Consider the following 71,340-nt stretch of genomic DNA (forward strand, 5'->3'; position numbering starts at 1 on the left):
ACCCCCCTCCCTCCCCCCTTCTCCCCCCCCTCCCCCCCTCCCCCCCTCCTCCCCCCCTCCCCCCCTCCCACCCCCACTCCCCCCCTCCCTCCCCCCATCTCCCCCCCTCCCACCCCCCCTCCCCCCCCCCTCCCCCCCTCCTCCCCCCCCTCCCCCCAACACCCCTCCCTCCCCCTTCACCCCCTCCCTCCCCCCAACTCCCCCCTCCCACCCCCTTCTCCCCCCTCCCCCTCTCCCCCCTCACCCCCCCCTCCCCCCCTCCACCCCCCTCCCCCCTCCCCCCCCCTCCCCCTCCCCCACCCTCCCCCCTCCCCCCTCCCCCCCCTCCCCCCCCTCCCTCCCCCCACCCCCTCCCTCCCCCTTCTCCCCCCTCCCTCCCCCTTCCACCCCCTCCCTCCCCCTCTCACCCCCTCCCTCCCCCCTTCTCACCCCCCTCCCTCCCCCTTCACCCCCTCCCTCCCCCTTCTCCCCCTCCCTCCCCATCCCCCCTCCCCCCCCCTCCCCCTCTCCCCCCTCCCCCCCTCCTCCCCCCCCCCCTCCCCCCCTCCCCCCCTCCCCCCCCTCCCCCCCCTCCCTCCCCCCTCTCCCCCCCTCCCCCCCCCTCTCCCCCCCTCCCCCCCCTTCTCCCCCCCTCCCTCCCCCTTCTCCCCCCCTCCCTCCCCCCTTCACCCCCCTCCCTCCCCCTCTCCCCCCCTCCCACCCCCTCCCCCCCCCCTCCCCCCCTCCCTCCCCCTCTCCCCCTCCCCCCCCTCCCCCCCCCCCTTCTCCCCCCCTCCCTCCCCCTTCTCCCCCCCTCCCTCCCCCCTTCTCCCCCCCCCTCCCCCCTCCCCCCCCTTCACCCCCCTCCCTCCCCCAACTCCCCCCTCCCTCCCCCTTCTCCCCCCTCCCTCCCCCTTCTCCCCCCTCCCTCCCCCCTTCTCCCCCCCCCCACCCCTTCTCCCCCCCTCCTCCCCCCTCCCTCCCCCCTTCTCCCCCCTCCCTCCCCCATCACCCCCCCCTCCCCCTTCTCCCCCCCTCCCTCCCCCCTTCTCCCCCCTCCCTCCCCCTTCTCCCCCCTCCCTCCCCCCTTCTCCCCCCCCTCCCTCCCCCCCTCCCTCCCCCCCTCTCCCCCTCCCTCCCCCACCCCCCTCCCCCCCTTCTCCCCCCACCCTCCCCCCTTCTCCCCCCTCCCACCCCCCCTTCTCCCCCCTCCCTCCCCCCCTCCCCCCCCTTCCCCCCCTCCCTCCCCCATCTCCCCCCTCCCTCCCCCTTCTCCCCCCTCTCCCCCCTCCCTCCCCCCTTCTCCCCCCTCTCCCCCCCTCCCTCCCCCCTTCTCCCCCCCCCTCCCCCCTCCCCCCACACCCCCCCCCCTCCTCCCCCCTCCCACCCCCCTTCCCCCCCTTCTCCCCCCTCCCCCCTCCCTCCCCCCTTCTCCCCCCCTCCCCCCCCCTCCACCCCCCTCCCTCCCCCCCTTCTCCCCCCTCCCTCCCCCCTCCCTCCCCCCTCTCCCCCCTCCCTCCCCCTTCTCCCCCCTCCCACCCCCCTTCTCCCCCCTCCCTCCCCCTTCTCCCCCCCTCCCTCCCCCCTCCTCCCCCCTCCCTCCCCCTTCTCCCACCCTCCCTCCCCCCTTCTCCCCCCACCCTCCCCCCCCTCTCCCCCCTCCCTCCCCCCTCCCTCCCCCTTCACCCCCCTCCCCCCCTCCCCCCCTCCCTCCCCCCTCTCCCCCCCTCCCCTCCCCCCTTCCCTCCCCCCTCCCTCCCCCCCTCCCTCCCCCCTCCCTCCCCCCCTCCCCCCCCTCCCTCCCCCCCTCCCCCCTCCCCCTCCCTCCCCCTCCCCCCCCTCCCCCCCCCTCCCTCCCCCTCCCTCCCCCCTCTCCCCCCTCCCCTCCCCCTCCCCACCTCCCCCCCCACCCCCCTCTCCCCCACCCTCTCCCCCTCTCCCCCCTCCCTCCCCCTCCCCCCCCCCTCACCCCCCTCCCTCCCCCCCTCCCCCCTCCCTCCCCCCTCCCTCCCCCCTCCCCCCCCTCCCCCCCTCCTCCCCCCCCCTCCCCCCCTCTCCCCCCTCCCCCTCCCCCCCTCCCCCTCCCCCCCTCCCCCTCCCCCCTCCCCCCCCCCCCCTCCCCCCCTCCCCCCCCTCCCCCCTTCTCCCCCCCCTCCTCCCCCCTTCCTCCCCCCCTTCTCCCCCCTCCCTCCCCCCTTCTCCCCCCTCCCTCCCCCCTTCTCCCCCCCTCCCTCCCCCTCTCCCCCCTCCCTCCCCCCTCCCTCCCCCTCTCCCCCCTCCCCCCCTTCTCCCCCCCCTCCCCCTTCTCCCCCCCTCCCCCTCCCCCCTCCCCCCCTCCCCCCTTCTCCCCCCCCTCCCACCCTCCCCCTCCCCCCCACCCTCCCCCCTCCCTCCCCCATCTCCCCCCATCCCCCCCCTACTCCCCCCTCCCTCCCCCTCTCCCCCCTCCCTCCCCTCTCCCCCCTCCCTCCCCCACCTCCCCCCTCCCTCCCCCTCCCCCCCCCTCCCCCTCTCCCCTCCTCCCTCCCCCCTTCTCCCCCCTCCCCCCCTCCCCCTTCCCCCCCCTCCCCCCCTCCCTCTCCCCCTCCTCCCCCCCTCCCTCTCCCCCTCCACCCCCCTCCCTCCCCCCTCCCTCCCCCCCTCCCTCCCCCCCTCCTCCCCCTCCCTCTCCCCCTCCTCCCCCCTCCCTCCCCCTTCTCCCCCCTCCCTCTCCCCCCTTCTCCCCCTCCCTCTCCCCCCTTCTCCCCCCTCCCTCTCCCCCCTTCTCCCCCCCTCCCCTCTCTCCCCCTTCTCCCCCCTCCCTCCCCCCCCTTCTCCCCCTCCCTTCCCCCCTTCTCCCCCCTCCCTTCCCCCCTTCTCCCCCCTCCCCTCCCCCCCCTTCTCCCCCCTCCCTCCCCCCATCCCCCCCTCCCTCCCCCCATCCCCCATCCCCCCCCTCTCCCCCTCCCCCCCTCTCCCTCCCCCCCTTCTCCCCCTCCCCCTCTCCTCCCCCCCTCTCCTCCCCCCTCCCCCCTCCCCCCCCTCCCCCCCTTCTCTCCCCCCTTCTCTCCCCCCCCCCCCCTTCTGTCCCCCCCTCCCCCTTCTCTCCCCCCCTTCTCTCCCCCCTCCCCCCCTTCTCTCCCCCTCCCCCCTTCTCTCCCCCCTCCCCCCCTCCCCCTTCTCTCCCCCCCTCCCCCCTTCTCTCCCCCCTTCTCCCCCCCTTCTCCCCCCACCCCTTTCTCTCCCTTCTCTCTCCCCCTCTTTCTCTCTCCCCCTCCATCTCTCTCCCCCTCTTTCTCTCTCCCCCCTTCCCCTCCCCCTTTCCACCACCCCCTTTCCCCCCCATTCCCCCACCCCCTTTCCCCCCATTCCCCCACCCCCTTTCCCCCACCCCCTTTCCCCCCATTCCCCCACCCCCTTTCCCCCCATTCCCCCACCCCCTTTCCCCCCATTCCCCCACCCCCTTTCCCCCCATTCCCCCCCTTTTCCCCCATTCCCCCTTCCACCTCCCCCCTTTCCCCCCTCCCCCTCCCTCCCTTTCCCCCCTCCCCCTCCCTCCCTTTCCCCCCTCCCCCTCCCTCCCTTTCCCCCCTCCCCCTCCCTCCCTTTCCCCCCTCCCCCTCCCTCCCTTTCCCCCCTCCCCTCCCTCCCTTTCCCCCCTCCCCCTCCCTCCCTTTCCCCCCTCCCCCTCCCTCCCTTTCCCCCCTCCCCCTCCCTCCCTTTCCCCCCTCCCTCCCTTTCCCCCCTCCCTCCCTTTCCCCCCTCCCTCCCTTTCCCCCCCTCCCCCCTCCCTTTCCCCCTCCCCTTCTCCCCCCTTCTCCCCCCTCCCCCCCTCCCCCCCTTCTCCCCCCCTCCCCCCCTTCTCCCCCCCTCCCCCCCTCCCCCTTCTCCCCCTCTCCCCCCCTTCTCCCCCCCTCCCCCCCTTCTCCCCCCCTCCCCCCTTCTCCCCCCTCTCCCCCCCTCCCCCCTTCTCCCCCTCCCCCCCCTCCCCCTCCCCCCCTCCTCCCCCCTCCCCCCCTCCTCCCCCCTCCCCCCTCCTCCCCCTCCCCCCCTTCTCCCCCCCTCCCCCCTTCTCCCTCCCCCCCTTCTCCCGCCCTTCTCCGCCCCTCCCCCCTTCTCCCCCTCCCCCCTTCTCCCCCTCCCCCCCTTCTCCCCCCCTCCCCCCTTCTCCCCTTCTCCCCCCTCCTCCCCTCTTCTCCCCCCCTCCTCCCCCTCCCCTCCCCCCCTCCTCCCCCTCCCCTTTTCTCCCTCCCCCTTCCCCCCTCTTTCTCCCCCCCTTCCCCCCCCTTTCTCCCCCCTTCTCCCCCCTTTCCCCCTTCTTCTCCCCCCTTTCCCCCTTCTTCTCCCCCTTTCCCCCTTCTTCTCCCCCCTTTCCCCCTTCTTCTCCCCCCCTTTCCCCCTTCTCCGCCCCCCTTTCCCCCCCTTCCCCCCTCTCCCCCCCTTTCCCCCCTTCCGCCCCCTTTTCCCCCCTTCCGCCCCCCTTTTCCCCCCTTCCGCCCCCCTTTTCCCCCTTCCGCCCCCCTTTTCCCCCCTTCCGCCCCCCTTTCCCCCCCTTTTCCCCCCTTCCGCCCCCTTTCCCCCCCTTCCGCCCCTTTCCCCCCCTTCCGCCCCCCTTTTCCGCCCCCCTTTCCCCCCCTATTCCGCCCCCCTATTCCGCCCTTTCCCCCCCTATTCCGCCCCCATTTCCCCCCCTTCCGCCCCCCTTTCCCCCCCCTTCCGCCCCCCTTTTCCCCCCTTCCGCCCCCCTTTTCCCCCCTTCCGCCCCCCCTTTCCCCCCCTTCCGCCCCCCTTTTCCCCCCTATTCCGCCCCCCTTTCCCCCCCTATTCCGCCCCCTTTTCCCCCCCTTCCGCCCCCCTTTTGCCCCCCTTTTCCCCCCCTTCCGCCCCCTTTTCCCCCCTTCCGCCCCCCCTTCCGCCCCCCTTTTCCCCCACCCCTTTCCTCCCACCCCTTTCCCCCACCCCTTTCCCCCTCCCTTTCCCCCACCCCTTTCCCCCTCCCCTTTCCCCCTCCCCTTTCCCCCACCCCTTTCCCCCTCCCTTTCCCCCACCCCTTTCCCCCACCCCTTTCCCCCTCCCTTTCCCCCACCCCTTTCCCCCTCCCTTTCCCCCACCCCTTTCCCCCTCCCTTTCCCCCACCCCTTTCCCCCTCCCTTTCCCCCACCCCTTTCCCCCTCCCTTTCCCCCTCCCTTTCCCCCACCCCTTTCCCCCTCCCTTTCCCCCACCCCTTTCCCCCTCCCTTTCCCCCTCCCTTTCCCCCTCCCTTTCCCCCACCCTTTCCCCCTCCCTTTCCCCCTCCCTTTCCCCCACCCCTTTCCCCCACCCCTTTCCCCCACCCCTTTCCCCCTCCCTTTCCCCCTCCCTTTCCCCCTCCCTTTCCCCCTCCCTTTCCCCCTCCCTTTCCCCCTCCCTTTCCCCCTCCCTTTCCCCCACCCCTTTCCCCCTCCCCTTTCCCCCTCCCCTTTCCCCCTCCCCTTTCCCCCTCCCCTTTCCCCCACCCCTTTCCCCCACCCCTTTACCCCACCCCTTTACCCCCTTTCCTCCACCCCTTTACCCCACCCCTTTACCCCCTTTCCCCCACCCCTTTACCCCCTTTCCCCCCTTTCCCCCACCCCTTTACCCCCTTTCCCCCACCCCTTTACCCCATTTCCCCCACCCCTTTACCCCCTTTCCCCCACCCCTTTACCCCCTTTCCCCCACCCCTTTCCCCCCTCCCTTTACCCCCTTTCCCCCACCCCTTTACATCCTTTCCCCCACCCCTTTACCCCCTTTCCCCCACCCCTTTCCCCCACCCCTTTCCCCCACCCCTTTACCCCCTTTCCCCCACCCCTTTACCCCCTTTCCCCCACCCCTTTACCCCCTTTCCCCCACCCCTTTCCCCCCTTTCCCCCCACCCCTTTCCCCCCTTTCCCCCACCCCTTTCCCCCCTTTCCCCCACCCCTTTCCCCCCCTTTCCCCCACCCCTTTCCCCCCTTTCCCCCACCCCTTTCCCCCCTTTCCCCCACCCCTTTCCCCCCTTTCCCCCACCCCTTTCCCCCCTTTCCCCCACCCCTTTCCCCCCTTTCCCCCACCCCTTTCCCCCACCCCTTTCCCCCACCCCTTTCCCCCACCCCTTTCCCCCCTTTCCCCCACCCGTTTCCCCCCTTTCCCCCACCCCTTTCCCCCCTTTCCCCCACCCCTTTCCCCCACCCCTTTCCCCCCTCCTTTCCCCCCTTTCCCCCACCCCTTTCCCCCCCTCCCTTTCCCCCCTTTCCCCCACCCCTTTCCCCCCTCCCTTTCCCCCCTTTCCCCCACCCCTTTCCCCCCTTTCCCCCACCCCTTTCCCCCCTTTCCCCCACCCCTTTCCCCCCTTTCCCCCACCCCTTTCCCCCACCCCTTTCCCCCTCCCTTTAACCCCTTTCCCCCTCCCTTTAACCCCTTTCCCCCACCCCTTTAACCCCTTTCCCCCACCCCTTTAACCCCTTTCCCCCACCCCTTTAACCCCTTTCCCCCACCCCTTTAACCCCTTTCCCCCACCCCTTTCCCCCACCCCTTTAACCCCTTTCCCCCACCCCTTTCCCCCACCCCTTTCCCCCACCCCTTTAACCCCTTTCCCCCACCCCTTTAACCCCTTTCCCCCACCCCTTTAACCCCTTTCCCCCACCCCTTTAACCCCTTTCCCCCACCCCTTTAACCCCTTTACCCCACCCCTTTACCCCACTCCTTTACCCCCTTTTCCCCACCCCTTTACCCCCTTTTCCCCACCCCTTTACCCCCTTTTCCCCACCCCTTTACCCCCTTTTCCCCACCCCTTTACCCCCTTTTCCCCACCCCTTTTCCCCCTTTTCCCCACCCCTTTTCCCCCTTTTCCCCACCCCTTTTCCCCCTTTTCCCCACCCCTTTTCCCCCTTTTCCCCACCCCTTTTCCCCACCCCTTTACCCCCTTTTCCCCACCCCTTTTCCCCACCCCTTTACCCCCTTTTCCCCACCCCTTTACCCCCTTTACCCCCTTTTCCCCACCCCTTTTCCCCACCCCTTTACCCCACCCCTTTACCCCCTTTTCCCCACCCCTTTACCCCCCATCTCCTTTCCCCCCCTACACCTCAGCTGCTAGCCCCGCCCCTCTCCTTCTCCGCCCCGCCGATTGGCCAGTGCCGCCCCGCGCGGCCCGGCCGCGGCGGGTGATTGGCGGGGCGGGCTGCCACTCAGGCGGCGGCCGGCTGATAAAGCTGGGCGGCGCGGCCCGCTAGGCCCTTTTTATCCCGCCTCCGAGGGACGTAGTGAGTGTGAGCGAGCAGGGGAGCGAAAGAGCAAGGCACCCAGCCTGCAAGCCACCGGCCGCCGGACCATGGACACCATCAAGAGCGGCTGGTTCACGGAGACCTCCAGCCTGTGGCCGGGCCAAGCTATGTCCCTAGAGGTGGACGAAGTCCTTTACAATCAGAAATCCCCCTTCCAAGATGTGGTTGTCTTCAAAAGGTCAGAAATTTCCAGCAGCTTCTGGCAAATTCTTCAGAAATAACACAAAGTTTGTGAATAAAATTGAACGTATTGGTGAAGCCCGTTATGACTGGGGGTGGGTGTGTAGTTCTCCCCCCCCCCCCCCCATCCAGGCCTGTCCTGACATCCAGGTCAAATATAGCCTTGTTTTCCTTCCCCAGGCTGATTAAAGTGGTAAGATTCATTTTCAAAGCAGTTTTTTTTTTAAAAAAATCCACTTTTTCATCTTTACTTTTGAAATGTTTTGGTCAATCTTGGTCTCTCATTCCTCTAACCACTTCCCACATTACTCAATGGGTTTTCTTGATGTAGCCCAGCTTTGGATATCAGCTCCTGTCTTCTCTGGATGGGTGGTGTAGGGGAGCCTGTCCAGTTGGTAGTGGGGGGAGATTGTATAGTCAGGGGTTTGATTGTATTCTGAGATTGAGAACATATCCCCAAGGCTGCGTTGTCTGTCTGGTGGCAGGGTTATGGACATCCTCTTGGGCTGGAGAGGAAGGTCCACCTCTGTATGAATTGCCAGTAGAAGTGGGGAAAGGGTGGTGGCGTGCGGTGCTCTTGGGAGTGTTGATATAGACTTGATGGGCTGAATGGCTGCCTCCTGCCCTGTAGGGATTCGATGAAGTGGAGCCAAGAGGTTCTGCTGAGAGGGTCTGAGCAGCTAGCGGCTGTATTTTAGAACGCTGAATCGCAATGTTAATCTCTTGCTTGCTGCCAGATTTTTATGCAAATTGCCACAGGTTCAATGAGGTCTGAGTTGAATGTGTGGCTCATTGATTAGTGTGAGGGAAATGGGTTTTAATTCATGGGGTGCTGGTGCCACTATTGGGGAAAGAGGAAAGTGTTCATTTGAGATGGACTTCACCTGAATTGTGCTGAGATCAGTGTCCTGCTGAATTGGATAACTTAAATGGCTTTAAAATAAATGGGGTGGGGGAAAGGTTCACGTGGTTTAAAGTTTAGGAATTTAAAGCGAATGAACAAGATAAAATACAAATATGGTAATTGTGGTGTGTGTCTGCAATAATTGGCTTAAGTCATTTATTTATTGCTTGCTGGGATGTGTATGTCATGGACAATATTTATTATCCACCCCTAATTCATTTGAGACAATCTCAGTAGGTTTGACAGCATCTGTGCAGAGGGAAGGGAGCTACATTTTGAAAAGTTAGAGAAGAAACACTGGTCTTGCCCGTGATGCCCACATACCATGAAGGAAAAGAAAAATAGATTGGCCAAATCAGATTGACAAAGGTAGTCTTCAGCACATTCGAGATTGTGCTGTGAACCAAGTGGGGAATATGCTATTATAAATCTGACAATGTGTAATGAGATGGGATTAACTGGTAAGTCCATAGTACAAGATCTTGTAGGGAAGAGTGATTTATATATGAAATATTCAATTAGTTTGAGGGTGAGAAATTTGGGTCTGAAACTAAGTGTCTTAAACTTTAGCCGTGAAGACAAGTTGGCTAAAGTGGACTGGGAAAATGGGCAAGGCAGTAGAGGAGTGGTGGCAGACATTTAAGGAAATATTGCACAACTCTCAACCAAGTGTCATGGGTCAGGGTTTAGAGAACCCCAAAATGTATCATGGAGTTCACCTGACCCACAACGTTTAATAGATTGTGGTATGGGGAGCACACAGCCCACTGTACAGGTGTGGTACGGCAGAAATGGAAAAGTATTTTTTAAAGCAAAACGATGTTTATTCTATGAACTCAAGTTAACCTTTTTAAAACATACAGTGAACATCTTAGCAACCATTAATTCAAATACAACCCCCCAAAGACTACAACACTAAGTAAACCTTTCAGCTTTCCTTTTAACATCCATAAAACTTAAAAACCCTTCAAAACAGAAAGACATCAGGCTTAACTTCACTCCTGAGAATATTTATAATTCTGAATTCACCAAATGATCCAGAGATAGTCTTTTGATGGCAGAGAGAACAGCAGTACACCTGCTTGGTCTGGCTTCAGCTCCAACACTGAAAATGAAACTAAAACACCCTGCAACCTGCTCAAAAACGAAAGTAAAAAGCTGACAGACAACCCAGCTCCACCCACTCTCTGACATCACTGCAGTGGTAAACACCCATTTCTTAAAGGTACTCTCACATGACAGAAGGAATTCTTTCAGACTCTTAAGAATGAACTATTCATTGCCGTAATGCGGTGTCCAATTGAAAGAAAAGGCATACAGTATTACAACGTTTCGTGATGGGACAGAAGATTGGGAAAGTTGAAGTCAACATCTGTATCTTGGAAGGATGGGACTGGGGAATTAATGGGAAACAAGGAATTTATGTTTTGCATCCGTCAACTTGTTGTAGAAGGTTCAAAGGCAAAAGGAATGAATGTAAAACATTTAAGTTAATGTTACATTCAACATTAATTAAGCATTGGGGAAGTGTGTAAGACTAGTGACATTGATCGCGGTTCTATTTAAATTAAACAGTCCTAATTAAAATAAAGCGGCGTGAGCTGCCGTTTAGTTTTTCACTCACAATCACAGGAAACCAAAACAGACAGGCTGAAGCATGTTAAATAACTCTTAATTGTGAAGCTGTTGCTTTTTCAAAGGGGAGGTGCACCGTAGTAGAATGAGAATCTTGAAGTGCACTCAGATGGTTCCTTAGTAGTGGTTACCACTGCTTCCCTCTTCCTGTGAGAATTCAGTAGAAACATTCCAGGAAGTCAATCAGTCTCTGGAGTTGCATCAAAATGAATTTAAACCAAAATGAGGATCTGTTGCACCAAATGTAGGTTAATGGGTCCGTCATTTGAGAAGAGGATGGGAGGTCAGTAATTAGGTGATTTGAATCCTTCAATAGGGGTTCTGTGTAATCGATCAATATTGGGTTTTCAAAGGCGATCTTGCACCTTGCTGTTTTGTGGACGGACCACAGCATTGCAGTGAAGATGTGCTTGAAGATTGTGGGACTGCATAACTACTTGGATTTGACAGGCAGTGTTTGGAGATCATTGCTCTGTTAAATAATAGCTGTCTGATAACAAACTCATCTGCCTCTAGTAACACACACTGTCCCTTTTTCTGGTCACTCGCTCAGGGTCGACCAGTTTGTGTAAGAAATTGACATCCCATTTCATCCAGAAATGAAACCAAATATTCTACCAACACTAAGACTACATTTCACTTCTGCCCTGACCTTGTCCACTACAGTCTGAAACCCTTATCCATGCTTTGATCTCTGCTAGACAAGATTTCACCAGTATCCTCATTACTGACCTCCCATCCTCTTCTCAAACGCTTATCTGAACATATTGAATTAAAAGTCTCCATCTTCAAGTTTGTACATGTTTTGTCCCATCCTTACATTACCACTGGCAAACCTTGTGTGCGTTCGTAATCACTTTAGACTTCAAGTTCCTCCCTTCTTACATTGGTGGCAGAACCAGCCAAAGTCTTGGAAAGGTTTATAAGAGATAGGATGTATAATCATCTGGAAAGGAATAATTTGATTAGAGATAGTCAACACGGTTTTGTGAAGGGTAGGTCGTGCCTCACAAACCTTATTGAGTTCTTTGAGAAGGTGACCAAACAGATGGATGAGGGTAAAGCAGTTGATGTGGTGTATATGGATTTCAGTAAAGCGTTTGATAAGGTTCCCTACGGTAGGCTATTGCAGAAAATATGGAGGCATGGGATTCGGGGTGATTTAGCAGTTTGGATCAGAAATTGGCTAGCTGGAAGAAGAGAAAGGGTGGTGGTTGATGGGAAATCACCCAGACTGGAGTCCAGTTACTAGTGGTGTACCACAAGGATCAGTTTTGGGGCCACTGCTGTTTGTCATTTTTATAAATGACCTGGTGGAGGACGTAGAAGGATGGGTGAGTAAATTTGCAGATGACACTAAAGTCGGTGGAGTTGTGGACAGTGCGGAAGGGTGTTACAGGTTACAGAGGGACATAGATAAGCTGCAGAGCTGGGCTGAGAGGTGGCAAATGGAGTTTAATGCAAAAAAAGTGTGAGGTGATTCATTTTGGAAGGAATAACAGGACGACAGAGTACTGGGCTAATGGTAAGATTCTTGGTAGTGTGGATGAGCAGAGAGATCTCGGTGTCCATGTACATAGATCCCTGAAAGTTGCCACCCAGGTTGAGAGGGTTGTTAAGAAGGTGTACGGTGTGTTAGCTTTTATTGGTAGAGGGATTGAGTTTTGGAGCCATGAGGTCATGTTGCAGCTGTACAAAACTCTGATGCGCCGCATTTGGAGTATTGCGTACAATTCTGGTCGCCGCATTACAGGAAGGATGTGGAAGCATTGGAAAGGGTGCAGAGGAGATTTACCAGAATGTTGCCTGGAATGGAGGGAAGATCTTATGAGGGAAGGCTGAGGGACTTGAGGCTGTTTTAGTTAGACTAAGGTTAAGAGGTGACTTAATTGAGGCATACAAGATGATCAGAGGATTGGATAGGGTGGAAAGTGAGAGCCTTTTTCCTCGGATGGTGATGTCTAGCACGAGGGGACATAGCTTTAAATTGAGGGGAGATAGATATCGGACAGATGTCAGAAGTAGGTTCTTTTCTCAGAGTAGTAAGGGTGTGGAATGCCCAGCCTGCAACAGTAGTGGACTCGCCAACACTAAGGGCATTCAAATGGTCATTGGATAGACATATGGACAATAAGGGAATAGTGTAGATGGGCTTTAGAGTGGTTTCACAGGTCGGCGCAACATCGAGGGCCAAAGGGCCTGTACTGCGCTGTAATGTTCTATGTTCTAAGCCCTCGTCCACCCTGTTGTGGTGTTCATTTGCTACTCTGTACTTTCAGCCAGTACTTTAACATCAACTTTTTAGATTTCGTCCCCATTGTCAAAAGAGCTTTAGAATGTCTTTCTAAATTGAATGGAGCCCTATAGATACAACGCATTGTTTTCAAACTTTGTCACGGGACAAAGCAGTGACTGCTATCTGTACTGCTGCACATCAAAACCATTATGCTTTCAGCAACAAGTAGCCTCCGCACCAAAATAATGGTTACTTCCAATCTCTGTCAGCCTGAGTCCTGGTTACAGCAGGTAAACTGGTTGTTTGGTTATCAGTAGGGGGAGATATGCAAATTGATTTTAAGTATGGGAGTCTTTGGTGCCGTGGCCGCGGCGGTCTTCACCCAGGCCCGTTGGTGCCGTGGCCGTGGCGGTCTTCACCCAGGCCCGTTGGTGCCGTGGCCGTGGCGGTCTTCACCCAGGCCCGTTGGTGCCGTGGCCGCGGCGGTCTTCACCCAGGCCCGTTGGTGCCGTGGCCGCGGCGGTCTTCACCCAGGCCCGTTGGTGCCGTGGCCGTGGCGGTCTTCACCCAGGCCCGTTGGTGCCGTGGCCGTGGCGGTCTTCACCCAGGCCCGTTGGTGCCGTGGCCGCGGCGGTCTCCACCCAGGCCCGTTGGTGCCGTGGCGGTTTTCACCCAGGCCCGTTGATGCTGTGGTGGTCGTCACCCAGGCCCGTTGGTGCCGTGGCCGTGGCGGTTTTCACCCAGGCCCGTTGGTGCTGAGGCCGCGGCGGTTTTCACCCAGGCCCGTTGGTGCCGTGGCCGTGGCGGTTTTCACCCAGGCCCGTTGGTGCTGAGGCCGCGGCGGTCTTCACCCAGGCCCGTTGGTGCCGTGGCTGTGGCGGTTTTCACCCAGACCCGTTGGTGCCGTGGCCGTGGCGGCCTTCACCCAGGCCCGTTGGTGCTGTGGCCGTGGCGGCCTTCACCCAGGCCCGTTGGTGCTGTGGCCGTGGCGGCCTTCACCCAGGCCCGTTGGTGCCGTGGCCGCGGCGGCCTTCACCCAGGCCCGTTGGTGCCGTGGCCGCGGCGGTCTTCACCCAGGCCCGTTGGTGCCGTGTCTGTGGCGGGCCTTCACCCAGGCCCGTTGGTGCTGTGTGGCCGTGGCGGCCTTCACCCAGGCCCGTTGGTGCTGTGGCCGTGGCGGTTTTCACCCAGGCCCGTTGGGGATGTGGCCGCGCCGGTTTTCACCCAGGCCCGTTGGTGCTGTGGCCGTGGCGGTTTTCACCCAGGCCCGTTGGGGATGTGGCCTCGCCGGTTTTCACCCAGGCCCGTTGGGTCGTGGCTGCGGCGGTCTGAAGACTAATTTGGCCATTAAGGAAAGCACTGGACAGAGTGATGTTCGCTGGTGTCAATAGTCTACCAGAGGCTGTTCGTTTCATGTCGCACAAGTCCGACCCTTTGTGTCTGCCCTGTGGTGAGAGTTATCCTGGTGTTTTGATGCACAAGTTAGCATTTGGTGTAACAAGTTCTCGACTAGATATAATGTCAGTTCTGAAGCTACTGGTGGCTCTCAAACTCAGTGGAGGTCTTCAGCGTGTCCCGGTCCGATTAGAACTTTTAGTTGTCCTCCTGAGGTTTATCACTATCCTCCGTTCACAATGCTTGCAAGTTTTGTGTCACCTGAAGTTGGAGAGTTTTATCTTGTACACCCATTATAGATCTGAAAACGCAGCAGTCCAGTAACAACCCCTGGAGCACCTCACTTGTACCTTCCTCTAGTTGGAAAAACATCCATTCACCCCCCACTCCTGCACAGCTAACTTTGTGTCTGTTCAGTGGTTTACATGCATGTTGCCAGGAGTGGAGAATTTTAGTTGAGGTGACATTGGATTGGTTGTGGTTGTTGCCTTCGGAATGGAGGGAGGCTGAGGGGATATAAAATTGAGGGACCAAGATACAAAGAATAGATAATAGTAAACTAGAGGCTTTCAATACCAAATACTCCGATAGAAAATTTAGAAAAAGAACAGCTTCACCCAAGAGAATGGTGAGAATGTGGAACTCTCTGGCACAGCAAGTGCTTGAAGTGAATGTGTTTAAGGGAAACTATATAGGAGGGAGCAGGGAATAAAAGGTTATGATTGTAGATTTTAGATGACAAAAATATGGGAGGGGCCTTGAGTGATCTTAATTACCAGTATGGACAGGTAGGGCCAAATGGCCATATATCCTGTGTAAAACTGACTTGCCTTAGCAGAGAGGTCAATAATCAAGAGGGCATAGATTTTAAATAATTGATATAAGGCGAGGAGTAGTAATTTATTTCACCCAGATGATGACGATGGGGGAATCTTGCTGTCTAACAGGGGTGGTAGAGGCAGAAACCCTCATAAGATTTAATATACAAATGCGTGCCCAGTGCTGTAACGTGCACCTGGTGCTGTAACCTGCAGACCAAAAGCTGGAAGGTGTGATTTGGCTGGTTAAGTCTGATACATCAAATGGTGCCCTCCTGACTATAAATTCTTAATTTCTAATGTTTGAGATGTCCCAACCGGTGTTTCATTGATGCAGTGCAATTTCCATTTTGCTTTAATGAAGAAAATGCTATTATGCACAGAGTAAGTTAACATCGCAATTCCTGTGGTATCTGTGTCAGCTTCCTGTCTTTTATTTCTGTGTCTATCCTATACGTGGCACAAGAGTTTAGTCAGTGACAGATGGGAGCTGAGTCAACCGAAATTCTCATGACTTGGCTCACTTAACAATTCAAACAGTAACTTTTCATTTGGTTTGGAGTTTTACCAGCTTTCCCACTGCTGTAGTTTCTTTTTTGGAAGTGTTGAACTTGCGTGACCACTGCAAACCTTTCATGTTTCCATCCGATCTGTTCAAGTGATTTACACTGAAAGTATGCAATTTGAAAGATGTGAGGACAAGCTGGGTGCACTTCTACAGCTTGCTGCTCTCCAAAGCTTCGCCTGACATTCATGCAACTGCTCTTTACAGTCACTCAATAGAGATCTTCTCCAGCTAAGGTCATTGAGGCCATTTACAGCACACCTCATCGCCTCTTTGCTTGAGAACAGTTAATGTGACAGAACCAACCCGGGTCATGCTTTAATTCCTATGATTTTTTGTTTTGTTTTATTAATTGCTGTGTGGTTGGTGTCAGTAGATGCACTCGACCAAACAAAATGTTTTGGCTGATTTGTCAAAGCTTATTAAATCTCATTCCATGTATACTCCTTCTGCGCTTAAAATCTAAAACTAATTTGAACAACTATTTTTCCTTGAACATAGGAAAAATCTTACACGGTGATGCATGGAACTAGATGTTCATAAAACCAGAGCAAAATACTGTAGATGCTGGAAATCTCAAATAAACACAAAATGCTGGAAATACACGACTGGTGTCACAGCACCAGTGGGGGGAAATGGAATTAATGGTCAGGGTTCTGCGGCCCCTCCTGCCAGGCGGGATTATGCAGTCCCACTTACATAAGTAGCTGAAACTAGCATGTTTGGATCTAAGTGGTCGAAGTTCATTTTTCCTTTTGACTTTTCGGATTGCTATAACCGCCTCTTTTGTCATGTGAGAGTACCTTAAAGAAATGGGTGTTTATAAATGGGTGTGTATATAACTAAGAAATGGGTGTGTATATAACTATCTGTAGTGAGAGTACTTTTAAGAAATGGGTGTTTACTACTGCAGTGATGTCAGAGAGTGGGTGGAGCTGGGCTGTGTCAGCTTTCTGTTTTTGAGTAGGCTGCAGGGTGTGTTTTAGTTTCGTTTTCAGTGTTGGAGCTGAAGCCAGACAAGGCAAGTGTACTTACTGCTGTTCTCTCTGGCATCAAAAGACTATCTCTGGATCATTTGGTGAATTCAGAATTATAAATATTCTCAGTAGTGAAGTTAAGCCTGATGTCTTTCTGTTTTGAAGGTTTTTTAAAGTCTTATGGATGTTAAAAGGACAGCTTAATCATTACTTAGTGTTGTATTCTTTGGGGTTGTATTTGAATTAATGGTTACTAAGATGTTCACTGTATGTTTCAAAAGGTTAATTTGAGTTCATAGAATAAATATTGTTTTGCTTTAAAAATTACTTTTCCATTTCTGCTGTACCACACCTGTAGAGTGGGCCGTGTGCTCCCCATACCACAATCTATTAAAAGTTGTGGGTCAGGTGAACTCCATGATATACTTTGGGGTTTTCTAAACCCTGGCCCATAACACTTTTTAAAGAACAAAGTGTCTTCAAAGATTAGCAGGTTTATTGAAAAACGAAACCTCCTTAGATATGCACTATATAGATAGTGGCGGGTCAGGCTCGTGGGGCAGGGCTCAGTGGTATGATGATGGTGGATAAGAAGGGTGGGGGTGGGTGAGAGACCCCCAGTTACGATAGTCACGTGGAATGTGAGGGGGTTAGGAGGTCTGGTCAAGAGTGCTTGCGCATCTTAAAAGTTTGAAAGCCGATGTAGCAATGCTGCAGGAGACTCACTTGAGGGTGAAGGACCAGGTGAGACTTAAAAAGGGCTGGGTTAGTCAGGTGTTTCACTCTGGATTTGACAGAAGGGCCCGAGGGGAAGCGGTAATGGTCAGCAAAAGGGTACGCTTCCAGATGGAGAAGGCGGTGGCAGATCAGGGGGTAGATATGTGATTGTGACAGGGGCGCTGGAGGGGAGGTTAGTGGCGCTGTTAAGCGTATACGGTCCCGATTGGGATGATGTCGGATTCGCAAAGATGGTGTTTGGGGCTATCCCCAACTTGGACACACACAAACTGATAGTGGGGGGGGGGGGGACTGGAACTTGGTGCAGGAGCCAAGGTTGAACAGGTCACGGCCGCACTCGCTGGTCCCATCGGGGGCGAAGGCGTGGCTGGGCTAATGGTGGAAATGAGAGGGGTGGACCCTTGGAGGTTTCTGCACCCGAGGGAACGGGAGTACTCGTTTTGCTCAGCAGTCCATAAGGTATACTCCACTTTTTAGTGGTGGGAAGGCTTTGTAGGCTGGGGTTAAGGGGTCGGAATACTCGGCAATTGCAGTGTCAGATCATGCTCCGCACTGGGTAGATATGGTACTGGAGAAGGGGGTAGCGCAGAGGCCGGGTGGAAATTAGATGTGGGACTTTGGTGGACCAAGGGTTCTGTGACAAAATTGAAAATGTAATTGAAGAATGTGTAGGTTTCAACTGTACAGGTGAGGTGTCGAAGGCGGCAGTTTGGGAGGCTCTAAAGGTGGTGGTGAGGGGTGAGGTGATTTTGTTTAAGGCCAGGGTGGACAAAGAGACGAGGTTGGAGCGGCAGAGGTTAATAGATGAGCTGTTGGAGGTAGATAGGAGTTGTGCAGAAGATGGGGACCCAGCAAAGCTGGGAAAGAGGAAGGAACTACAGACTAGCTTTGACTGACTATCTACCAGGAAGGCGGAGCGCCAACTGAGACGAGCAAGGAGTGCAGTTTACGAACACGAAGATAAGGCTTGGTTTGCTATAAGGCATATGTTAGCAGGTCAGCTCTGGAGTGAGGCAGCAGTAAGGGAAATTGTTCAGGTGAGGGATAGGGCAGGGAAGATGGTGGTGGCTCTGGATCTGATTAACAAGGTTTTTGAGGAATTTTATGAGAGGTTGTACAGGTCAGATCTACCTGGGGGAGACCGTGAGGTGCAGGATTTTCTAGATGGGTTTGAGTACCCGAGGTTAGGGGAGGGGGGACAGGGCTACATTAGAAGGAGCGATAGTGGTGCCGGAGAGATAAAGTATGTGATTGGGAGGATGCAGTCGGGGAAGGTGGCACGGCTGGATGTGTTTCCGGTGGAATATTATAAAAAATTCAAGGATAAGCTGGCACCCCTGATGGTGGGGATGTTTGAAGAGGCGATAGGGAAGGGGGGTGTTGCCACAAACTTTGGGGTAGGCATCGATTTCCCTGTTGCTAAAAAAAAGATAAGGATCCGACGGAGTGTGGGTCATATAGGCCCATATCACTTCTGAATGTGGATGTAAAAGTGTTGGCGAAGGTACTGGCGGGTAGGCTGGAGGAGTGCCTACCGAAGGTGATAGGTGAAGATCAGACGGGGTTCGTGAGAGGGAGGCAGCTCTTTTCAAACATTAGAAGGGTATTGAACGTCGTTGTGGCACCGGCAGAGGGAAGGAAGAAGAGATGGTTGTGGCATTGGACGCTGAGAAGGCGTTTGACTGGGTAGAATGGAGGTACTTGATGGCAGTTCTGCAGTTTGGGATTGGACCAAATTTGTGAACTGGGTAAAGCTACTATATAAGGACCCGAGAGCGAGTGTCCGCACAAACAACATCAGCTCAAGATACTTTTCTCTCCGCCGGGGGACTAGGCAGGGATGTCCTATGTCCCCCCCCTGCTGTTTGCACTCGCTATTGAGCCGTTGGCCATCGCATTAAGAGGTTCAGGGTATGGAAAGGGATAGTGCGGGGGGGACAGAGCATAGGGTCTTATATGCCGATGACTTGCTGTTATATGTGTCGGAATTGAGTGTGTTGATAGGGGGAATATTGGAGCTGCTTCGAGTGTTTGGGTCTTTCTCGGGGTACAAACTAAATCTAGACAAGAGTGAGTATTTTGTGGTGTCTCGGCCGGAGGTGGGGGCAGGGGCGGGTGGGCTGCCATTCCGTAGGGCAGGTACTCACTTTAGGTACCTGGGGGTGCAGGTTGCCCGGGAGTGGGGGGGGGGTCTCCGCAGGTACAACATTTCTAGTTTGGTGGGGAGAGTGAAAGCTGATCTGGCAAGGTGGGATGGTCTCCCTCTGTCACTGGCGGGTCGGGTACAGACGGTTAAAAAGAACGTGTTGCTGCGATTTCTGTTTTTCTTTCAATGCCTGCCGATTTCCTGCCAAAGGCTTTTTCAGACAGATTGAGGGAAGGATTACGTCGTTCATATGGGGAGAGAAGGTGGCCAGAGTTAGAAAGGTACTGCTACAGAGGGGAAGGCAGGCAGGGGGTTAGGGTCTTCCGAACCTGGTGTATTACTACTGGGCTGCGAATGTGGAGAAGGTGTGGAGCTGGGTCAGAGGGGTTGATTCCCAGTGGAGGAGAGTTTGTGCAGGGGGTTGGGATTGAAAGCACTAGCAACAGCTAGTGATAGCCCCGGGGAAATACTCAGGGAGTCCGGTAATAATAGCTTCATTGAGAATTTGGAGTCAGTTTCGCCAACACTTCGGGTTGGGGGGCAGGGTCAAGGGAAATGCCGATTCGGGGGAACCACAGATTTGAGCCAGGGAGGTGGGTTGAAAATATTCGGGAATGGGAGGAGAAGGGGATTAAGACTCTAAAAGATTTGTTTCTTGGGGGTCGGTTTGCAGGATTGAAGGAGCTGGAAGCGAAGTATGGGCTGGAGCAGGGGGAAACATTTAGATACATGCAGGTTTGAGATTTTGCCAGAAAGGAGATACAGAGCTTCCCAGTGGAGCCGACCTCCACATTGCTGGAGGAGGTGCTGACGACAGGGGGACTGGAGAAGGGGGTAGTGTCAGTGGTTTACGGAGCTATTTTGGAGGAGGAGAAGGCGCTGCTAGAAGGGATCAAAGCAAAGTGGGAGGAAGACTTGGGAGAGGGTATGGAGGAGGGGTTCTGGTGTGAGGTGCTCCGGAGAGTGAATGCCTCCACCTCGTGCGCGAGGTTGGGGGCGGATACAGCTGAAGGTGGTATACAGAGCACACCTCACGAGGGCGAGGGATGAGCCGATTCTTTGAAGGAGTAGAAGATGTGTGTGAACGTTGCGGGGGCCCTGCTAATCATGTTCATATGTTTTGGTCCTGTACAAAGCTACAGGATTACTGGAAGGAGGTTTTTAGGGTAATTTCTAAAGTGGTGCACGTGAAACTGGACTCGGGGGGGGGGGGGGGGGGGGGGGGGGGTGGCGGTGGCGGTGCGGGAGGCAGATGTTGTAGCCTTTGCCTCGTTGATCGCCCGAAGGTGGATCCTGATGGGTTGGAGAGCAGCCTCTCCACCCTATGCCCTGGCGTGGCGGGGGGACCTGTTGGAATTCTTGACTCTTGAGAAGGTTAAGTTTGAACTGAGGGGGAGGATGGAGGGGTTCTACAATTCATGGGCATTATCATTATGCACTTTCAAGAACTGGATAACATCGAACATTAGTTGGGGCATGTGGGTGGGAGGGTTGGGGGGAGGGGGCTGTGTGTGTTAATGGCGATTATGGGTGATCCCTAATTCCTTTTTGTCATTAGTTTGTGTGAACATGCGGGCTAATGTTTGGGGTTTGGTGGGAGGATGGGATCATTGTTATTAATATGGGGATTGACATATTTGTTACTGATTATTGTTTACTGGTGTTGGGTGTAAATTTGAGAGAAAATGTGAAAAAGGAGAATAAAAATATTTTTAAAACATGCACGATATAATATTTTGAGATGTTGGCATATGACCATATTCGATGCCAATTCTGTTTTATCGGTGACGAGGCTTCTGGCCTTCACACCTCTGCTCTCTACAGTGGTGTGCAGGGCAGCATGGTAGCACAGTGGTTAGCACAGTTGCTTCACAGATCCCGAGTCCCAGGTTCGATTCCCGGCTTGGGCCACTGTCTGTGAGGAGCCTGCACGTTCACCCCTTGTCTGCATCCGGGTGCTCCGGTTTCCTCCCACCGTCCAAAGGTGTGCAGGTTAGATGGTTGGACTGTGTATGCTGTTGATGACTCTGTATGGGTGGATGGTGGATTCCTGAATCCTTTTCTTTGATGTTTGTATTTAAAATGTTGGGGGTTGGTGGGAGGGAGGAATTGTTGGCCAGGGGCTTGACATTGTATTGTTACTGTTGATTTGTTTGGCGGGTGTAAATTTGGATGAAAATGTGGAAAAGGAGTAGAATAAAACTACACTCCATGCACCCGGTGTCTAAGTATTTACATTGTGTACCTTGTGTTACCCTATTATGTATTTTCTCTTTATTTTATTTTTTCTTTTCAAGTGCTAACTGATGTTTTTGAGCTGCTCGCAGAAAAATACTTTTCACTGTACCTCGTTATACGTGACCATAAACAAATCCATTCAAATATACCCAGCAGCTGTTTGGCCAAGTGGGCCAATGGGGATAACATCCAAGACCAATCCAATTCCTGTCCACGTGTACTTTCCAGCTGGTGTTGCTGGATAGCAGCCAAGAACGTGTTTCCTGGTTGTTTTCACCCAAGTTGCCCAATCACTTCCCTTGCCCGATGATTGGTCAGTTGGCAGAGTTTGAGCATTATGCCCGAGTCAAAAGAGATGAACATAAATAAACCCTCTGTTTACTTGATGCATCCTCTTTGTAAGAATTGTGTCCAGTTACAGGCTGATGCCCCCCCACCCCCACCCCCAAAAAAACACTGTTCACGTTTAACAAGCTAAAGCTTGGCCCTGATAAACCGGCACTGCTTGTGTAAACAAGACTGCTTTCATTGGGAATACAGGGCAGGATTCTCTGATCCTGAGGATACGTTTGATGCCGTCGTAAACGCCGTCGAGAAATGCGACGGCGTCAACATGGCCTCGGGAGCGGCGATTCTGACCCCTACAGGGGGCCAGCGTGGCACTGGAGCGACCCACATCGCTCCAACTGCCGATCCCCGGCCTCAGATGGGCGCCGCGGGTCTGCGCATGCGCAGTGGCTCCCTTCTCTGCGCCGGCCCCCGATACAACATGGCATAGGGCTACAGGGGCCGGCGCTGAACAAAAGAGGCTCCCAGCCCGAGAGGCCGGCTCGCTGATCGGTGGGCCCCGATCGCAGGCCAGGCCACAGCGGAGGCCCCACCCCCCTGGGGGTTGGGACCCCCCCCCTGCCCCCACCAGGCTGCCCCCGGATGGATCCACGCCGAGGTCCCGCTGGGTAAGAGCAGGTGTGAACGGCGCCGGCGGTACCCGGCTTTTTTTGTGTGGCCGCTCGGCCCATCCCGGGCGGAGGATCACCGGGGGGGGGGGGGGCGCTTAGAGTGACCCCGACCGGTGCCGTGCCGACCATGCCAGCACCGATTCTTCGCTCTCTGGAGAATTGGTGGACCGGCGTCGGGGTGGCGTGGCGCGATTTGCGCCCATCCCGGCGATTCTCCGTCCCGGCCCCGGGGTGAGAGAATCCCGCCATAAGCTTTATGGGCTATTTGGAGCCAAGTGTAAAGAATCCTAAGCCCTCTTGTAGTCACCACTTCCATATCCTGTCAATGCTCCGCGCAGGTTCGTAAATCTTGAGAAATGAGAGAGGGCAAAATAGAGGTTCCTAGATCTGATTAGTATCTGGTGACTATATTGTATTTCCATATTGGATTATTAAGACTGCTGCAGCAGGATGGGACTGTGCCACTTCATTGCCACTGTATATTGGTAGTCAACTTGACTTAGAGACCACTTATTTTCTCTTTCCCTGCTCTTTACAAAGTTAGTGAAGGGAATGTTGCACAGACCAGAGGTTTGGCTCGAGTGCAACCCTCTTCTGTACAGCGTGGTTTCATCAAAGTGCATTTATTCACTGAGCTACAGGTTGTAAAAAAACAGAATGTTATAAGTTGTCCGCAGATCTGGCAGCTCATGCCGAGAGGCCAAAGACCTTTTGTCAAGAGCCAATCAACCTGAAATGTTTTTTGTTAATGAGTTTAGTTTGGTTGTCCCAGAATAGAATGCAAAGTAGCACTGAAACAATGCTTTACACCGTGTCGATATCACATTAGTGAGACCATAGAATAACGTGACACTGCTCAAGATCAAGGCAACAAAACAAAGTTGTTGTTTAAAATGTTTCCATGCCTTTGCTTCTTCCAAAGGTGCACTTTGTTACCGTATATTTACACACATGATGCTACAAATATAGTGCCTGGGGCTGGTTTAGCACAGGACGAAAGAACTGGCTTTTAAAGCAGACCAAGGCAGGCCAGCAGCACGGTTCAATTCCTGTACCAGCCTCCCCGAACAGGCGCCGGAATGTGGCGTCTAGGGGCTTTTCACAGTAACTTCATTTGAAGCCTCCTTGTGACAATAAGCGATTTTCATTTCATTTTCATTTCATATCTATCTTGTATTTGGATCACTTTAAAAAAAAAAATATTTTATTTAAGTTTTCAAACAGAATTTTTCCATTCTACAAATCAACATAAAAATAGTACAGTAACTGATAAATAACATTATTTAAATAATATGGTGAACTAACAAAGTAACAAAAAATAGTGCTCTCACCCCCCCCCCCCCCCGGGCTGCTGCTTCTGACGATCTATTTTCCCTTAACGTTCCGCGAAATGGTCAAGGAACGGTTGTCACCGCCTGGAGAACGCCTGAGCCGATCCTCTCAGCGCAAATTTCATTCGTTCCAGCTTTATGAACCCTGCCATGTCGTTTATCCAGGCCTCCACGCCGGGGGGTTTCGCTTCCTTCCAACATAAGTAGGATCCTTCGCCGGGCTATCAGGGACGCAAAGGCCAGAGTATCAGCCTCTTTCGCCTCCTGCACTCCCGGGGCTCATCCGCTACCCCCAAATATCGCTAACCCCCAGCCTGGCTTGACCCGGACCTTCACCACCTTTGCCACTCCCCTCCAGTACTCATCCAGTGCCGGACACGACCAAAACATATGTGTCTGGTTTGTCGGGCTTCCCAAGCACCTCCCGCACCTGTCCTCCACTCTGAAGAACCTGCTCAGTCTTGCTCCCGTCATACGTGCTCTGTGTAGAACCTTAAATTGTATCAGGCTAAGCCTGGCACACGAGGACGAGGAATTTACCCTACTTAGGGCATCAGCCCACAGCCCCTCCTCAATCTCCTCCATCAGCTCTTCCCATTTTCCCTTCAGCTCCTCTACCAGCGCCTCCCCCTCGTCTCTCATCTCCTGATATATTTCGGACACTTTGCCCTCCCCAACCCAGATCCCCGAAATCACTCTATCCTGGATCCCCTGTGTCGGGAGCAGTGGAAATTCCCTCACCTGTTGCCTCGTAAACGCCCTCACTTGTATATATCTAAAGATATTCCCCGGGGGCAACTCGTACTTTTCCTCCAGTGCTCACAGGCTTGCAAATGTCCCATCTATAAACAAATCTCTCAGTTTCCTAATTCCTGCTCGTTGCCAGCTCTGGAACTCCCCGTCCATCCTTCCTGGACAAACCTGTGGTTATTCCTGATCGGGGACCACACCGAGGCACCCGACACCCCCCTGTGTCGTCTCCACTGTCCCCAGATCCTTAAGGTTGCCACCACCACTGGGTTTGTGGTATACCTTTTCGGGGAGAGCGGCAGTGGCGCCGTCACCAGCGCCTTTAGGCTCGTTCTTTTACAGGACGCCATCTCCAGCCTCTTCCACGCCACCCCCTCTCGCTCCCTCATCCACTTACAAACCATCGCCACATTGGCGGCCCAGTAGTAGTCGTTCAGGCTCGGCAACGCCAGTCCCCATCTGTCCCTGCTACACTACAGGAACCCACTCCTTACCCTCGGTGTCTTCCCTGCCCACACAAAACTCATAATGCTCCTGTCTATTTTCTTGAAAAAGGCCTTTGTGATCAGAATGGGGAGACATTGAACCACGAAAAGAAACCTCGGGGAGAACCATCATTTTTACCGCCTGCACTCTGCCCGCCAATGAGAGCGGCAGCATATCCCACCTCTCAAAATCCTCCTCCATCTGCTCCACCAGCCGCGTCAGATTAAGTTTGTGTAGAGTTCCCCAGCTCCTAGCTATCTGGATCCCCAGATATCGGAAGCTCCTTTCCACTCTCCTTAACGGCAGGTCGTCTATTCCTCTTCCCTGGTCCCCGGGGTGTATTACAAAAAGCTTGCTCTTCCCCATATTTAGCCTGTATCCCGAAAAATCTCCAAACTCCCTCAATATCTGCATAACCTCTGTCATCACCTCTACAGGGTCCGCAACATATAGCAGTAAGTCATCTGCGTAGAATGACACTCTATGTTCCTCTCCCCCTCTAACCACCCCCCTCCATTCTTAGAGTCTCTCAATGCTATGGCCAGTGGTTCAGTTGCCAACGCAAACAGTAATGGGGCCAGGGGACACCCCTGCCTTGTTCCCCTGTGTAGCCGAAAATACTCCTATCTTTACCGGTTTGTGACTACACTTGCCACTGGGGCCCCATATAGGAATCTGACCCATCTGACAAACCCCTCCCCGAACCCAAACCTCCTCAACACCTCCCACAAATACTCCCACTCTACCCTATCAAATGCCTTCTCCGCATCAATCGCCACCACTATCTCTGCCTCCCCCTCCGCTGGGGCATCATTATCACCCCCAGCAACCGTCGAACGTTGACATTCAGTTGTCTCCCCTTTACAAACCCTGTCTGGTCTTCATACACCACCCCCGGGACACAATCCTCTATCCTCGTCGCCAGCACATTTGCCAGCAGCTTGGCGTCTACATTTAGGAGTGAGATAGGCCTATATGACCCGCATTGCAGTGGATCTTTATCCCGCTTCAAGATTAGTGATATCGTCGCCTCCGACATTGTCGGGGTAGTATCCCCCCTTCTCTGGCCTCGTTAAATGTTCTCGCCAGCAGCGGGGCCAACAGATCCACATATTTCCTGTAGAATTCCACTGGGAACCTGTCTGGTCCCGGGGCCTTCCCTGCTTGCATGTTCCCCAGTTCTTTAGTCACCTCATCCACCTCAATTGGTGCCCCCAGACCTGCTACCTCCTGCTCCTCCACCCTCAGGAACTTTAGTTGGTCCAGAAACTGTTGCATTCCCTCTTTTCCCTCCGGGGGTTGGGACTTGTATAGCCTCTCATAGAAGGTCTTAAACACCTCATTTACCTTCCCTGCTCTCCACTCCGTAGTTCCCTTTTCATCCCTAACTCCCCCAATCTCTCTCGCCGCTATCCTCTTGCGAAGTTGGTGGGCCAGCAGCCGGCTCGCCTTTTCCCCATACTCGTATCTCATCCCCTGTGCCTTCCTCCACTGTGCCTCTGCCTTTCCTGTGGTCAGCAGGTCAAACTCCGTCTGAAGTCTTCGCCTCTCTCTATATAGTCCTTCGCCCGGGGCCTCCACATATCTTTTATCCACCCTCAAAACCTCCCCCACTAATCTCTCCCTTTCTTTGCCCTCTTGTTTCTCCTTGTGGGCTCTAATGGAGATCAGCTCTCAACTAACCACCGCCTTCAGCGCTTCCCATACCTCCACCTGGACCTCGCCATCGTCATTGACCTCCAGGTATCTCTCAATACATCCCCGCACCCTTCCACAGACCCGCTTGTCCGCCAATAGTCCCACATCCAGTCGCCAGAGTGGGCGCTGCTCCCTCTCCTCTCCTAATTCCAGATCCACCCAGTGCGGGGCATGGTCTGAAACGGCTATGGCCGAGTACTCCGTTCCTGCCACCTTTGAGATCAGTGCCCTACTCAGAACAAAGAAATCTATTTGGGAGTATACCTTGTGGACATGGGAGAAAAAGGAGAACTCTTTGGCCAATGACCTAGCAAATCTCCATGGATCCACTCCCCCCATTTGTTCCATAAACCCCCTAAGCACCTTGGTCGCTGCCGGCCTTCTTCCGGTCCTGGATCTAGACCGGTCTAGCCCTGGATCCAGCACAGTATTGAAGTCCCCCCCCCCCCCCCCCCCCCCCCCCAATTACCAGGCTTCCCACCTCCAGGTCCGGGATACGTCCCAGCATCTGCTTCATAAATCCCGCGTAATCCCAGTTCGGGGCATATACATTTACCAGCACGACCTCCTTTCCCTGCAATCTACCACTCACCATCACATATCTACCCCCGTTATCCCCCACTATATTCTTAGCCTAGAACGACACCCGTTTCCCCACCAGTATCGCCACCCCTCTATTTTTCGCGTCCAACCCTGAGTGGAACACCTGCCCCACCCATTCTTTCTTTAACCTAACCTGATCCGCCACCTTCAGATGCGTCTCCTGAAGCATGACGACGTCCGCCTTCAGTCTTTTTAAGTGCGCGAACACCCGGACCTTCTTAATCGGCCCATTCAGGCCTCTCACATTCCACGTGATCAGCCGGATTGGGGGGCCACCACCTCCCCGCCCCCTGCCGACTAGCCATCCCCTAATCTGGGCCAGCCCCCCCCCCCGTCCGGGTCCCGCGCACCCACCCATCCCCCAGGCGGCGCCTTCCCGTCCCGACCACCTCTTCTCGTGCCAGCTCCCTCTTGCACTCAGCAGCAGCAACCCAGTTAGTCCCCCGTTTCCCCCCCCCCGCTAGATCTAGCATGGTTACTCCCCCATGATGCTTACGAAAGTCAGCTAACTCTAGCTGACCCCGGCTTCCCCTGTTCTCCCTTTGACCCCCCTGCGTGTGGAACTCTCTTCCTTCCTGCGCTTATCTTCCCGCCATCATCTCCATAGCGCGGGAAAAACCCCACGCTTTCCTATCGGCCCCACCCCCTATGGCGCAGCTCCCTCATTCCCCATCCCCCCTCTCAGTCCCTTTTTCCATCGGCGCCCACATTTCTCCGTGTCCCCCCATCTAGAGGAGAGAAATTCCCCATCTATCGTTTCAATATTATAAACCTCCCATTCACCAATTTACACTTCTGTACCACAACCTCGTTGTTTTTCCCCCCCCAACATCAGTCTCTCAGTTCTAGTCCAGTTTCTCTTCTTGGATGAAGGTCCATGCCTCATCTGCCGTTTCGAAGTAGTAGTGCTTGCCCTGATGCGTGACCCACAATCGCGCCGGCTGCAGCATCCCAAATTTTCTTTTCTTCCTGTGAAACACCGCCTTGGCCCGATTGAAGCTCGCCCTCCTTCTCGCCACCTCCGCACTCCAGTCCTGATACACTCGTATCACCGCATTCTCCCACCTGCTACTCCGTACCTTCTTGGCCCAGCTCAAAACAGCCTCTCTGTCCGTGAAGCGGTGAAATCTCACCACTATCGCCCTTGGTAGTTCTCCCGCCTTTGGTCTTCTCACAAGGACCCGGTGGGCCCCTTCCACCTCCAGGGGGCCCGATGGGGCCTCAGCTCCCATTAGCGTATGGAGCACCGTGCTCACATAAGCCCCAACGTCAGCTCCCTCCGTTCCTTCGGGGAGTCCTAGAATCCGGAGGTTCTTCCTCCTCGCGCTGTTCTCCAGGGCTCCCAACCTTTTGATACATCTCTTATGTAGCGCCTCATGTGTCTCCGTTTTTACCACCAGGCCCTGTATCTCATCCTCATTTTCGGCTGCCTTTGCCTTCACTCCACGGAGCTCTGTCGCCTGGACCTTTTGTGTTTCCTTCAGCCCATCGATTGCCAATAACATCGGCGCCAGCACCTCCTTTAGTTCCTCCACACACCGTCGGAGGAATTCCTGCTGGTCCGGGCCCCATGTCGTCTGGGCTCCATCCGCCGCCATCTTGCTTCTTCCTTCTCTTCTCTGCCGCTGCTCCAAAGGATCCTTCGCAATCTGGCCACTGCCACTGGTCTTTTCCATACACACCTGGGGGGGCACCTTCCTTCGTCACCCCACACTGGGTTTGGTCTGAAAAAATTTCCATTGGGGCTCCCGAAAAGAGCCCAAAAGTCCGTTCGAACGGGAGCTGCTGAAACGTGCAGCTTAGCAGTGCATCGCCGCAACCGGAAGTCCCTGGATCACTTTTTTTATCTTCCCAACTGAAAATGTAGCCACATTTTGGGGCATATCTTTGTAATCAAACATTAGGCAAATAAGCCCTCCAATAGTTAACGCCACTAAGTTATTCCCTGATAGTGCTCCATTGTACAGAAGTGCTTGTGAAGACCATTTTCTTTTTTAAAAAAATTGTTTTGTGCCCTTTTCAGCCCTCGTTGACTGTGGGGTACACGTGTGCAATGAGTTGTATTGTGCTCAGCTTTAAGAATCCACCCCACAATGGATATTGGATCCATTTGTTCTGTTAACAGTTTGAAATTTGGTTCGTCACATCTTCATTTGTGGACACGAGCCTAACAAATAAAATTAGCCAATTTTTTAAACTAGATGGGTAATGTCTCTGATTAGTGCTTCTTTCAACTACCTGTCTTGGCCCAACACTTTAATGAAATGAAACCAAGAAATATTTGGTGCCCAGGACAAAACTCTTGGGGCAGCTGGGAAGGCATTTCTGAATTTCACCTTTCCCCTCTTAACCAATCCTAGCTGGTTTCTGAAGTCCGTGGTACGATGCTGAAATGTCTCCGCTAGCATGGTGAATGTAAGTTGCAAATGATTCTGATGTCCTCCTGGACTAATTCCTATACCCATCTCCTCCCTCCCGCTGGGGCACTGGGTGCTATATAAATAAAAAGCTGTCTGTCTGCAGCTGCTGCCTTGGCAGATCCAACACTTTTTTTTTAATGTATATTTTGTACCAAACTGGTGCTTTTACCCAACAGGTGTTTGGGGAGGTCTATATCTTTTTTTAAACGTAAACTTGTCTGGTTTGAAAATAAATAAAATTTATTTATAAAATAATGTCTTGTCACATTACTCTACTAGATTAGGGAGTTTAAAATGCACTGTTTGAAATTTAAATTGTTCACTTTTGTTTTGGTGCAGTAAAACCTATGGTAATGTCTTGGTGCTGGACGGCGTGATACAGTGCACTGAAAGGGATGAATTTGCATACCAAGAGATGATTGCAAATCTAACTCTTTGCAGCCATCCTAACCCTAAAAAGGTACGATTTAATTATTTTTTAAGAATCTTTGGGACCTTAATGTCACTGATCAATTTAAATGCATTTTTGGATTTCTAGCTTGCATCTATCTAACCCATGCAATTTGGAATAGAGGAATGTTGTTACTAGCCAAGTCACGACTACCACTGAAAGCAATTAACCAGTTGTTCATCTCATTGCTGTATGCAAATTGCTTAACTGTATACCAGACGTGACTGCATGCACTTTAACAGTAATTGATTGAAGCTAAGACTCGAAAGATGATGCATCTGTGTCGATATGTGAAATGCTTGTATTGGAAACCAAAATGGGTATAGAAACTCACTTTCTGGCACATGGCTCCTTCCGTTTGGGGAGCAACCCCTTTTCTCTAACTGCAACGTTCCTTTCGAACAGTACATTCTCTGGTTCGTACAGGGTGTCGATGTCCAGATGTTGATTTTATCACTATAGTGTACAGTAAGTCATTTTGGTTTGATAAGCCTTGAGATGCATACCCCTGTTTGAAAGGTGCTATATTATACAAGCAGCTCCATTAATAGAAGTATGCAACCTTCATTTTGTCCTTTCACATTGGGGCTGGTTTAGCACAGTGGGCTAAACAGCTGGCTTGTAATGCAGAACAATGCCAGCAGTGCGGGTTCAATTCCCGTAACGGCCTCCCCAAACAGGCACCGGAATGTGGCGACTAAGGGCTTTTCACAGTAACTTCATGAAGCCTACTTGTGACAATAAGTTTTATTATTATGTATTATAATTATTATTGCACTGATTCTAAGGGCGACACAGTAGTTAGCACTGCTGCCTCTGTGTCCGGGACCTGGGTTCAATTCTGACCTTGGGTGACTGGAGATTGCACAGGGGAGATACCGCTATGTCTGCATGGGTTTCCTCTGGGTGACCTGATTTCCTCCCACAGTCCAAAAATGTGAAGGTTGGATGGATTGCCCTTAGTATCAAAAAGGTTAGCTGGATTATGGGATAGGGAGAGGGTGTGGGCCTAGGTAGGGTGCTCTTTGAGGGTCGGTACAGACTTGATGGGCTGAATGGCCTCCTGTACTGCAGGGATTGTATGATTCGATCATCCAACACTCTGCCTTCCTACTGGGGTACTCTATTGAGTTGAAAAAGACCTTGGAGATTTAGATTGGTATGGACCTAACCAGGGCAGTATGTTGATTTTGATCGTCTGTACCCTCCCTGCCAAGGAAAGCAGGAGTGTACCCCATCTCTGGGTCCTTTTTAAAAAAAACTTCCTCCGCCAGACTGGTCAGGTTCCACTTGTGGATCCGTATCCAGTCATGGGCTATCTGGATCCCCAGGTAGTGGAATGTTTTGAGGGCTAGTTTAAATGGTGGTCCCTCCAGCTCTGCACCACCCCCTCTCAGGTACACCAGGAATACTTTTCCCCAGGTTGAGTTTGTAGTCCGATAAGGCTCCGAACTCTCCAGGAGCTTCATGATCCCTTTCCTTTTTGCGGATCCGAGATGTAGAAGAGCAGGCCATCTGTATAGAGCAAAACTCTGTGCCCTCTGCCTCCTCTTTGGATTCCATTCCAGATTCTTGGATTGCCAGGGTGAACAAGAGTGGGAACATTGGCATCCCTGCCTTATGCCTCTGTGCAACTGGAAGTATTTGGAGCTGCTGGGGTTGGTCCGTACGCTTGTCTTTGGAACATTGGACAAGAGTTTCACCCATGAGGTGAACCCTATCCTAAACAGCTCTAGTACTTCAGTGAGGTATTTCCACTCGACTGTGTCCAATCACCTTTTGTGTTCTCGCCCCGGAAGGGATCATTAATACGTTCAACAGTTGTCTGATGTTCGCAGTTAGCTGCCTACCCTTAACAAAGCCCATCTGATCCTCTGCGACCACCTCTGGTTAGCCAAGACCTTTATGAATGCATTGGGTCTTTGTCTTTTTTGAGTATCAGCGCTAGGGAGGCCTGTGTTAGCGTTGGCGGCAGGGTGTCCCTTGCTAGCGAGTCTGCAAGCATCTCCTGCAGGTGTGGGGCCAGTGCCATTGTGAATGTTTTGTAGAAGTCTGTCGCCCCCCCCCCCCCCCCCCCCCCCCCCCCCCGCACTCCAGGGTTTCCCGTTCCCTTGTTAGGGGGCCAACCAAAATGGCTATGGCTACTGTTCCCACCATGAGGATGGGCCCCTGCGCTCTGGGATTTCCCTGTGCCCAGGGGCCACCCAGCGTGGAACCCTACTGTGTACACTATGTGGGTGAGCCCCATGAGCTCCGAGGTTTCCCTTTGTTTAGGGATCCTTCAAAGTGGCTGCTAACAGTGCCTATTTGTTCCACGTTACCGAGATTAACCTGCTGAAGTCAGTCTAGTGCCCCCCTTTGTCGTTTTGTTCCCCCCGTGGTTTGGTTTTGATTTTCTCCCGCCTTTCACCCCTCATCGCTGCCTCTCTTGTCGATCCAAGTCGTTCTTACGGATGAACCTGTCGGCCTCTGCAGCGGCAGTGAAATAATTTTCTTTGCCCTGATATATTACCCAGAGCCTGGCTAGGAATAGCATCCCGAATCTGACTTTGTTTTATTTAGGGCCGGCATGATTAAATTCTACCCTGCGCTTTGCCAAGTTTGCCTCATTGTCCCTCCCAGTTGCATACCTTATCTGTCTAGCCCAGTGAAGGATCCTTTCCTGGTACCTGTGCAGCTTGGCTATTATTGCTCTCTGCTACTACCCCGCTTTGGTCAGAGTGACCTGTGAGCCCTGTTAATCTCCGGCGGCTTGGGAAGCTGTCCCTACCCACCAGGTTGCCCAGCATTTGGGCCACGTAGGACCCTGCCTTCAATTGCCTCCGGCAGACCCACTATTCGGATGTTCTGCTTCCTCCGCGGATTCTCCTGATCCTTGATCAATCCTTTCGGGCTCCCCAGGTCGCCACCAACCTCTTGATCTCTGCCTCCAGAGCAACGATTCGGTCGCTCTGGTCCGTCAATGCCAATTCCAACTCTCGTATCGTGCTCCCTGGGTTTCCAGCATCTGTCCTATGTCATCGAGCCATCTGCGTGACGGCTCGTACCTCCGCCACCTGCTGCTTCTATCTCGGCCTTGATGTCATCCCTCGTTGTTTTCAGTTCTCTGCTTCCATCCATTGCCAAGAGTGGGGGAGGGGGAGAAGAGTTCGCTTTCCAAGTCGCCTGTCTCCCTCACTCGAGGGTGGCCGTGGACCCCTTGCCTCATGAGTCCACTGACCCGCTTGCTCGCTGCTCCTGTTCCTTTCCATAGTTCCTGATGTCCCTGTGGCCTCTTGAGCTGCTGCTGCCTGGCATTTTCGTCGTCCATGTTATCGTTGAGGGCGAGGGAATGTTTTAGTCTGGTTTTACGGGCTAAATTTCTATGCTCTATGCTATAACTAATTCTAATTTTATGCAGGGAAATGACACACGGCAAAAAAACATGCAGCATAAGGTAAATGTTCTAATACTTTGGTGGTGTTGGTTGAGGGTTAAGTTTTGATTTGGATAGAACACCCATGGGACGTTTCCACCTGATGTCAAGCTGACCCTTGCTTTTATCCGAAAAAGGCATCTGGATAGTGCAGCACTCCCTCCATTTTGCACTAGTGTCAGCATGATTATATTCACACATCCTGGAATTGGCCTTGAACGTATGACTTACCACTGAGCCAAGATGTTATGTAGACAAACAGCAGTCAATTTCAGGCAAGCTACTTTGCTGAAATTGCTATTGGTGTAAACTCATGGCAGCAAAAGGAATTTGCTGTGGAAATGCATGCTGAATTGAACTAAATTACTCTTGATTATTTTTTTAAAATTTCAGGTACTCATTATTGGAGGTGGTGATGGCGGTGTTCTGCGAGAAGTGATCAAACATTCTGCCGTAGAGTCTGTAGCACAATGTGAAATCGATGAGGTAATGAAAATGCAGGTTGACAAATTAAACAAGAAACTTTTTTCTTACACCTGGAATTACATAGTTTGCAGCACAAAAACAGGCCATTTGGCCCAATTAAAGCTGCATAAAAACTCCTCATCTCCCAATGCTCCTAACCCGATCAGCTTAACCTTCTATTTCTTTCTCCTCCGTGCTTATCTATTTTTCGCCTTGAAGACTCCTGTGCTATTTGCCTCAACTGCTTCCTGTGTTTGCAAATTCTTACCATTTGAGTAAATATGTGCAAAGTCATTGATTACTGTTGTAATTGTGTTCTGAAAAGAGCAACTTTTAAATGAAGCACCGTTAAGTGAATTAGAGCTCCCATTATAACCAAAGTAGGACCTTTCTGATCAGAAAAACAACACATCATTCCACGCAAGTGGAATTCCTGTATTGGTAAAGAAAACCACTTTTAAAAAGAAATACATTTGTGTGTGCTGTCTCATCTTTTCCTTACTCCTCCCACTCTGCCACATTATATTGTGATAAGGTGCACATAGCAAAGCTATTTCCACTAAATAGAATGAATATGCTGCCCCTTTTTACCTTCCTTCGGCTTGCCGCCTCTCCTGCTCCCCTGCTCTGTTGTTGCTTATCATGCTCTTGACTTCCCTCCCCTGAGGGCTCGTGAGAAGCAGGATGAGCAGCTTCAAGTTGCAGGGATAAGTAGTGAGGGGATGGGTTGGAGCAATGGATAGTTGGCAGCGACTGGTGGGTCAGGGAGCGGGGGAAGGTTGGCAGCGACTGGAGGGTCAGGGAGCAGGGGAAGCTACTCCAAATGGTCATGTGACCCAGTGCCAGACCTAGCACAAATCTATGTTCAAACAAAATTCCTAGTAGATCCTATTAACTGACTGACTTTAAAATGAGGACTTGCTGTATCTCCTCACTCTTGCATTTGGTGACTCTTGCATGTATGGCCTCTAGTTTTGGTTTCCCCTATAGTGGAAATAGCTTCCCTATGTGTACCTTATCACAATATAGTGTCCACATTGATAGAATGGGAGGAGTAATAAAAATATGAAGAGGCAGCATATTTACATATAGGAATTGATAAAGTATTACCACTTGCATGGTATAATGTGTTGTTTTTCTGATTGGAAACAGCCTTTACATTGGTTATAATAGGAACTCTAATTCACTTAACAGTGCTTTATTTAAAGTTACACTTTTTCGGGAAGATAAAACAGTAATCAAATTACTTACTGTACATATTTAGTGGTAAGTATTTGCAAACACAGGAAATGGTTGAGGCAAATAACGTAGATGCATTCAGGGGGAAAATAATTTTGCTTGAATTCCCCTTGCCCTGTGACTGTAGGCTGGGGTTAAATTTGCTACTGATCTGTGTCAGGCACCCATAGGGCACTGCCAGTGGTTTCTGTTTCAAATTGCAGACTGTGCCTGTTTGAGAAACATGCAAAACCGTAAACATGGACCTCTGCTTCATTGTATAAAATACACAGGAGATTCAATGGACCCCCAAGTAGATGTGTAATTCGACTTGGCATCACATTGGAATCTACCTCCATGATGTGTCAAGCCCGAACAATATTTGACTGGCTCCTTATGACTGAACAGTTCAAGTGGAATTTACCCCCTGGTTATCCAGGGATGTTTTAATGAATTTGAAAGGATGATCATCAGAGCCTACCTGCAAGTACGCTTGTATTTAAAATGGATATTGAAATATTTTAGTGTGACAAAACACGAGGTGAACACTTTATATTCCTCATGAAATGACCACGATCTACTTGCTACTCGTGATATCTGGTCTTCTCACTTTTGGATTTAAATCTTGGTGATGTTCAACATAACGTTGTGTTCCATAAAGCATTTTACAAAATAAAATGCACGGTGAATTTTTGGTTTTTAATACTTAACATTATTATTCTACACTGCTAGGTTAGACTAAGTAGAGAAGATGTTATAAAGAAGACAAAACAACATTATATAGTACATAAGAATATATACATTCTACCTCTGGGGCTGGAATTGCAGGTTTCTTCTACCTGGTCACTTCTATCACATGACCTGAGGTTTATCAGAGCAGGATGTGGCATATACATGCAGCACAGACTATAGTTTGCAAGGCTGCTGTGCCCTATGAATCTTTCTTTCTATTTTCTAGTTCATTTCTATGTGAAGGATGAGCTGCTTTGAATGGAGATTCCTACTGTAGATCTGACTTAAAAAATAAAAAAAAATTTAGATTACCCAATTATTGTTTCTCAATTAAGGAGCAATTTGACATGGCCAATCCACCACATCTTTTTTGGGTGGTGGGGGTGAGACCCATGCAGACACTGGGAGAATGTGCAAACTCCACACGGACAGTAACCCAGGGTCAGGATCAAACCCGGATCCCTGGCACTATGCGGCAGCAGTACTAACCACTGCACCACCGTGCTGACCAATCTGACATTTAATTTGACAATTTCTGATATGCCAAGCTATTAATATTCAGCTCTTGCCTTGCTGTCCATTCTGTATTCCTTGTGGCCATCAAGGTATTGAATTCTAGTGAGGGGAAATTAAATTCCCTTTCCAGCATAAGTGTTTACATGTGTACCCAGATTGATAACGTGATACCAACCTCAGTTGTTCTTCACATAAGACCTTTTAATAAACTGAGAATATTCATCCCATTAAGCCTGGCCCAGCCCGTTCCTCACCCTGACTTTTATTTTCCCATTACTATTCAGATCACTAAATGAACACATTACCACTGTGGTGCACACCTGAGTAACTTGGATTTTTTTATTTTAACTCTTTAGGATGTAATAAAGGTTTCTAAACAGTACCTTCCTGGTATGGCAGTGGGTTTCTCAAGCCCAAAGCTGAAACTCCATGTCGGTGATGGCTTTGAGTTCATGAAAGTAAACCAGGATGCATTTGATGTAATTATCACTGATTCCTCAGATCCAGTAGGTACGAATTCTGCTGAAGAGTTCAATTGGTAACGAGTGATGGTAACTGGCTACTGGACTCTTCCAGCTGTCTTTTGAAAACATCTCCACCTAGTCATCTACTGTAATCTTGTACGCTTGATTTAAAGGGTAAATGGACATTTTGTTAATGATAAGAATAGTTAATCATGAAATATTCCTATACTTATTGTACTGTCTCCTACTTGCTCCTAAACTGTGCCTAGTTGACTTGTTTGAAAGAAACTTCATTTTACATTTGATTACAAACTTTGCAGGTTTGGATCGTAAACTATTTGGAAAGATAGATTCAGAAGTTACTTCAAACAAAACCACGAGTAGAACAAACCAAATTGGGACTGATGCTCAAAAGTTGTTCTTCAGACAGTGATCAACATATGAAATAGACTTCTGGATTGTGTGGTGCTGGCCTTCCTATGGGTTCAACTAATGTGTCAAATGGCCTTGGCTGTATTTGGTGAATGTAGTGGCAGATGGACGACAGCACTTTGTTTGGCTCCCAAGCAGGGTTAAATTTGCTTCTGATCAACCAACATCATTTTCTTTTTAAAATTTAAAAAAAATTTGTTTTAATTTTTCCAATTTAAAAAAAAAAAAAGAAGAAGCCTGGAACACATTGTTCTGACTAGCAGGCTGGATGGAGTACAATGCTTGAAGGGACATATAAAATAAACGGGAACAAAAGGGAAATCAAAAGCAATAACTCTATTAGTTACTCCACACGGACAGTGACCCAGAGCCGGGATCGAACCTGGGGCCTCAGCGCCGTGAGGCTGCAGTGCTAACCCACTGTGCCACTGTGCTGCCCCCTGTGTTCCAGGTTTTGTATTATGGAGAGGCAAAAACTTGTCTGTGCCGGGTGAATTTAAAGAACCAGCTTTGGAAGAAGTTCATTCGCAGGAGAATATTCTGGCTGACAACAGTCAGTGGGCATTACCCATGCAAAGTAAATTGATGGGGCAGGGGCAGGCGCAGGAAGTTTATGCTTCCTTGTCGGGGTGGGGAGGGGCGGGGGGGTGGGTGGGGGTCGAAGACCAAAGGATTATGACTGCTAGGCAAGCAACAATAATGGCTGACTATGAGTTGATCCATAAATTTTGTTCCATCACCCCCATAATTTTGAACAGAAGTAGGCGAGGAAGGAAGGCAGGTAGCCAAGGTAGGGAATGCTCAGATCTTGGAAGGAAGGTACTGAAGGTGGAGGTGAAGGCCTAAATGTTGCCATTGCAATTAAGTCGGACTCGTTCAGCATGTTGAAAGTTGCGAGGAAAGCCCATGGGACTCATTGGGATTCATCAGGAGGATACTGAAAAGGGAACAGAACTGAATACTCCAGGACAGACTGTTGCCCTAACTAGAACCAGGATAGAACATAGAACATAGAATGATACAGCGCAGTACAGGCCCTTCGGCCCACGATGTTGCACCGACATGGGAAGTCAAAAAACAAATGCCATCTAACCTACACTATGCCATTATCATCCATATGCTTATCCAATAAACTTTTAAAAGCCCTCAATGCTGGTGAGTTCACTACTGTTGCAGGTAGGGCATTCCACGGCCTCACTACTCTTTGGTAAAGAACCTACCTCTGACCTCTGTCCTATATCTATTACCCCTCAGTTTAAGGCTATGTCCCCTCGTGCTAGCCATTTCCATCCGCAGGAGAAGGCTCTCACTGTCCACCCTATCTAACCCCCTGATCATTTTTTATGCCTCTATTAAGTCTCCTCTTAACCTTCTTCTCTCTAACGAAAACAACCTCAAGTCCATCAGCCTTTCCTCATAAGATTTTCCCTCCATACCAGGCAACATCCTGGTAAATCTCCTCTGCACCCGCTCCAAAGCTTCCACGTCCTTCCTATAATGCGGTGACCAGAACTGTACGCAATACTCCAAATGCGGCCGTACCAGGGTTTTGTACAGCTGCAACATGACCTCATGACTCCGGAACTCAATCCCTCTACCAATAAAGGCCAACACTCCATAGGCCGTCTTCACAACCCTATCAACCTGGATGGCAACTTTCAGGGATCTATGTACATGGACACCTAGATCCCTCTGCTCATCCACACTTCCAAGAACTTTACCATTAGCCAAATATTCCGCATTCCTGTTATTCCTTCCAAAGTGAATCACCTCACACTTCTCTACATTAAACTCCATTTGCCACCTCTCAGCCCAGCTCTGCAGCTTATTTATGTCCCTCTGTAGCCTGCTACATCCTTCCGCACTGTCGACAACACCACCGACTTTAGTGTCGTCTGCAAATTTACTCACCCACCCTTCTGCGCCCTCCTCTAGGTCATTGATAAAAATGACAAACAGCAACGGCCCCAGAACAGATCCTTGTGGTACGCCACTTGTAACGGAACTCCATTCTGAACATTTCCCATCAACCACCACCCTCTGTCTTCTTTCAGCTAGCCAATTTCTGATCCACATCTCTAAATCACCCTCAATCCCCAGCCTCTGTATTTTCTGCAATAGCCTACCGTGGGGAACCTTATCAAACGCTTTACTGAAATCCATATACACCACATCAACTGCTCTACCCTCGTCTACCTGTTCAGTCACCTTCTCAAAGAACTCTATAAGGTTTGTGAGGCATGACCTACCCTTCACCAAGCCATGCTGACTATCCCTAATCATATTATTCCTATCTAGATGATTATAAATCTTGTCTCTTATAATCCCCTCCAAGACTTTACCCACAACAGACGTGAGGCTCACCGGTCTATAGTTGCCGGGGTTGTCTCTACTCCCCTTTTTGAACAAAGGGACCACATTTGCTATCCTCCAGTCCTCTGGCACTATTCCTGTAGCCAATGATGACATAAAAGTCAAAGCCAAAGGCCCAGCAATCTTCCCTGGCTTCCCAGAGAATCCTAGGATAAATCCCATCAGGCCCCGGGGACTTATCTATTTTCAGCCTGTCCAGAATTGCCAACACTTCTTCCCTACGTACCTCAATGCCATCTATTCTAATAGCCTGGGTCTCAGCATTCTTCTCCACAACATTATCTTTTTCCTGAGTGAATACTGACGAAAAATATTCATTTAGTATCTCGCCTATCTCTTCAGACTCCACACACAACTTCCCATCCCTGTCCTTGACTGGCCCTACTCTTACCCTAGTCATTCTTTTATTCCTGACATACCTATAGAAAGCTTTTGGGTTTTCCTTAATCCTACCTGCCAAATACTTCTCATGCCCCCTCCTTGCTCGTCTTGGCTCTCTCCAGGATACTGGAGGTAAACACTGCTATGGGAGCAGGTGTGGTGAATGAGATAGATGAGAGATATGAAGAGTTTTTTCCAGTGGGGGGAGAGGGAAAGAGAAGCGAGCGGGAGAAGAGGTCACCTCATTTTCATCAAATGATGTAGCCAAGCCCCTAACTATTTTAAGGAGTGGAGATTCTATCCCAGTTCCATTTAAACTTTTGTTTCATAGGAAATTTGTACCTTTCACATGTGCCGTCTCGGTTAAGTGGGGCTGAATTTATCTGTGCACTAGCCCATGGGATCGTGACATAACTTAGTAATTTACAAGTGTCAAGGTAGAGTATTCTGAACTAAATTAATCTTGTTTTGCATTGCTACACTGCATTTATGTCACCAGTTCCTGAGGCTGCTTGGCAAAGCCTGTTTGTCGTAAGACTTCTAGGCTCTGCCTTTGGTGATTCCCAAATGTTCTACATTTGCCTTGTATACCTGTTCTTCAGGGACTGGCGGTACTTGGCATGTAAATCTTGTAAAAGCTGCTTAATAGGAGGGTTAAACACTCGTGTTCACTGGCCTTCCAGTTGTACTGTAAATATAAAAAATACAAGTGATGTTGGTATGTGAAGCTGCTAACATCTTAATAACATCTGAATTGTGATTGAGGCTATAATTTATTTTCTATAACCTGCACCCTCAGCCTGTCAATTTGACTGTCCAGCAGTTTGACACCCAGAATTGTAAACCTGGGGAGAAATCCAAAAAGTAATTGTGAGGTGGAGGAGCTCTTTCATTAGTTCTATTTCGTACAACACAACCTGCTAATCTAATATTCTCTCATTTGTGTCCTTTCCCTCTCTCTTTTGCACCTCATTGCTCCTCTCCTTGTTCCTGCCCTCCTTGTGTCCAATACCAAGGGCCAGCTGAGAGTTTGTTTCAAGAGTCTTACTACCAGCTGATGAAGAATGCTCTGCGTGAAGATGGGATCCTTGGTGCACAAGGTAGGCAGTTTAACCCCCAATATTGTTTGAGATGATTTCTCCATTTATAATGTCCAGGATCCCAAATGCTTTATTAACCTATCTCTATGTGCTCTGCCACCTTTAACAATTAGTACCCACATTGCCTCAGTTCCACCTCTCCTCTTTCCCCCCCCCCCCCCGCCTTTAGAATTGTACCCTCTTTTTATATTGCCACTTCTTATTTTTCTATCAGAATGTATCACTTCAGACATGCTTTAAATTGCATTTGCCACATGTCTGCCCATATTTTTTAAAATCGCATTCAATTTAAGAAATCTTTAATAAACCAATTACCCCTTTAACGGCTTCAAGGTAGTTTCTCTCCTAGCAATATTTTTTAAAAATAATTTATTCACCCTATTTCATAATAATCTCCTCCACCTTTTTCTACAAGCTCTGTCCCTTAAACTGAACCACCTGTCTGATCAAAGCAACATTTTGATTCATCAGCTTCATTTCAAATTCTCACATTTGACGTCCCTTGTGTCCTGCCAACACTTTCCAAATCTCTAATATTGAGGTTTTTTGACAAACCCATACATTTGTAATACACCGCAGTAGTTGTGACACCGCAGTAGTTATGACATATTTCTTTGTGCTACAAGATATGAAGTGAAGGGTTTTTTGACAAACCCATACATTTGTAATACACTGCAGTAGTTGTGACACCGCAGTAGTTATGACATATTTCTTTGTGCTACAAGATATGAAGTGAAGGGTTTTTGACAAACCCATACATTTGTAATACACCGCAGTAGTTATGACCTATTTCTTTGTGCTACAGGATATGAAGTGAAGGCTTTGCTTGGCTGTTCCTTAAAGTCCTCACCATGAAGTACATTGTTTTCTCCATACTGCCTGTTAAATCAAGGAAATGAGCCAGGTTGATCTCTTTGAACAAAGACACTATCTGATCTGTTGCATGGGGGGGGCGGGGGGGGTGGGGGTGGGGGGTGGGGAAATCCAATTTTGTTAGAAGCCTAGATGGTAGGCATTCATGGTTTTTAGTGTTTACTTAGAAATGAAGTTGAGGGTAATCTGCTATTCAATATTTAATGAGCCATTCAAATTGGGAAGTTTCAAGTTTGATCTGATCGCCAATTTCTGATGAGGGTTCAGTGACCCAGAACTAGTGGAAAAACACCAAACTGGGTTACTGCTTTTATAATCTGCTTCATGCTCCTTTGAAATAAAGCCAGATATCTGGCCCATCTCTGTGATTAAAACAAAAATAAGGGATATAAATTTGGAGCAGAGAAAGTTTTACAAGTTGACACGTATTTCTTTTAAGAAACAAGACGCCTGGACATGCTGATCTAACTGTGATTTCTGCAGGTGAATGTCAGTGGCTGCACCTCGAACTCATAAAGGAGATGCGGAGGTTCTGTAAATCCTTGTTTCCTGTAGTTGAATATGCTTACAGCACAATCCCCACGTACCCCAGTGGACAGATCGGCTTTATGCTGTGCAGTAAAAATCCAGTGAGTCAAGTGCCCTTCAGTTAATTTTGTTCCCAGTTTTGAATTCTAGGTTGTTTTACCTGCTCTGAGCAGGCAAGTGTGTGAAGTGAATAATAAAAACAGAAAATACTGGAATTACTCGCAGGTCATGTGAATTCTCTTGAAAAAGAAATCAAGTAAATGTTTCGGGTTGATAAATGAAAGTGCAGTCACTGGGGGAGGCGGGGTGTGGGGAGTTGGGGAGACTAAATAACAAAGAATGATGTTGCTGCAAGGTAAAAGTACGTAGTAGCAAAGTGGTTAGCACTGCTCCCTCACTGCTCCGGGTGCTCCGGTTTCTTCCCACAGTCCAAAGATATGCAGGTTAGGTGTATTGGCCATGCTAAAATTGTCCCTCAGTACTGAAATATGTGCAGGTTAGGTGGGGTTACAGGGATAGGGCCAGAGAGTGGGCCTAAGTAGGATACCCATTCAGATGTGTGGTGCAGACACAATGAGCTGAATGGCCTCCTTCTGCACTAGGGATTCCATGACATACAGGGTGATGGAACAAGGAAAGAAACAAAAGATGGATCTAGAGGAGCTGCAAATGGCAGCAATAGAAACCTTTTAACAGCACGAAGAATGGGAGCAGTGGTTATGTTTTGAAATTGTTGAGCTGAATCGGGAATGCTGTAAAGTTTGAAAGATGTAGTGATTTCCTTGAGCTTATGCTTGAGCCTCTTTTGGAACAGGTGTAGGAGGCCAAGGACTGAAGAGTGGGATGAAGAATTGAAATGACAGGCAACCTAAATTGGGGAACACCTCCATTCGGTCTGCAAGCATGATCCCAGGCATCATTTAATCACTGCCATTTAATCTCTCCTGCCTTTACTTTTTTTTTTGTTCCTTCTATTCTCCCCTGCCTGTGATTGCATAAATCCTATTATTTTTACCAGCTCTGGTGAAAGGCCCTCTACCTGAAACTTTGGCTTATTTCTGGATTTCCAGCATCTGCAGCACTTTACCTTCGTGAAGTCAATAAATAAGTTCAAACACTGTGTTGTTCATTAACTGAGAGCTGGCCAATTATTCCTGACATGCAGATGTTCCACTAATTGTATTAAAGAACCAGCACTAACAATTTTTGCCTTACTAAGAAAAACAGATTGAGCTGGCCACAGCACCTTCATTAATGTCTCAAAGTATTTTTGGAGGCACAATATCGGTGAGGGCCCAGATTTCCATTTGGTGCTGCTTGTCAGTAGGTTTTAAATTTTTATGCCCCTGAGGTTTTTGACAATGGGCCTGTGCAGACTTTCTCTGACATTATGCACCTGTTCTGAAGTCCTGTGTAAATGAATGTGTTTGGCGTTGGAGAACTTGCAGTCTTGGAAATGAAACAGAATGGTTAGTTGACCAATTGCCTGTTTCACAGGGAAGGTTGTTTACTGTGCAAAGTTGCACTTTGCAGCTGTTCAAAATGTACATGCACCTTATGTAAGCATTCCTCTTGATATAAAATCTTTGACCATGGTTTATTGTTGGTGAAACCCTGCTGATTGGATTACCTTATAGAAAACTAGTTTTCGTGAGCCAGTGAGACAACTGTCAGCAGTGGAAGTGGACAGAATGCAGCTGAAATACTACAATGCCGATATGCATCGGGCAGCATTTGTTCTGCCAGAGTTTGCCAGAAAGGTAATCTAATAAAATCAGTTTAATTCTGCGAATCTTGAAGTTTTGAATGATTTTGCTTTAGCATATTTTCTTTCCTTCCATGGCCTGGACACTTTCCTCACCCCTGCTGCTGAGACCCTAAGTTCTTGGCGTCTGCAATATTAAACTTCTGCCCACTATTTTTCCAACTCTGCCCTGAATTGCAGAGGTGATGATTAAATTGAGATTGTTACCTGTTCTGATGCTTCAGGTGGCAGCTTAGAAATCCCATGGCAATATTTTAAACAGCAGACTTTCTGATTAGTCACCGATGTTTGCAGGATTAAAAAAAAAAATAATTAGTTCTTGGGATGATGGCATTGCTGGCAGGGCCAGCATTTGTTGCCCATCCCTAATTGAACTGAGAGGCTTGCTCAACCATTTCAGTTTAGAGTCAACTGCATCGTTGCGTGGGCCTGGAGTCATGTGTAGGCCAGACCAGTAAGGGCAGAAGATTTCCTTTCCTGAAGGACATTAGTGAACCAGATAGGTTTTACAGCAATCGGCAATGGTTTCATGGTCATATTAGACTTTTAATTCCAGATTTTTAGTGAATTTGCCATGGTGGGATTCAAACCCACAGAGCATTACCCTGGGTCTCTGAATTAAAAGTCCAGTGAGAATGCCACTGCCTCCCCAATTGTTCTGTTGCCGAGCCACAGCAAGTTCTGCCATTCTTGTGCCAAATACTTTGGTGTTTCAATTTATGCAAATTTGTTCAGGTCAATTTTTATGCTACAATGACTGAACCAATTGCACGCCCATTCAGGAAATTGTGATTCCATCAGTTTTTCAAACACATTTGTGACCAAAATGGAAATTGTCTTGCAAAGGGGCTGCTATCTGATATAACCACCAAAATTTTGTGGGAACCAAGCTTTCCTTGCATGAGATTCCTGGAATTTCACTCTAGGCTCGGGTTACATTCTGCACGCCTAATCGTTATAAATAACTTTTGTTTCTGAAAATGAGTTCTTGCAGTAGAAACAAATGTTTTCTTTTCTTCCCCCTTTAATCTTGCAGGCACTCAATGATGCATAAAACCAATTCCATTGCTCTGTGTTCGCTGCCTTCAATACTGGAAAACGTTTTTTTACAAATTCCATTGTCTGTTTATAATGGACCTGTCATGTACTGCACTGCAAATTAACCCTTTCCTGTCTTCAAAGAGGAAACTTGTCATTCAACGACCCAGAAAGTCCAGAAATGAAAGACCATGTTTCAGAAAGAGAGGTCATGGCCTTGTGATTTCCCCCTGGATTGTTGGGTGATCGCTGATTCTTAAGGAGTTGGTCAGGTGTGCAGCGGACCTCCAGACCTTGTCAGGTCAGCTGACTAACCAGTAACCTCCATTTATAGACAACTGCACGTGGCTGAAGGCGTGGACCGCTGAGGCCTTAACCCATGATGGTCCCAGACTGAAAAGGGTTAAACGGTTTTAAGAAAATACTAATAAAATGCAACCAGATAACGTTTGGAACTTGTGTGAACATTTTGACATCAAGTACTTTCAACTGAGACAAAGAAACCAACAAATCCTGATTGATTTATGTCCAAACAGCATGTTTAATCTTTAAAGTGTGATGCTCTCTTCGGTAGGATTCATTACAATTGTGTTGGAGTAGCAACTCTCAAGTTAGCTCAGTGTGTAGTGGATTGCAGTGCCCTTTCCCTTTCCAACTCCTATATGATCATATTTTCTTTCCCCTTTACCCTTGAGTATTTGCTTTTCATTCTTCTTTTTCCTTATGCACTGTCTTTTCTTTCCGCCCCCCCCACCCTCTTTTTCCTCTGTCGCCGTGCCTGTCCAGTTGTATATTTCTCTCTTCCCCTCTCCAGTCTTGGATGTTTTCAAATAATTGCAAACCAGCTAAATGAAAAGTGACTTTTATCTGTAATACTTGCCTTGTTTAATAACTTACTGATGATTCTGAAGGGGCTTGACAGGGCGGTCACTGAGGTTACTTCTGACTGGGAATCTAGAACACTGAGTCACAGTCTTGGCGGGGGGCGGGGTGGGGGGGGGGGGGGGGGGAGGAGAATGGGATCATCGTTTAGGACTGAGATGAGGAGAAATTTCTCCACTCAAAAGGATTATATATATATTTTGGAATGTGCCATCACCTGACTTTCTTCAAGGCTAGGATCGACAGATGTTTGGTGACCCATGGAATCTAGGGATATGGGGAGTAGGAAGGAAAATCAGATCGGCCATAATCGGATTGAATGGCAGAACAGACTTGAGGGGCTGTATGGTCCACACTCCCATTCCTTTCTGTAACTGAGCAAACAGAATCTTTTCCTGGTCGTGACTGTTCAATTCGTCGCAACCCAGTATTTCACACTGAAAAAGGACAAGCGAGCTTTAACTGGAAAAACTGAAGGCACGCATGTTTATGAAAAGTTGGTTGATGAAATATTGAGGTGGAAAAAGGCTATGGTGGAAGGGAGCTAATAAATGGCAATCCTGAAAAGATGCCATGGCACTAGAAGATCATACTCTGGACAACTGTGAAACTTTTCCTGTAAAGGCAAGCAAATTCCAGCAATTGATCTTTGAAATCATAACCTTCAGATGGTTCAGTTTCTCAAACTTGTATTTAAAAGGACTTGTAGTTTCTTGAAGATTTAAATCTTGGTCCCTGTTAATTGCATATCCTCCTGAGGGGAGGAACGTCCCAAGGAATTAAAAAAAATTATTACCCAAATCTGATTTGCTTCTCCCAAGGCCTGTCAGCCATCGATCAGCTCTCCATGATTATTGCTACCCTATCCCATTGCTTTCAATAGAGTACTTGTTTTCAGTGTTTGGAGTGAGGAAGGTGACTGATTTCCTTGAGTCCTCAGATCGAAGTTTTTTTAAAGTAATGATTTACATACTCTTCTCCTCCTCCTTCCCCCCCCCCCCACCCCCTCTCCATCATTTCACCTTTAAAGATTAGCCCTGATATGTTGGGCGGGATTTACCGAACACCCCTCTGCATGCCTTTCGGTGGCGGAGGTGGCCCGCCAGCGGGATCTACCAGTCCCACTGTTGTCAACAGGATTTCCCAACAGCACCTGGTAAATCAGTGTGCTACCGCCGGCATGAACAGCCAGTAAACCCAGCCCGTTGTGCCATTCGCAGTTTTTGTGCCATAATCCAATGGACGCTCAAATGAAGGCCACTAGTTTCATGAAAAAATTGAATACGATTCTCAATGCACTAGTAGAGATTTTGATGCAGTAAAATGGAATTAACTCATTGGGACCATTGATTTACAGTCACTGTTGCAGCCACCTTGTTCATGGTTCCATTTCCATGGAAAAACATGTAGTCAAAGCTCAGCATAAAATCTCCGAATGTAAAACAAAACAAACAATGAAATTTAACCTACTCAGTAAATTAGTGACCAGCACGCAAGTATGCTGTCCAAAATCGTAACTGCTCAACTTGTTTTTTTTAACCTGATTATATGTGGGGGGTGCCTGTGTTATCTAAGTTAATGGTTTTAAAACGCAAACCTGTACTTTAAACATTGTTTGCACTTGCGCAATTAACAGCAATGCTGGTCCAAGATGTTGAGCGATTTCCTCTGAACCAAGTTAGTTTACAGTGAACCTTTTTGGTGTGATTCCAAATGGTAGACCGATGACACCATGTGTTCTAATAAGTGGAAGTAACTACATGTCATAATTTAATTTACAAGTATTTCCAGTAGAGCCTGATGCATTTGCAGATTTCAAGACACTATTCGATCATAAGACTGGGAAATGATCACTGCTCTGAAATGGGGCGAACTGAATTTGGCATCAAGGATCTGTCATGTAGGAATGTTCTACTTGTTCTACTTCTATCTACTTTTTTATTCAAAGTAGCTTGGTTTTAACTAATTTAATTGTCCATTTCTAATTGTATGATTTAAATTATTGTATTCTAGAATTATCATACTTGCAGGATTATCATTAAAAATCAGTGGGCAGTGTATGATGAAATGACCATTATTTATTTTATCTGTTGGAATATAATTATCATGTGCAATTTCAAGAAATATTTGAGTTTAGGGTGAGGGTGGGGGCGGTGGGGGGCTCTCAAAGTAGAATTGGGAATTCTTCATGGTTTGTTGCATATAAACTGTAGCAAGACAACTGCTTCACTTTTGGGACGTGGGTTTAAATCCACAGACGTCTGAAGTTCTCATGTACCACAATATCTCAATACCTTCAAACCTCAAATGAAACTAGTTTTGGCAGCCTCAACCTAGTTATCACTGCACATCCTGTATAAGATTTAACACTGAAATACCAGCCTTGCTCAAGGTGTGGCAAATGGCAAACATGTTTGGGTGATCTTGTTAAAGAGACTTCCGCAGGGCATTTACTGTGGTAAAGTATCTGATCTGGGAAATGCTAGATTGTGACGGTGCCTGAAATGGGGAAAGTATTCCTGCCCATGAGTGCACTCCCTTCACCTTGAACACAATTCACCTTAAAAGAGAAATCTGCTTGTCATTGTTTTTTGGGGTTCGTTTTGTAAAGCTTCAACTATGGCAATATGTAGCGGTTAATCTCCGATCACCAGCAGGAGTGTAGCCTAGGCTCCGGATATACCTTTTTTAAGTGTTAAAATTAACCCATTGGAAATAGAAAATGTATAATATATATTTGAATATAAAACTAGTGTACAACCCACACTATAATCACCAGATGCTGTTAACATTTTCTTTTAGTTGAGATGATATCACATCTTGTTGATTGCATTTGGTACTAAGAATTCTGTCTCGCTTATGGCCCAATAGTTTTAAAGGTCTCTTAGCACAGCTATAGCTTGTTTTTTAATTTATATCCTGTTTTTGCTCTCTTGCCCTGTAGATGAATTAATTCTTCACCAGTTTGTTGAGCCTGGGCATATAAAATTTAAATGGTTTTTCCAATTTCTGACAGTATGAGGGGATGGGGAGCGGGAGCTGTAAATCTGAAACTGATAATATAGCTGTGCATCAACCTCTATAGAGGAAAAAGACAGGATAACATTTTGGAGTACTTATGGAGGACACTGTCTGAAGGGTTAATTTGTCTTTTTGCTCCACAGATGCTGACTAATGTGTGAAATTTTCCAGTATATGTATTTTTGATACTATTGATGGAGAACAATTAAAATTCCTGCAAAGCATCTGGATTCTTAAAGATGCTTCCTAATTTCTAGTTACTGTTTTGGCTTCAATGGTTCTACAGCTCATTCTGGTTGTACAAGTAGCTGCTGTATAGAGGGTGTGAAATTCCTGCATGTAGAGTGACATCTAACATGGGATTTTATTGTACTTGCTTACTGTTTGGATAACTGACTTTATGAAGGTTTGGATCTTTAAAATTTGCAACTGACATTTGCCGTCTAATCCATCAGCTTTTTTGTTCCTTGAGTTGGGAACAAAGCTTTGGTCCCCCTTTATTCAGTCATGAGCATGACTTGACATCGCCAATGGGTTCAAAACTATGAAAAGATTCCCTCTGTTGCACTGGAGTAAGAACATCAGAAACTCACTTACAAGGAATGGATTTACAAGGTCATTGTACATCCAATGTTGGTGAAATCATATTTGAATAACTTCCAATCACCATGGCGTGGGAAGTGGTGGGCAATTTGGGTGATCTTGTTAAAGAGACTACACTGGCCATTTACTATGGTAAAGTATCTGATCTGGGAATTTTTTGAAACTTTATTGTGTTTATACAAAACATGACCATATTTACCCTTTTAGTTCTCAAATCCATTTTAAAATATGCTGGGAAACCACTAGCAGCGACGTCTTGCCACAAAGCTCATTAGGTTGTCATCTAATTTGGGATTTTGTGCTGTATCATAATGTAGTGTTTCATTATTTATTCAAATTGACTTTGTATAAATCTGCACATTTTTAATGCTACAGACATTAATACTAATGTTCATGAAAAATAAAATGTTAAATACTCAGCTTTTTCTAATTTAGAATAACTTTGTTCATGTGCAACTTAAATCTGCTATTCTCCAAGATAACTTTGCTCGGATTACTGGTTCCTGAGGCGGCTTCCAAACGTGGTGGGGGGTTGGTTCCTAAAGGTATTGACACACTCCCAGGAACACTTTTCCCACCCACCCACACGCAACAGATTTCTAGGATTATCCTGTTTTAAATTAGATTATTTGTTACTTTTTCTCGTGCATTTCACCTGCATACAGATTCAGTCCCCTTCCAGAAGCCTGAGAACCTGGGGTCATTTTGATCACTTGGTTGACTTTGATCTTTTTGGAGACATCCATAATTTCTTTAAATTTAGAGTACCCAATTCATTTTTTCCAATTAAGGGACAGTTTTAGCGTGGCCGATCCACCTATCCTGCACATCTTTGGGTTGGGGGTGAAACCCACATAAACATGGAAAGAATGTGCAAACGCCACATGGACAGTGACCCAGAGCTGGGATCAAACCTGGGACATCTGTGCTGTGAGGCAGCTGTGCTAACCACTATGCCACCCTGCTGCCCTGACATACATAATTTCTAATGAAGAAAGATTGTATTTCTATGAAAAAGCCCATTTCATGACTTCAGAGAATCTTAAAGTGCTTTACAGCCAAAAGCCAATGAATTACTTTTAAGAAGCATAGTCACTGTTTCAATACCATCAGCATTACAATTATGCTTATGTTTATACCAAGCAATGATTGCTGAATTTAGCATAATTAACACTGAAGTTGAAAAATCTGTTCTTTACAGCATGGATAAATAAATTGTATTTGGACAGAAAATTATGATTTGACTGTATAAATGTTTGTGCCTAATTATGGTACTTGTTAAATATACCAAGAAGCTAATCATTGTAATGGATTTTATTGTCTAGAGTTGATCCAAACATTGAATTGTTTGCTGCTACTCCTGGCTTTTGGGTTCAGACCTAGGGTCAAAATCCTGGGATCCCCTCCCTAACAGGACTGTGGGTAGATCTACATCACCGAGACTGCAGCAGTTCAGGAAGGCAGCTCATACCACCTTATCATGGGCAATAAATGCTGGCCTTGTTAGTACCACCCACATCCCATAAATTAATTTTAAAAACCTTTGCTATCTTGCATAAAATCTGAATCTTGAGAATGTTTGGATGCTCAAGATAAACAAATGTTAATTCAAATTGTGCTAGAAAAAAATGCATTAATCCTCTGAAGAGCTCATAAAACTTAAAATGATAGCACACTTGTCAAAATTACCACGCTGGCATTCAGAAACCTTTTCAAAAATAATCCTGAGGAGCTCATGAAATTAGCAATTAAAACATTTGCGCTGAATCCATTAGTGGGAGTTGAAGTTTATTCAATTCTCCCTAATCTTCAACTGGACAGCAAAAGACTCCAGAGTTGAATACATAGAAATAGTGTAATAAATGGCCATCTACTGCACTGCTTCAAATGCTGAATTGATAGTTGCTGAATTGATGGTTGCCCTATCAGCAAAAATCTTATGCATCCATTGATCCATTGCCCCTTGGTGTCCAAAAAGGTTAGGTGGGGTTACGGGGATCGGGTGGAGGTATGGGCTTAGGTAGGGTGCTCTTTCCAAGGGCCAGTGCAGACTTGATGGGCCGAATGGCCTCCTTCTGCACTGTAAATTCTATGATTATATGATTATATGATACTATGATTGCTTCAAAGGTTCGGCAGTTGCCTGGGTTGTGAATCAGTTAAAAGATCAAAACACAGGTCCAATTGAAACTGTAAAATGAAGTCTGTAGAATGCATCTCTGAATGCAGAAGCCCACTTTATCAAGCGGGTAATGTATTCTAATGCATCTGAAAACTTTTCTGCTTTCACAATACTGGTCAATTTAATCATTTACTTTTTCTAAGCAAAACTTCCAACAAAAAACACTTTTTAACAATTACATTCTGATGTGTGAAGTTGGCAACACCTTTTGAACTTGCCTGTCCAAAGGCTCCTCACTCCAGCTTGGGTTTCGCCCATTATTCACAACTCCTTGTTGAGATGTGGTAAACCATGTCAACTCCCAAAGTGGGACCTACTCAAAGGGCGGGTCCAAATGATTTAAGTATTTATTGAGAGGTTTTCTGTTCATTGTGCTACAAATGTTACCAAAATATCTATTTGAGCAACTCAGCAGCGTGAAAATGTGAGATGCAAGCAATGTTTAATATAAAAGCTAGTTTAGAAGGATGGAAAGGTGTAACGCGACTTGTACATTTATTAAGTGGTGTTCACCTTGTGTGCAGCCCTGTGCTTGGGTGTGATCTTTATTATTGTCACAAGTAGGCTTACATTAAGACTGCAATGAAGTTACTGTGAAAATCCCCTTGTAGCCACACTCTGGCGCCTGTTCGGGTACGCTGAGGGAGAATTCAGAATGTCCAATTCACCTAACAAGCACGTCTTTCAGGATTTGTGGGAGGAAGCCGTAGGAAACCCATGCAGAAACGGGGAGAACGTGCAGACTGTGACATACTCATTGCATGCTGCATTCATGGTAATGCACAAGCAGCATGAAGTTTTCTGTGCTGTCTGCATCGGAACGAATCTGGTTAAATTACGCAACTTGATCCTCGGACTTGTTTTGGCGCCAAATCAAATTTTGTAAAAAAGTTTATATGATGCAAGTTGAGGAATATGCCATCATGTAAAACGAGAGGTGGGAGCTTTGTTTCACACCTGATCCAAAATTACACCGTACAAGACTTCCCTCGTCTGTAAACTAGATAATGTGGATAGCAATATTGCCATACTTAAAACAAAGCAATTTTCTTTTTTTCCTCTTTCACATTTTTTCCCAAATTTACACCCAATAATAAACAATAATCAGTAACAAATGTAATGTCAATCCCCATATCGATAACAACGATCCCATCCTCCCACCAAACCCCCCAAACATTAGCCCGCATGTTAACATAAACAAATGACAAAGGAATCTGGAATCACCCATAGTCGCCATTAACACATACAGTCCCTCTCTTAACCCTCCCAGCCCCCAACTCCCCTAATGTTTGATGTGATCCAATTTTCGAAAGTGCATAATGAATAACGCCCATGAATTGTAGAATCCCTCCGTCCTTCCCCTCAGTTCAAATTTGACCTTTTGAAGCATCAAGAATTCCACCAGGTCCCCCCATCATGCCAGGGCACAGGGTGGAGAGGTTGAACTCCACCCTAACAGGATCCGCCTTCGGGCGATCAACAAGGCGAAGGCGACAACATCTGCCTCCACAGCAATTTTCTTTATGAACTGCTTTTTGTTTTATTTTGTTCTTACAAAGTACTCGTATTACATGCTTGAAGACAAAAGATCATAGAAGGCATAGCAGATGACATGAAAACTAATCTGCCTTTACAGCTGCAACTACCACTTCAGCACCTGCCACACCTCTATAGCACTGGCTGAGGGTATAGGTCTATGCAGGCTCCTGATAAACTCAGAGGCTGATGTGCTGTGCCATCTGCCATGAGGACACCCATAGCTAACTTAAAACATGTGATCATCTCCTACTTAAGTGACTGCAGGTGTGCAACTATTTGCAACTCTTCTATTGTTTTTCTTTGAATAACAATCATAGCATAGCTCAGCTATTTAATACAACTGCATTTTGCAAACTGCAATAGTCATTGTTGGCATCCATGCAGGAATGCTGTAGACCAGTGTTTTTCAAATTTTTCTTTGCCTGGGACCCATTTTTACCAGCCACCCATCATGCCGCCCAAACTTTACGACCCATCATCTTAGCTTGCCTTTAATGTGGCAGGTGAGTCTGCTTGGTCCTCACGATCTCACTGCTTTGTCATTCAATGTTACATTTCTGCTAAGGACGTCAGCTGATAATTTAAGATCTCACTGCATCCGTAGAAAGAATATAATTGTCCTCTAGCTTGAGGGTTTTAATCTTTAATTTGCCAGTACTTCCCCACACACTAACTTTGCATTCTGATTTGCAGTGGCATAATTAATAAACTCATACCTCAGGAAAACTTCTTTATACTCCTTTGTTCCTGTATCTGGCTTTTTCATGGGTTGTTCACCAGAGACCCTGGAGCTCACACCAACACTGCTGGCAACTATGAAATGGAGGAATCTCTCTCGTACCCAGAGCACGTGACCTGTTCTCCGCTGCTACTTCTGGAGAGAAGACTCCCATTGATTCTCCCCATTCCATCCCCCCCCCCCCCCCCCCCCCAATTCAGCATGCTGATGTCAGGAGGAGGTGTTCTGCCACTCCGGGCCTGCACACTGCTGAGGGGACACGCATACACGGAACAGTTGGCATTCTGAAACCCAGTTGCACCCGGCATTTTTAAAAGCCGGTCACAGCCGGTGGCCATGTCTTACCACAATCGGGAAGGCCACAACCGATGGCCCCGCGACCCCCTCCTGACACCCGTGACCCACCTGAGACCCATCTGCGACCTGGATTTTGAAAGTGACTGCTGGAGACCACCCTTCATGTCAATGGCCCCATGCTTATCTTCTGGCTAGGGTGTTGGGGAAATGATTGGCTATTGAGCCACATAGGTTTTGTTCATCCACGCAAGAGATCAGACGCAGACTGGATTCATTTTTTCACCGGTTTATTCAGGCATGCAGGGGAGCCGTATCTGCAAAATGGTTAACGGACTCCCTGAACACTACATTTTACAAATAATTTGTGTATATCAATCACAGGTTATACATTTGTTCTGAAGTCACTGATATTCAATTACAGCTAATAAATGAATTCGAATTATGTCAGGTGAATATAGATAACTAGTTACAGCCTCAATGCTTGCCTAATTATAATATTTAGTTATTTTATAAAGACCACGAAGAGTCCACACTGAGTTTGTAAAATGAAAACTTACTTTATTTTACAACAACTATTATATACAGCTCTAGTAGCTCCCTACTGAGTCTTCACTAGTCGGTATTTGTTAGAGGGACGTCCCCCGCCCCCTTATCGGGAGCTCGTATTCTGCAAGGTGCACCGGTAGTTCATTATTCCCATACTTGGGCACCATGGTGGGGCAGTGGCTGGCACTGCAGCCTCATGACGCGAGGTCCCAGGTTCGATCCCAGCTCTGGGTCACTGTCCGTGTGGAGTTTGCACATTCTCCTTGTGTTTGCTTGGGTTTTGCCACCACAACCCAAAGATGTGCAGGTTAGGTAGATTAGCCACACTAAAATTGCCCCTTAATTGAAAAAAATGAATTGGGTACTCTAAATTTAAAAAAGAAATCATTCCCACCTGTAAGACCCTTGCGGGTTATAACCAGTTACTAACTAAGCACGCCTACATGGTTACACCAGCCAAACATCTGCACCTGCAGACCCTGGCTGTTTATGGCTACCTTCTTGTGGCTTATCAAAGTTCCCATTTTCTTGTCTCTTGTTCAATTGGTTTGTGCAGCTGTGGAAACTTCACAGCAGCTTCCCAGGGGAACTCAATAATTTTAACCCCTTCATGTGGTGTTTGGGAAGGGTTTGCTATGACGATACCCATTAAGATTTCTGTGTGATCACCGTTTTATATGTAACTTGCATCCTGCATGCACGCCATACTGCTACCCGTGAATATGTTGTGGCCTTTCAGATCGATTCTTGTATCTCCCATGACTCGGGGCTGGTTTAGCTCGGTGGGCTCAGCAGCTGACTTGTGATGCAGAACAAGGCCAGCAGCACTGGTTCAATTCCCGTACCGGCCTCCCCGAACAGGCGCCGGAATGTGGCGACTAGGGGCTTTTCACAGTAACTTCATTGAAGCCTACTTGTGACAATAAGTGATTATTATTACTTCCATTTGAATCTCCAATTAGATTTCTGCCCCATACTGCTTTGATTTGATTTATTGTCACAAGTACCGAAGTACAGTGAAAAGTATTTTTCTGTGGCCAAGGGAACGTACACAGTACGTACATAGTGGACAAAAAAGAATAACCGACAGAGTACATTGACAAATGGTATATCGACAAACAGTGATTGGTTATAGTGCGGAACAAGGGGCCAAACAAAACAACTACTGCAGGACTATAATACCATGAATGATATTGCCTATGCTGTTGACCATGCAGTGTTATGCCTCCATCTTCCTCGACATCTACAGCATTCCCAAGGGTAGCCTGGCGGCACAGTGGTTAGCACTGCTGCCTCATAACGGCAGATACCCAGGCTCAATTCCAGCCCAGAAAAGACTATAGTCCATTGAGCCTGTGCCGGTCAAAAACAACCACCTAACTATTCTAATCCCGTTTCCCAGCTCTTGGCCCATAGCTTTGTATGACTTGGGATTGCAAGTGCACATCTACATACTTAAATGTTATGAGGGTCTCTGCCTCCACCACCCTTTCAGTCAGCGAGTTCAAAGCTCCCACTATCCCCTGGATGAAAAAGGGTTTCCTCATAACACCTATGCCCCCTGGTCATTGATCCCTCCACCCAGAGGAAAAGTTTCTTCCTGTCTACTCAATCTATGCCCCTCATAATTTTATACATCTCAAATCATGTAATAATAATATATTATTATTACTCTAGCTGTGGCCTAGCCAACGTTTTGTACAGTTCCAGCATAACCTCCCTGCTTTTAAACTCTATGCCTCGACTAATGAAGGCAAGTATGCCATATGCCTTCTTAACCATTGTAACCACCTGCTCTTCTACCTTAAGGGACCAGTGTACCTGCACAACAAGATCACTCAGATCCTTGGTGTTTCCCAGGGTTCTGCCGTTTATCATATATTCCCTTGCCTTGATTGTCCTGCTCGAGTACATCACCTCACACTTATCTGGATTGAATTCCATTTGCCACTGATCAGCCCATCTGACCAGCCTGTCTATATCGTCCTGTAATCGAAGGCTATCCTTCTTACTATTTACCACCCCACCAATTTTCATATCATCCTCAAACTTACTGATCAGCCCTCCTACATTCAGATCTAAATCATTTATATACACCGCGCACAGCAAGGGCCCCAACACTGATCCCTGCGGGACCCCACTGGACACAGACTTCTAATCAGAAAAACACTCTCTGGCATTACCCTCTACTACCTGCCACTCAGCCAATTTTGAATGTTGACTCCTGCCCTGGGCATCACATACTGCATTCCACCTCTTTCTGTTGCAGTTTTTAGTTGTCTTCGGTGGGGGGTGCTATATGGCCCCTCTCCCTTTTCCCCATGTTTTATTCTGTGATTCCATTGGATTGCCTTCTCTCTCTTTCCCGCCTCTGCTTTTCATTGTGTGTGTCCTCATTTGTTTATCCTCCCCTCTTTCTAGTCACTATAGGCCTCAGACAGGCTGATGAATGGCCCCCAAGCTTTATGGAAGCCCTCGTCCGACCCTTGGATGGTGTATTTAATACACCATCCAAGCAAGATGGAGCCAGATTCTCCGGCGTGCAATTAAGGAGGCAAAAGCCAGCGCATCAGCCCTCTTCCCCATGTGTTGTTCTGGCTGTTCCGATACCCCGAAGATTGCCACTCTCGGGCATGGCTCCACCCTCACCCCCACAACATTGTACATCGCCTCAAAGAAGGCGGTTCAGAACCCGACAAGTCTGGGGCAGGCCCAGAACATGTGGGTGTGGTTGCCCTGGCACCGTTCACACTTGTCATCCACCTCCGGAAAGAATCTGCTCATTCGGGTTCTGGTTCGGTGATCTCTGTGCACCACTTTGAACTGCATAAGGCTGAGCCTAGCACAGGAGGAGGCGGAGTTGGCCCTACTTAGTGCTTTGCTCCAGAGTCCCCAACCTACTTCCATCCCCAATTCATCCTCCCATTTTCATCTGGCTTCGTCCAGTGATAGTCTTGCCCTATACAGAAACCATCCGTATATGGTCCCACAGATCGCCCCCCCCCTCCTTACTGTCCATGTTTATAAGTTCCTCTAGTAGTGTGTCTCTTGGGGCCCTGAGGTATCGCTGTCTCCTTGCAGAGAAAGTGTTTGATTTGGAGGTGCCTGAGTTCCTGTCCTGTCAGTAGGTCTAGGCCCTCCGTCAGTTCGCCCAGGGTCGCCATTCTGTCCCCCTCGTAAAAGTCCCTGACTGCTAGCATCACCCCCCCCCCCCCCCCCCCATCCTGTCTCCATTTTTTAAAGGCGGCGTCGAGCATGACTGGTGGGAATTTGTGCTGCCTAATTTGGTTCCAAGTCTTCAGTGGCTACCGCCACTGGGCAGGATGTGTACTTTGTCGGGGGGGGGGGGGTGCGCTGCCGTGGCGAGGGCCCGGAGGGTCGTTCCCTTCCAGGAGGACTCCTCCAGCCTCACCCATTCCATGTTGGGTTCTCTTATCCATCCCCTCACCCTCTCGGCTGTGGCTGCTTAATGGTAGTATTGTAGATTCGGCAGGGCCAGACCCCACACACACACAAAATCCATGATTATTTTGTCTACCTTGTGAAAAAGGCCTTGGGGATGAAGATCAGTATGGATCTAAACAGGAAGAGAACCTCGGCTGTAAGTTCATTTTGATCGTCCGCACTTTCCCCGCCAGGGAAAGCGGGAGTGCATCCCATCTCTGTAGGTCCTTTTTAACTTCCTCCGCCAAACTTATCAGATTCCACTTGTGGATCCGTGTCCAGTCGTGGGCTATCTGGATCCCAGGTAGTGGATTTAGTTTTTGGCTAGTTTGAATGGCGGACCTTCCAGCTCTGCCCTCCCCTGTTCAGGTTCATCGGGAATACCTCGTTCTTGCCCAGGTTGAGGTTATAGCCCGAGAAGGCTCCAATCTCTTCCTCTTTCAGGCCGTTCTGTGGGTCCGGGACGTAGAGGAGCAGGTCATCCGCATAGAGCGACAGTCTGTGCTCTCTGCCCCCTCTTTGGATGCCCTTCCAGCTTTGCACGTCTCGCAGGGCGACTGTCAGGGGTCCCCTTAACAAAATCATGCTGACTGTTCTTGATTGATTCCTGCCTCTCCAAATGCAGATTAATTCTGTTCCTCAGAATTGCTCCCAATAGTTTCCCCACCACTGAGGTTAGACTGACTAGCCTGTAGTTTCCTGGTTCATCCCTTCCTCCCTTCTTGAATAATGGTACCACATTGGCTATCCTCCACTCCTCTGGCACTTCTCCTGTGGCCATAGAGGAGTTGAAAAATATTGCCAATACCCCTGCTATTTCCTCCCTTGCTTCACTCAACATTTGGGATACATTTCATCTGGTCCTTGAGATTTGTATACTTTTAAGCCTGCCAGACCACACAGAACCTCCTCTCTGTCTATCTTAATCTCTTTAATTTTATTACAGTGCTTCTCCCTGATTTCTATATCCACACTATCCCTCTCACGATAGAACACCGACACAAATTATTCATTTAGAACCCTACCTACATCCTGTCGCTCTACACACAAATTACTACTGTTGTTCTTAATGGGCCCTACTCTTTCCCTAGTTATATTTTTACCCTTAATATACTTGTAAAACAACTTAGGGTTTTCCTTTATTTTACCTGCCAATATCCTTTCATGTCTCCTTTTTGCTCTCCTAATTTCCTTTAAGTTCCCTCTTGCACATTCTCTATGCCTCTAGGGCCTCTGCTGTTTTGAGCCCTGCCATAAACCTCCCCTTTTCTCCTGATCCAATGCTGTATATTCCTCAATGTCCAGATTCACTGGATCTGTTGGTCCCGCCCTTTTTCTTAATTGGAACATGGTGGCCCTGTACTTTCCCTATTTTCTTCTTGAATACGTCCCACCGTTCTGTCACAGATTTACCTAAAAGTGTCCGCTCCCAGTCCAATCTGGCCAAATCATATCTGATCTTATTAAAATTGGCCTTCCCCAGTTTAGAATTTTGATTTCAGGTCCATCCTTGTCCTTTTCCACAACAATTTTGAATCTAACGGTATTATGATCAGTGTCTGCATAATGCTTCCCCAGTGATACATCAATCCAATTGCCCCAGCTTCGTTACTGAAAATTAAGTCCAGGATCACCCCCTCTCATTGGTCCTTCTACGTACTGGCTTAAAGTTCTCTTGGATGCATTTTTGGAATTCCTCACCCTTTAAATCTTTCACACAATGGCTAATCCAGTTAATGCTGGGAAGTTGACATCCCCCACTATCACTACCATATTACTTTTACACCTCTCTGAAATTTGCCTACATACCTATTCTTCTATTTCTCTTGGCCTGTTAGGGGGCCTATAGAACACACCCAGCAATGTGATTGCTCCTTTTTGGGTTTTAAGTTCTACCCATAAGGTTTCAGTTGAAGAGATGTAATCCCTCCACACTGCTGCATTGATTCCCTCATCAAAATTGCGACACCCCCTTCTCTTTTATCTCCTTCCCTATCACGCCTGAAGATCCTGGAATATTGAGCTGCCAATCCTGCCCCTCTCTCAACCATGCCTCAGTGACACCAATGACCATACCCAATGTTTTAATTTGTACCCTCGCCTTGTTCGTCAGATTCCTTGCATTAAAATAAATACCATCCAATCTTGCCAAACTCCCTAACTGGTCTAGACATTCTATGCCTTCCTGACTCCCTTGATGTCTCTTCTAATTTTGGCTGTGCATCTATCCTTGCTGAACCTTCTGTCAAGACCCCAGGCCCCTGCCCAGTTAGTTTAAACCCTCCCCAACAGCACTAGCAAACCTCCCTGCAAGGACACTGGTTCCATTTCTGTTCAGGTGCAAACCATCTGCTTTGTACAGGTCTCACCTTCCCCAAACATGGTCCCAATGTCTCAGAAATCTAAATCCTTCCCTTCTGCACCATTTCCCCATTCGTCTGGACTAACCTTTTTTCTGTACTCACTAGCACGTGGCACTGGAAGTAATCCAGAGATTACTACCTTCTGGGTCCTGTTTTTTTAATCTACTTCCTAGCTCCTCAAATTTTGTTTTCAGGATCTCATCCCTTTTTCTGCCTATATCGTTGGTACCAATCTGTATCATGATATCTGTGTGTTTGCCCTCCCCTTCAGTATGCCCTGCAGCCGTGAGGCAACATGTCATCCTGCAATCTCTTTTGCGGCCACAGAAATGCCTGTCTGTTCCCCTTGCAATTGAATCACCCACCACTATAGCCCTGACATTCTTCCTCCTCCCCTCTTGTGCAGCAGACCCACCCATCGTGCCATGAAGTTGGCTGCCACTGTTTTCCCCTACACAGTCCCCCATCCGTATCCAAAACAGTATATCTGTTGGAAAGGGTGATGGCCACAGGGGACTCCTGCACTACCTGTCTTCCTCTCCTCTGCTTGGAGTTTGCACTTTCTGCCCGTATCTGCGTGGGTGTGATAGCCACCACTGTTGTATATATCACATACGAGATGTAATACGGTAAGGCTCCTGTATTACACGTACGGGGGTAGATCCCTGCCTGCTGGCTCTGCCCAGTAGGCGGAGTATAAATGTGTGTGCTCACCGAGCTGCAGCCATTTCGGCTGCAGCTGCAGAAGGTTACACATCTCTGTGTAATAAAGCCTCGATTACTCTCGACTCTCGTCTCGTCGTAATTGATAGTGCATCAATTTATTAAGCAGAGATTTTACAACGATGGATCTCCGCATCAAGCCTGATCGCCTGCAGCTGCACCCTCAAGCAGACAATGCCAAGTCGGCCTTCGCACATTGGCTCGCTTGCTTTGAAGCCTACATCGGATCTGTGACAGAACCATCCTCAGAGGCACCGAAGCTCCAGATCCTGTATACGCGGCTGATCTCCGATAACTTTCCCCTCATCCGGGACGCGCCTACCTACGCTAAGGCCATGGCGCTACTCAAAGAGAACTACACTCAGCAGACCAACAAGCTCTACGCCAGGCACTTCCTGTCCACGCAGCATCAACTCCCCGGTGAGTCTGGAAGATTTCTGGTGTGCCCTGCACGCCCTGGCAAGGGACTGCGATTGCCAGGCCATTTAACATTCTGAACTCTTAATTAGGGCCGCTTTCGTTATGGGCAAAGGGTCGTCGTACATCCGCCAGTGCCTCTTAGAAGGGGCTACCCTTGACCTCGCATCGACCAAGAAACTCGCGATCTCATTAACGGTCGCCTCCCGTAATGTACAGGCGGAGGCTCCCGAACGCACGGCGCCCCCCTACTGGACATCGTGGACCCCACCAGCAAACACCCCATCGTGGACCCCACCAGCGACCGCCCCCAGCCAACCCCAAGCCTGCGCCGCGCGGCAGCCAGCCAACGCTGGGGGATCCAAGTGCTACTTTTGCGGACAAAGCACCCCCGGCAGCGCGGAGCGCGCTCTGCAAGGCCTGCGGGAAGAAAGGACATTTCGCTGCTGTGTGCCAGGCCCGCTCGATCGCCACTGTAACCAGGCCCATTGTTCCTGCACCCCCCACGTGCGGCCCGTGGGCGCCGCTATCTTCCTCGCCTCAGACCACGTGCGGCCCGTGAGCGCCGCTATCTTCCTCGCCTCAGGACACGTGCGGCTCGTGGGCGCCGCCATCTTCCCCCCCATCAGGCCTCGTGCAGCCTGTGTGCGCCGCTATCTTTAACGCCGCCTGCCACGTGGGCGCCGCCTCAGGACTCCTGCTCGCCGGACACCTCATCAGGCCACTCATCGCCTGCCGACCACCCAGGGGCCTTCCAACACCAGCTCAGCTTGCCTCCATCACAATTGACCAGTCCCGGCCGCACAACCTCGCAACCGTGCCGACGACGGTAAAGGTCGATGGGCACAAGACATCATGCCTTCTTGACTCTGAGAGCACAGAGAGCTTCATCCACCCCGATACGGTAAGGTGCTGCTCCCTCGCGGTACACCACGTTAACCAGAGAATCTCCCTGGCCTCCAGATCCCACTCCGTGGAGATCCGGGGGTACTGGACTGCCACCCTCACCATCCAGGGCATAGAGTTCAGCGACTTCCGGCTCTATGTCCTCCCCAACCTCTGTGCTGCCTTGCTACTCGGCCTGGACTTCCAGCGCAACCTCCAAAGTCTAACCCTGAAATTCGGCAGGCCCCTACCACCCCTTACTCCATGCTGTCTCACAACCCTTAAGGTCAACCCGCCTTCTTTGTTTGCAAACCTCACCCCGGATTGCACACCCGTCGCCACTAGGAGCAGACGGTACAGCGCCGAGGACAGCACCTTCATCAAGTCTGAAGTACAGCGGCTGCTTCGGGAAGGCATCATCGAGGCCAGCAACAGCCCCTGGAGAGCCCAAGTGGTAGTTGTGAGAAAAACCGGATGGTCGTTGATTACAGTCAGGCCATCAATCGGTACATGCAGCTCAACGCGTACCCCTCCCACGCATATCTGATATGGTCAATCAGATTGCACAGTACCGGGTCTTCTCGACAGTGGACCTGAAATCTGCCTACCATCAGCTCCCCATTCACAAGGCAGACCGACTGTACACCACGTTTGAAGCGGACGGCCGCCTTTACCACTTCCTTAGGGTTCCCTTCGGCGTCACTAATGGGATCTTGGTCTTCCAACGGGAGATGGACCGAATGGTTGACCGGTACGGATTGCGGGCCACCTTCCCGTACCTGGATAATGTCACCATCTGCGGCCACGATCAGCAGGACCACGACGCTAGCCTTTCCAAATTCCTCCACACTGCCAAACTCCTCAACCTAACGTACAACGAGAAGTGCATGTTCAGCACCAACCGCTTAGCCATCCTCGGCTATGTAGTGTAAAATGGAGTTCCAGGGCCCGACCCCGACCGCATGCGCCCCCTCATGGAATTCCCCCTCCCCCACTGCCCCAAGGCCCTCAAACGATGCCTGGGGTTCTTCTCATACTACGCCCAGTGGGCCCGCCCACTCATTCACTCCACCGTTTTCCCCCTGACTGCCGAGGCTCACCAGGCCTTCAACCGTATCAAGGCTGACATCGCCAAGGCCGCGATGCACGCGGACGACGAGACGCTCCCCTTCCAAGTCGAGAGCGATGTCAGACGTCGCTCTGGCCGCCATCCTCAACCAAGCAGGCAGGCCCGTGGCATCCTTTCCTCGCACCCTCCATGCCTCCGAAATTCAGCACTCCTCCATTGAGAAGGAGGCCCAAGCCATCGTAGAAGCTGTGCGGCATTGGAGGCATTACCTGGCCGGCAGGAGATTCACTCTCCTCACTGACCAACGGTCGGTTGCCTTCATGTTCAATAACTCACATCGGGGCAAGATCAAAATGATAAAATCTTGAGGTGGAGGATCGAGCTCTCCACCTACAATTACGAGATTTTGTATCGCCCCGGTAAACTCAACGAGCCCCCGGTGCCCTATCCCAGCGCACAAGTGGACCGAATCCGGACCCTACACGATGCTCTCTGTCACCCAGGGGTCACCCGGTTCTTTCACTTCATAAAGGCCCGCAATCTGCCCTACTCCATTGAGGAGGTCAGGGCTATCACCAGAGACTGCCAGGTCTGCGCGGAGTGCAAACTGCACTTCTACTGGCCAGACCCCGCGCATCTAGTGAAGGCCTCATGCTCCTTTGAACGCCTCAGCGTGGATTTCAACGGTCCCCTCCCCTCCACCGACCGAAACTCGTACTTCCTTAACGTGGTCGACGAATACTCCAGATTCCCCTTCGCTGTCCCATGCCCCGATATGACGTCTGCCACTGTCAGCAAAGCCCTCAACACCATCTTCGCCCTGTTCGGTTTCCCCGCCTACGTCCACAAACCGGGGATCCTCCTTTATGAGCGATGAGCTGCGTCAGTACCTGCTCAGCAAGGGCATCGCCTCGAGCAGGACGACCAGCTACAACCCCCGGGGAAACGGGCAGGTGGAGTGGGAGAATGGGACGGTCTGGAAGGCGGTCCAGCTGGTCCTACAGTCCAAAAATCTCCCGGTCTCCCACTGGCAGGAGGTCCTCCCCAACGCCCTTCACTCCATCCGATCGCTACTTTGCACGGCGACTAATGCAACCCCCCATGAACATCTTGCCTTCCCCAGGAAGTCCACCTCCAGGGTTTTGTTCCCGACGTGGCTGGCAGCTCCAGGACCTGATCTCCTCCGCCAGCACGTGCGGCTCCACAAGGCGGACCCATTGGTCGAGAGGGTACAGTTACTCCATGTAAACCCGCAGTACGCCTAGGCGTACCCCAACGGCCGCCAAGACACAGTCTCCCTCAGGGACCTGGCACCAGCTGGGTCCACCCCCCCCTCCCCCGCCTGGCGCCACCCTTCCTTCCCCCAGCCCACCTCACCACAGTCCCCGCTCCAGGACGATCCGTCCTCCCCTTGGTCTCACCCGGGGATGAAGATGAGGTCTACATGCTCCCGGAGTCACCGGCGACCGAGCCGATGCCTGCATCGCCACCGGGACTGCAGCACTCACAACGGAGGATCAAGGCACCCGATCAGCTGAATTTGTGAACTTTCCCCAAAATGTTAACCTTAAAATGCAAGTAAATAATTCCCCCCCCCCCCCCCCCCACCCCGCTGGACTCTTTTTTTTTTAACAGGAGGTGAATGTGGTAGTCACCACTGTTGTATATATCACATACGAGATGTAATACGGTAAGGCTCCTGTACTACTGGTACGAGGGTCGATCCCTGCCTGCTGGCTCCGCCCTGTAGGCGGAGTACAAATGTGTGTGCTCACCAAGCTGCAGCCATTTCGGCTGCAGGAGGCTATACATCTCTGCTTAATAAAGCCTCGATTACACTCTACTCTCGTCGTGTCGTAATTGATAGTTCATCAGTGGGTTTCCTCCGGGTGCTCCGGTTTCCCCCCACATTCCAAAGATGTGCAGGTTAGATGGATTGGCCATGCTAAATTGCCCCTCAGTGTCCAAAGATGTGCAGCTTTGGTGGGGTTACGGGGACAGGGCCTTGCAGTGGGCCTAGGTAGAGGGTCACTGAAGACTCAATGAGCCGAAAGGCCTCCTTCTGCACTGTAGGATTTCTATGATTCCATGAAGCGCACTATAAACAGTGAAGAGAAAAATGCCAGGATTTCCTCGGGGCCTCTCTGCTGCTTGGCTGTTAGAACTTTAGTTGGAGACTTGGCACACACCGTCGCAATGCGCACAAACAGAATTTCTATCAGAGTTATGGCAGTGGAGCAGTTAGAAAGCCCAATGCAATTCACTTCCATAAATCAATCTTTCATAGAAGGCTCTGGGCCTTAAAATTCTGAAACTTTGTTTTACGCAGGTTCCAAGATTTATGGAATCTACAATGAACACAGACTTCGCAGTTTTTGGATGAAAAGAAGAATTTATTTTTTTTACATTTTGCAAATGACAACTAAAAAACGCAACTGGCGGTGTAAGGATTTTTAATCTTGCCTTAGAAACTGTTATGTTTTTAATTTTTTTTATCCTCCGGCGGATGAATAATCAAGAGGTAGATTTGACCAGATACAGAGAGAAATAGTTAACATTTGAATGGGATGGAAGCTACTAACAGTCTTAAAATGCCGTTAGGCGATTGGTCAGTCAAAAGAGGTTTGTCTGAAGCATGAGATTGATGAACTCTTCCATGTCCACTGTACCATCGCCATTAGTGTCCACCTCTTCGATCATCTCCCTCAAATCTTGGTGTGAGAAGTGGACACCTGCAGATTTGCAAGCGGCTTTGAGATTGTCAAAGGTTATCTTTCCATCACCATCTGCAAATAATCACATTTACACACTTTACATAAAGAGCTGATTTTCTTATATTGCTTTTCCGAGTTGTGCTTTCCTCGCTCTTCTTTACAGTTGAGGGCGCGGTAGTTGCTGCAGTAAAAACTATTTGTTGCTCTAGATCTACTTGGAGATTGCCGGCAGGACCTTTTGGGCAAAATTGAGGTATTTCGGTAACAAATCTCAGCACAAACATCAAAAGCTGAGGTTACGTACACCTCGCACTGATCCCCGAACCTTTGGACCGAATAATCAGCAATATTCATCGAAGCTGCAGAAAGCATTTCTATATTCTTGTCCTTGTTAAGATAAGAGTTACTGGGCAGTATTGGAATTGGCTGCGATCTCGCTGCCTGGGCAGCAGCCCGGGCGAGGGATTGGAAAAAGACTTCTGTATGCAAAACAGTGGTGTGAATCTACAGCATTAAAAATGAGAGGAGGAGAGAAACTGGAACAAAACTGACCCGAGTTCAGTTCGCCAAAGAAAGAACCTTCAAACGGGCATCAATTGATTGTTAGATTTGATAGATTGAATTACCTTTAGATAATTGACAGCAAGTTTATTTTTCCTTTTTTAAACGGTTGTTCCTGAAACTATTGTGCTGCTGGGTGTCACCTTGAGGACAACTTGAGAACTGGTAGTACAGGGTTACCAAATGTAAAGAGCTGGCAGAATAGTGGAAGCTTCAGCTGAACGTCACAATCACTAGTTACATTCATATACCCCTTGTCATGGTAGGAAAAATATTACAACATGGGGCGGCACGGTGGCACAGTGGTTAGCACTGCTGCCTCACAGCACCAGGGACCCAGGTTCGATTCCGGCCTTGGGTGACTCTGTGCGGAGTCTGCACGTTCTCCCCGTGTCTGCGTGGGTTTCCTCCGGGTGCCCCGGTCTCCTCCCACAGTCCAAAGACGTGCAGGTTAGGTGCATTGGCCATGCTAAATTGCCCCTTAGTGTCCAGGGATATGCAGATTAGATGGGGTTACCCGGATAGGGTGGGGAATGGGCCTGGGCAGAATGCTCTTTTAGTGGGTCGATGTAGACTTGATGGGCCAAATGGCCTCCCTCTGCACTGTAGGGATTCTATAGTCCTTCTACGTGCTATAAGGACATATGACTGGACACAGATGTTAATAATCCAGAGACATGAGCCTAAATCCCCAAATGGCAGCTGGGAAATTCAAAATCAATCAATTACTTTAATTTTGAGAAAATCACTAGTGTCAATAACCGTGATCATAATACTACTGGATTGCTGTAAAACCCCAAATGCAGAGATGGGATGCACTCCTGTTTTCACTGGCGGGGAGGGTACAGACGATCAAGATGAACGTACTGCCCAGGTTCCTCATACCGATGTACATCTCCAAGGCCTTTTTCAATTCAATAGACAAGATGATTGATTGTGACATTTGGGGGGGTGGGGGGCTTGGCCCGCCCGAACCTACAGTACTACCACTGGGCAGCCACGACGGACAAAGTGAGGGGATGGGTGAAGGAGTCAGGCACGGAATGGGTGAAGATGGAGGAGAACGCCTGTACAGGAACGACCCTCCTGGCCCTCGCCACGGCAGTGCTCCCATCCCCGCCAGCAAAAGACTCAACCAGCCCAGTGGTGGTAGCTAACCTGAGAACTTGGAACTTCGGTATGACCGAAATGTCCATCATGGCCCCCATCTGTGGCAACCAAATGTTCGCACCAGCTTTGCTCGATGCCACCTTTAAGAGGTGGGGACAGGACGTGGGGACAATGACGGTTAGAGACTTTTACACTGAAGACAGACCAACGACCGTAGAAGAATGGAGAGACTGGAACTACCAAACGGAAGCGAACTCCGCCATCTACAGGTCAAAACCTTTCTCTGCAAGGAGACAACAGCATATCCACAAAAACCGAGAAGCACAATGCCGGAGGAGTTACTGGACGTGGACAGTCTGGGGAAGGGGAACTGTGGGGACCTGTACGGACAACTCTTAGAAAGGACACGCTCTCCACTGGACAAGACACGGGACAAATGGGAGGAAGAGCTAGTGACGGAAGTAGGGTGGGGACTCTGGAGCGAAGCACTGAACAACTCCACCTCCTCATGCACAAGGCTCCTCATGCAGCTGAAAGTGGTGCACAGAGCACACCTGACAAGAACCAGAAGGAGCAGAAATAAAGCAATTTACAATAACTCTTATACTCTAACATTATGAGTACATGTGAATTAACAGCACGCAGGTGTCACGTCACACTACACTGTAGATGACAGATGTAACAAAAGCAGATTCCATGAATTTCTCAACAGCCCACATAGGCATTTGTCACATTGTAAACCAACCAATTTCACTGAAACTGTGGGTGAGATCTACTTGCTGTGACGCGAAGCCTCCTGCGGGCTTCCTGGCAGCCACTCCGCCTCACGGGATCTACCCAAGTCCGGAACCCGCCCACAATGGGTGTAACCAAGCCACACTCACGTAAGAGGACTTAAACATACTAAGGCCTACTCACCCAGGATCTACCGGCCTCCCGGCTTCTAATGGCTTCCCCAGGGAGTCCCCAGCCGGGCGCCGTTCAGTACTGGTAAATGTCGTGTAAGGTACACTGGCTGCAACTGGATGCAGTTAGATCAGAAAGATACTCCAGACCTTGAAGTTAGTTCAATCAAGTTTTTTAGAACTAATAACACAGCACAGTTGTCTGTGAGTTCGACTCTCTGCTAACTTAAGTGTGGTTACTCTGTCTAACATAACCAGACTAGCTCTTAGCCACGTGGTGGGGGGGTGAGATTGTAACAACACCCTTGACTGACTCTCTAGATGTTCATCAGTGGAAAGAGGCGGACTGTGAGTGCCTCGTGTCTTTTATAGTCAGATCCCACCCCTGAGTGTCTCAGGCCATTGGAGGTCCCTGGGTGGTCAGGATTGGTCAAGGGGGCCTCCTGGCTCTCCCCTGGATTGTGGGCACCTTGGCTCTGCACAATTGGCCTTGGCACTACCCTGCCAAGAGTCAGGGCCTGAGGGGGGCCATGCCCATGAAAGGAGGTTGGGGGAATATGAAGGGTGGGGGTGCAGGGCAAGTAAGAAGGGGCCTCTGGAAGGTTGGGGGATGATGGGTGGGGTTCCTGGAAGGGGAGGCTGTAAGGGGGTTTGGGAGGACCTAAGTGGGGGGGATCCCAGGGATCCCATAATGGGTGTCCTCACTTGGGTGGGGGGCATGGAGTAATGCCCATGTGTGTGGGGGGTGACATTGCCCATGGGTGGGTAAGGGTGCAGAGGACGACCCTCAAGCTCACTTAGCGATCAGGACCCTTTCAAAGTGGCGGCCTGAACTCGGAGTTCCGCTCCCCAGTGATGAAAAAAGTTCCTTTTTAAAAGAATCAGAGTATCCAGTTCATTCTTTTTCCCAATTAAGGGGCAATTTAGCGTGGCCGATCCACCTACCCTGCACATCTTTCGGGTTTGGGGGGTGAAACCAATGCAGACATGGGGAGAATGTGCAAACTCCACACGGACAGTGACCCGGGACGGGGATCAAATAGAGGTGGCCCACCAGTGGAATTTACTGGTCCTGCCGTTGTCAACGGAATTTCCCGTTGACTGTCCCCTTCTTTGCCAGGAAACCAATGAGCTGTCGGTGGGACCGGAATAACCTGGGGCTGGTTTAGCACACTGGGCTAAATGGCTGGCTTTTAAAGCAGAGCAAGGCAGGCCAGCAGCACGGTTCAATTCCCGTACCAGCCTCCCCGAACAAGCGCCGGAATGTGGTGACTAGGGGCTTTTCACAGTAACTTCATTGAAGCCTACTTGTGGCAATAAGCGATTTTCATTTCATTTCATTTTTCATATCCCGCCGGTGTGAACAACCGGTAAATTCCACCCATGTATTGGCTAAACCGGTGAGAAACTTCCCAGGTCCAAAAAAGTGACTAAGTGTCGTTTGGATTGTGGTGGGGAACTCGCCGACTCTGACACTTAGAAGCATTTCTGTTAGATCACGCCCTTGTCTTTCTCATGAGGATTCCAGTCTTCGCATTTGAAGATCTCGTCTTGGTATTCTCTTTAAAGGTTGGCCCCACTTGGACAAAGAACATAAGAACATAAGAACTAGGAGCAGGAGTAGGCCATCTGGCCCCTCGAGCCTGCTCCGCCATTCAATGAGATCATGGCTGATCTTTTGTGGACTCAGCTCCACTTTCCGGCCCGAACACCATAACCCTTAATCCCTTTATTCTTCAAAAAACTATCTATCTTTATCTTAAAAACATTTAATGAAGGAGCCTCTACTGCTTCACTGGGCAAGGAATTCCATAGATTCACAACCCTTTGGGTGAAGAAGTTCCTCCTAAACTCAGTTCTAAACCTACTTCCCCTTATTTTGAGGCTATGTCCCCTAGTTCTGCTTTCACCCGCCAGTGGAAACAACCTGCCCGCATCTATCCTATCGATTCCCTTCATAATCTTATATGTTTCTATAAGATCCCCCCCTCGTCCTTCTAAATTCCAACGAGTACAGTCCCAGTCTACTCAACCTCTCCTCGTAATCCAACCCCTTCAGCTCTGGGATTAACCTAGTGAATCTCCTCTGCACACCCTCCAGTGCCGTACGTCCTTTCTCAAGTAAGGAGACCAAAACTGAACACAATACTCCAGGTGTGGCCTCACTAACACCTTATACAATTGCAGCATAACCTCCCTAGTCTTAAACGTTATCAATAACCCACCTCACAGGGTTTCAATCTCGCCTTCCAAGATTCCTTCCCCTTGGATCCC

General features: G+C 49.5%; 2 protein-coding genes across 3 annotated transcripts in view; one reads left to right on the top strand and one right to left on the bottom strand.

Moving 5' to 3' along the window:
- The first annotated feature begins 7,149 nt into the window (after window positions 1–7,149).
- Window positions 7,150–49,991, top strand: srm (spermidine synthase). The gene is made up of 8 exons (XM_072478472.1): window positions 7,150–7,414; window positions 29,655–29,775; window positions 33,575–33,667; window positions 36,469–36,622; window positions 40,779–40,862; window positions 42,219–42,364; window positions 43,901–44,023; window positions 45,065–49,991. The coding sequence occupies exons 1-8, from the start codon at window positions 7,284–7,286 to the stop codon at window positions 45,080–45,082; spliced, it is 870 nt and encodes a 289-aa protein (XP_072334573.1). The 5' UTR covers window positions 7,150–7,283; the 3' UTR covers window positions 45,083–49,991.
- A 16,157-nt stretch (window positions 49,992–66,148) lies between these two features.
- LOC140392816 (uncharacterized) overlaps window positions 66,149–71,340 on the bottom strand; it is a 15,339-nt gene continuing 10,147 nt past the window's right edge. For both annotated transcript variants that reach the window (XM_072478474.1, XM_072478473.1), the window contains one exon: window positions 66,149–66,562. In XM_072478474.1, the coding sequence (XP_072334575.1) occupies window positions 66,390–66,562 (173 nt within the window). In that variant the 3' untranslated portion in view covers window positions 66,149–66,389. The remainder of the gene's footprint in view (window positions 66,563–71,340) is intronic.

The sequence above is a fragment of the Scyliorhinus torazame genome, chromosome 16, assembly GCF_047496885.1.
Source record: "Scyliorhinus torazame isolate Kashiwa2021f chromosome 16, sScyTor2.1, whole genome shotgun sequence".
In the NCBI taxonomy this organism is placed as follows: domain Eukaryota; kingdom Metazoa; phylum Chordata; class Chondrichthyes; order Carcharhiniformes; family Scyliorhinidae; genus Scyliorhinus; species Scyliorhinus torazame.

What these genes read in the sequence shown, in the direction of transcription:
- srm (XM_072478472.1), top strand. Translation starts at nt 7,284, where the DNA reads ATGGACACCATCAAGAGCGGCTGGTTCACGGAGACCTCCAGCCTGTGG. An exon ending in GATGTGGTTGTCTTCAAAAG is followed by an intron (nt 7,415 to 29,654) that starts GTCAGAAATTTC and finishes GTTTTGGTGCAG; the next exon opens with TAAAACCTATGGTAATGTCT. An exon ending in GCCATCCTAACCCTAAAAAG is followed by an intron (nt 29,776 to 33,574) that starts GTACGATTTAAT and finishes TTAAAATTTCAG; the next exon opens with GTACTCATTATTGGAGGTGG.